Consider the following 72,089-nt stretch of genomic DNA (forward strand, 5'->3'; position numbering starts at 1 on the left):
GTGAATCGATGATTTATAGTTGAGAGTGTTATCGTAATATGTTTTATACCTCGCAACGTTGAATATCCGTGTGAACGATAACGTATAAACGTTGAATATCCACAAGAGCAGCGACTCCGTTCCCGGGATATCCGAGGAGGAGGAGACAGCAGCTTGACAACAACCTGCAGCCCCGTCGCCCTTTGACTCGGGCGGCAGTTGCCGGCCGCCGGCGCCTCTGCTCTCGCGATGTCCCCCGGTTACGTAGCGCGAGCCAGTGCGCGCGCGCGCGGTGTCTCTATGGAGTCGGCGGCCTTCGGCATGATGGCGGATTTCGATGCGATCTACGAGGAAGATGAGGAGGAAGAAGAGGACGAGGAGCAGGCGCTGGAGGAGCAGCTGCTGAAGTACGCTCCCGACCCGGTGGTGGTCCGGGGCTCGGGACACGTCACTGTGTAAGGCCGAGCGAGGAGCGGTGGTTGGGCGGTGGGCCGGTGGGTGGCATGCTATGGAGGGAGTGAGCTGAGTGAGGCTGAGGCTGAGCCGCGGCTGGTGACTTGGAGCTGGGCCGGGCCGGGCCGGGCCGCAGGTGCGTTCCGGTTAAAATCCACCTGGGCAGTGAGTCAAGTGCTTGGAGCCAAAGTGTAACAGATCTTGGGTGGTGGTGGCGGTGACAATCCTCTCCGTGGACCGTGCCACCAAATGATCAGAGTGTCCTCCCTTCCCTTAGGGATTTCTTTACAGGTGATTAGACAAAAAGTTGTGGATTGGAAATGCGCCGCTGCTTATGGTGATGTGATTCTGCTTGTCAATTCCCAGGCAGTGGGGCTTCTCGCAGCTCCACGCGATGGGTTGTTCAGTCAGCATCGTTACTTCTGGAGCAGTAGCCTGGAAACTGACAGTTCATTAGAGCAGTAGGATGTCACCCAGCTTGACGTAGATTAAAAATATTGACTATGGATCGCGGTGTTCCATTAACGCGTGTGAGTTTCGATTTTGTTCAGCGTTGTCTCATTGCTGTGGATCATTTGGAAGTAACAGCGCTCCAAACCACCGTGACATGAATTAGTAAATATTGCATCAACGTGCACGAACATACTTGGCGTGCTGCGGACTAACTATGTCGATTGGTTGGTATCTGTCCCCTTACATTATACGAGTCAAATGACAAAATGATTTAATATGAATGTGATGCAAACTATGGCCAAATATCTTGTCAGCTGTTTGTTGGGTGAGGTTAATCCACAGGTAATGAATGGCATATTGGATGAACAGTACTTTCTCTACGATCTCCTTTTCCAAATACCCCATGTTTCGCCCTAGCTTAACCCCTGCCAGATCTTCACTATCCCTTACCAACCTCTCTACTCTCAGTTCTGATGCAGGATTTCAATCTGAAATGTCAACATTTCCTTTCCCCCAACAGATGCTGCTTGACCCACTGAGTTCCTCTGTAGGTTGCTTGTTGCTCCAATTTCAAGCATCTACAGTCCCTTGTACCTAAATACTGGATGATGCGGAAGCTTTCCTTAGCTAGGAGTTAGTTGTTTTGTGGAAATTGCTGCTCATAAGTGATAGGAGCAGAATTAGACCATTCAGCCCATCAAGTCTACACTGCCATTCAATCATGGCTTACCTATCTTTCCCTCTCAACCCCATTCTCCTGCCTTCTCCCCATAACCCCTATCACCCATACTAATCAAGAATCTGTCAATCTTTGCTTTAAAAATATCCCTTGACCTGGCCTCCACAGCCTCTGTGGCAATGAATTCCACTGATTCTCCCCCCTCTGACTGAAGAAATTCCTCATCTCCTTCCTTATGGTACATCCTTTTATTCTGAGGCCATGGCCTCTGGTCCTAGACTCTCTCACGAGTGGAAACATCCACTCCACATCCACATTGGGGCAAACAAATAAGTGGACAACAGGAAGAATTAAAAAGTTAGGTTGCACTGTTTATAAAGTTGCACAGCACCAAAATGAACCCTTCAACACAACCTCAAATTTATATTTGGATTAAAAACTAATGAATACAATGTGTCTGGGAAGTGAAGTGAGGGCAGTACCTACACAGGGAATGGTAAGGCCCTGGGGAGAGTTGTAGAGTAGAGGGATCAAGGAGTGCTGGTACATATTTTCGTAAAAGTGGCATAACAGGTAGATAGGGCAGTCAAGAAGGTTTTTGGTACGTTGACAATCATCAGTTGGGGCATTGAGTGTGGAAGTTGGGATATTATGTTACAATTGTACAAGATCTTGGTGAGGCTGCATTTAGAGTATTGTATTCAGTTTCGGCCACCCTGCTAGAGGAAAGATGTTGTTAGGTTAGAAAGAGTTGCATCGAAGATTTACGAGGATGTTGCTTGGACTTGAGGGTCTGAGCTGTAGAGAGAGGTTGGGCAGATTAAGTCTTTATTCCTTGGTGCACAAGAGGCTGAGGGGTGATCTTCTCAAGGTGCATAAAATCTTGTGCATAAATGGGGCATAGAGTCATACAATGTGCATGCAAGCCCATCGGCACAACTTGCCCGCACTTACCACATGTCCCATCTACACTTGTCCCACCTGCCTGCATTTGGTCCTCATCCCTCTCAACCCAACCTATCCATGTGCCCATCTAAATATTTCTTAAACATTGTGATAGTACCTACCTCAACTACCTCCTCCAACAGCTCGTTCTGTATACTCACCACTCTTTGTGTAAAAAAAAGTTACCCCTCAGCTTCCTATTAAATCTTTCATTCCCTTCCCCCATCACCTTAAGCCTATGTCCTCTGTCCTCAATTTTCCTACTCTAGGAAAGAGACTGCATTTATTTGTTCTATTCATCTCACAATTTTGTACACTTCTATAAGATTACCCCTCATCTGCCTGCGCTCCAAGGAATAGAATCCCAGCCTGCTCAACCTCGGCCTCGAGTCCTGGCAACATTCTTGTAAATCTTGTCTGCACCCTTTCCAGCTTGACAAAATCTTTCCTATAACATGATGCCCAAAACTGAACACAATATTCTAATTGTGGTCTCACCATCTTGTATAATTGCAACATGACCCCTCTCTGCCAACTTCTATACTCAGTGCTCTGACTGATGGAGGCCAATGTGCCGAAAGCCCTTTTGACCACCCTATCTACGTGCGATGCCACTTTCAAGGAATAATATACCTGTACTCCTAGATCCCTCTGCTCAACAACACTCTCCAGAACCATTCACTGTTTAGGTCCTCCCCATATTAGCCATCCCAAAATGCAATACCTCATATTTTGCTGTATTAAATTCCATCGACCATTCCTCAGCCCTCCTGACCAACCGATCAAGATCTTGTTGCAATTTTTGACAACCAACTTCACCATCTACAGACTTTGATGTCATCTGCAAACTTGCTAATCATGCCATATATGTTTTCATCCAAATCATTGACATAGATCTTGGTCGACACGGGCAAATTGAGCCAAAGGGCCTGTTTTTATACTGTAACACTCTGATTACATTCAATACTGATACATTTTTGCCTTGTGGAGCATTGCAAATTTGCAATTGTGAATGCAGTTACTGATTTTCATAATGCATCATATTTGGTAATTATTATGAGCCTTGTAAATATCTAATTTTGTTACAATTTAGTCATTGATTTTTCCATTGACACTTGCCTTGTACACTTTATTCACAATTGGATTCTCATTATTGCCTACTTTGGTCTTTAAATGAGTGGTTTCAAAGGATGGTTTAGTCGAAAAATAATAAGTGCTGGAATTACTCAGAATCAGGCAGCGCCTCTGGAGAACATGGATAGGCAATCTTTTGAATCGGGACCCTTCTTACTCATAATGAGTTACACTGGCACTTTTTTGTAAACAAGCATCTCAAGTTCCTTTTGCCTATGATGATTTAGTGGAATTGGATTATAGATAGAGCTCTAGGGGCCAGTGGATTCAAGGGATATGGGGAGAAGATAGGCACAGGTTACTGATTGTAGATGATCAGCCATGATCACAATGAATGGCGATGCTGGCTCAAAGGGCCAAATGGCCTCCTGCACCTATTTTCTATGTTTCTATGGATTAATTTATATCGGGTGCAGTTAAAATGCAGCATTTATAAGATTTAAACCATTTCACATTGCTGATTTTAGCAACTTCTAAGAAAATGTTCCTATTCATTGCTTGGGTAATTGTATACACTAGTTGGCAGGTTGTCCTCCAATTATACATGGCTTTGGTGAGACCATATCTGGAGAATTATGAACGAAGGGATCTGTTTCCATGCTCTATGACTTTAACTTTGAATATTGTTCTTGTTTTAAGGAAGAATGTTTATGAATGGATTTTAGAGAAAGTTATTTAAGTAAATTTTAAGGGGAAAGGTTGGACAGGGTAGGTATGTACATGCTCAAGTTTAGAAGAATGAATAAGGAGTGCATAAGGATTTTCTGGAAACAGATGGTCCTGAGAGGTCTTCTGAAAGGTATAGCAAACGGTGTTGCTGCCTCATGGCACTAGAAATCCAGGTTCAATCCTGACCTTGAGTGCTGTCTGCGTGGATTTGCGTATTCTGCCTGTGACCAAGTGGGTTTCATCTGGGTGCTGCTGTTTCCACTGCCCCCTTCCCACCAAGAAAGTGATTGAGGCAAGAACAACCTGAAAATGATAGATTTTACTTGGCACAGATATGTTCAGTTAATTACAAATTTTACTTTGGGAATATTGAATGATTGCAATATGTGTTATCTTTTGAATGATATGCTTTAAAGTACTGTGTAGTCATTGGCATAGATGCATCTAAAATATTCCATACACTATTCCATGGACAGGAGAATTCTGATATCGCTTGGTGTATAAGTTGGTTTCTTGTTTCACTGAATACCAAGAGTATCCTACATTTCATGATCTGATCTCAAGTTTTACATTTGAAAGCTCATAATTGCAAACTTGTGCCAAAGTATTTTTTGCTCATTTTGTGGACCTGCTTCAATATATCTTTAATAATTCATGTGAATGGTCATTAGGCTTAAAGCTGCATGAATAGTTAAATTTTCAAGGATTGATAAAAATAGTTAATGAAAAGATAAATAATTGTCAATGTATTGATAAATAGAGGAAGAGCGCAGTTGCAAGCATCAGCCACAGGAGGTATAATTGAGTAACTGTTCATCACCTGAATTTTAAACTGAAATTATATTATTGAGTTCACTTATGTATCTTTGTAAAGAAAATGTAATGTTTAGCCTATTTGTCTACTTCAGATTGTTCAGCAGTGGAGCACTTCATCCAACGGTACATATCAAGTGCAATTTAAAAAAAAATAATTAATTACAATAGGTGCAGGAGTAGGCCATTCGGCCCTTCGAGCCAGCACCGCCATTCAATGTGATCATGGCTGATCATTCTCAATCAGAACCCCGTTCCTGCTTTCTCCCCATACCCCCTGACTCCGCTATCCTTAAGAGCTCTATCTAGCTCTCTTGAATGTATTCAGAGAATTGGCCTCCACTGCCCTCTGAGGCAGAGAATTCCACAGATTCACAACTTTTTGACTAAAAAAGTTTTTCCTCATCTCTGTTCTAAATGGCCTACCCCTTATTCTTAAACTGTGGCCCCTGGTTCTGGACTCCCCCAACATTGGGAGCATGTTTCCTGCCTCTAACATGTCCAACCCCTTAATAATCTTATACGTTTCGATAAGATCCCCTCTCATCCTTCTAAATTCCAGTGTATACAAACCTAGTCGCTCCAGTCTTTCAACATATGACAGTCCCGCCATTCCGGGAATTAACCTAGTAAACCTACGGTGCACGCCCTCAATAGCAAGAATAACAATGACATTTGTCAAATTACTGAAAGATTAATGGAGTATAAGCCATATGAATTAGGGGAAAATTGTTGCCTTTTAGAAAAGCATTTTGATAAAAAGTAAATATTTTTATTTCACTTCCAGCTGTAGAGCTAATTAGTTTCAACCATGTGCATTATGAATTGATCCAAATTATGGTTGATCCTGGTGTTTTATTTGAAAGCTTTAGAACCAGTCTTCAGCTGCATAACGTTTCTGGAACTGACTCACCTGATCATTATTGACTAGGAAACAGCACAACAGCTGTGAGTTTATGCTCACTGTGGACAAGTATGAGAATAATGAAGACTGTCAAATTGAAAAGGACTATTCTTGCAGTAGCCTTTCAAATCATAACTTCAGTGTAATAAAGTTTGACCATAATCATACTGATTTAGTCATCAAACATCAGTATATTTACCATAAGGGTGTAACTATTTTTCTATTGTTATTTTGAAAAGCATTTAGAAGTATTTGCAGTCGTAAATTTTGTGCATTCCTCTTCTGATTAGGAAGGTATGTAACATCTTAATTTAAATTTAGTGTTTTCATATCCTCCACTTTTTCTCAGCTCTATTTGAGAGAACTATGTACTTATACTCTTAGATTCCTCTGCTCCACAACATTCCCCAGAGGCCTATTACTCACTGCCAAGGTTCTGCCCTGGTTGACTTACCAAAATGCAACACCTCACACTTAATTAAACTCCATGAGCCATTCCTTGGCCCACTTGCCCAGCTGAGACAGATCCTGCTGTAATTCTATAACTATCTTCACCGTCTATTTTAGTGTCATCTGCAGACTAACTAATCATGTCTTGCACATCATTGATCTGGATGACAAACTGCATTGGGCCACCTGAGGTACACCAAGGGTCAAACGCCTCCAGTTAGAAAAATAAATTCCCACCACCCTCTGCATCCTACCATGAAGCCATTTCAGTATCCAGTTAGCTGGCTCACGCTGGATCTCTTTTGATTTAACCTCCCAGAGCAGCCTATTATGGTGAACCTTGTCAAAGGTCTTGCTGAAGTCCACACAGACTACGTCTCTGAGCCTGCTCTCGTCAATCTTTTTGGTTACTTAAAACAAAACTCAATCGAATCCATGAGGCATGATTTACCATGTGCAAAACCACTCTTCAGGAACATGCACGCCTTTTGAACTCACTATGTCACACTTTTATAAGTATCCAATTTTCTGGATTCCTCTTTGCTGGCAGACAACCTCCAGTCAAATTTTTGTGTCTAATACTATCAAAGTTGGCCTTGACCCAATTTAGAACTTTAACTTGTGGACCAGGCCTATTCTTATCCATAACTATTTTAAAGTTAATGGATCTGTGGTCGCTGCTCCTAGAAGACTCGCTCACTGATATTTCAGTCAATTGCTCTACCAAATTCCCTATAAATGGTTCAAGCTATGCTGTCTCCTTTGCAGGGCCCTCTATGTATTGTATGAGGAAACTTTCCTGACACAATTTAACACATTTTTAAGTGGGTATACTAGGTGGATGGAACCAGGGAGATGAATATGAGAATGGATATGGAAACAGGGACAAAAATGGGAAGGCCATGATCAGAAGGAGGGAGAGAGGAAGATGGTAAGGTTTGTCTGAAATTAGACAATTCAATGTTAATTCTACCGGATTGGAGACTGCCCAGGCATGTGAGGTGTTGTTACGGGCAAGTGCAGGTGCTCTGCAAACCAGTCACCTAATATGCTTGGGTTTGCCAATGTAAAGGAGGCTACACCACAAGCAGCAACTGCAAAGGATGAGGTTGTGCATGTGAATCTTTGCCTGGCTAGTTCCCTGGATGGTGGTAAGAGAGTGGATATAGGAATGTGTTGGTACTCCTATGATTGCCGGGGAAAGTGCCAGGTGCTAGACAGCTGGTGGAAATGACAAAGTATGCTGACTCTGCATCGTAGGACATTAACTTGTGAGTACACTTTTAAGTAAAAGAACTCTGACTTTTGACTTCAAAAAGAAAACATGCTAAGCATGGGTAACATCTTTGGCTTTAATTGATCAAAAAAGTGTATGGGAAACTACAAGTGAATTAGAAGAGTAGAAATTTCCTGGCCATCTGCTGTAGATACTAATAGATACATCAGAGATTTTTTTTCCTGGAACTCGGAGGTTGAGGAGAGACTTGATAAAGGTGTATAAAATTAGGAGGCATAGAAAGGGGAGACAGTCAGAACCTTTTTTCCAGGGTGGAAATATCCAGAGTTCGAGGGCACAGATATAAGGTGAGAAGGGGAAAGTCTAATGAAGATGTGCGGGGCAAGTTATTTTCCTCAGAGAATAATGGGTACTTGGGAACACCATACCAGGGGTGATAGTGGAGGCAGATACTATAATGTATTTTAAGAGGCTTTCAGTGAGGCATGTGGAAGTGCAAGGAATAGAGAGATATAGATCATTTGCAGGCTGGTGAGATCAGTTTAACTTGACATCATATTCGGCAAATAACGTGGTGAGTTGAAGTGCCCATTCCTGTGCTGTACTGTTGTATGTTCTAATGCTGGGAAAGCATTTAAATTTTACAAGAGAGGCATACATTTCCTGTGATAATTTTCTCAAAAATCAAATTTTACCACATGGCTATTGTTTCAAATCCAGTATATATAGGGAGTTTTTAAATGAACCAACCAGCTGGAGTTGTACTAAACGTAATACAGGTATTTCAAGTCTTGTTGCCCGAGAATTTCATCTGAATATGCAGTTTGATTCTGTCATGTATATGGCATATGGGATTTTGTTTCAAAACCATATGCCTTTTGTTAAATCGAGCAAACCTGGGCAAGGATTCAGGAATTTTAGTAGTATAAATTAGTAGGGACTAATGAAGTTAATAGATGTTTTATTGAGCCTTTGAGAAGTTTCAGGAGTAATATGGTGGGTTCCTGCAGTTTCAAAGGACTGCAGCAATTGTGTACCAAAATATATATGGAAAATAACTCGATAGATTGATGTTTTTGTGGTTTATTTCGAGGAACTATGTATTAGAAATACAAATGTAAAAGTGTAGTTATTTACTTTTAATTAGTTCACCCCAAGATTCACTGCAATTGTTTAAAAGACGATTTAAGTGTGATGCTCTGTGGGATATAAAATAATTTCACTAAATAATTATAATGATTAAGTTTATGAATGAGAGTTTCACAAGGTATCCTGACTTGTGAGGGCATCCTGGCAAATGAAGTTGCAGAATTATCTAATGTTTAAAATTGTCAACAAGCAAAATTGGATTGGCTGTTTCTGCCTTGTTTCAATTGTTTTCATTTAAAGTTATTTATTATTTGATAAGCAGCTATTTCTCCTTCCATGTCTAAAGGGCCACTTCACAAATGCATTTAGACAGAGTTGAAAAGTTGCCCAATCAAGGAAGAGAAGAAAATTGTAACCAAGCCTAATCTATTTTTGTTGTTGTCATAGAGTGTGGAAACAGGCCCTTTGGCCCAACTTGCCCTCACTGGCCAACATGTCCCAGCTACACTAGTCCCACCTGCCTGCCTTTGGTCCATATCCCTCCAAACCTGTCCTATCAAATGTACCTGTCCAACTGCATAAACGTTGGGATAGTCCCAGACTCCACTACCTCCTCTGGCAGCTTGTTCCATACACCCACCACCCTTTGTGTTAAAAGGTTACCCCTTAGATTCCTATGAAATCTTTTTCTCCATCACCTTAAACCTATCTCCTCTGGTCCTCGATTCACCTACTCCTGGCAAGTGAGACTCTATGCATCTACACAACTGTACATTTTCAAGGAGAAGCAGTTTTTTAAAAAGTTAACCTTCAATTTGGCAGTAAATAATATTGTAGGTGTGTCAGTTGGTCCCTAGTGTATGGGCATGCACAGATGGCTTGCTGCTGATGGAAAATATAAACCTTATTCCAAAGCCCAACCAGCAAGGTTCAGGATATTGCCAATGCTTTTGTACTCTATGCTTCCTTGTTTTACAAAAAAAATTACATCATAGATAGAAATATCTTGTCTTTCTATAGCACTGTATTGAATCTTGGAATATCTCAATGTCAAAAGAAATACCTTTAAAGTGTTGTCACTGCCTTAACAAAGGGAAATGATACCACCAACATGTCAATCACCACTTATGACATTGGGAAGAGAATGGTTGTATCAGCTTGGCCTCCCCTGTACGTACATAGCTGAGTTATACCTTGTGAAATATATTTTGTATTTTCATGAACACAATTTGTTATTTAAAACAATTAAAAAGAATTATGTTAGCTAGGAAGCCAAAATTTGTATTTAATCACTCATCATATTTTATCTTTTCTAATGGATGCACACTGGCACATAGCTTCATTCATCTTCAGAAATTAGTGTCCATTTTAAAAGCTTTGTAAAAGTTTTATGAATCATAAGATTGTTGACCTTTGGCTAGTAGAGAAATAGTTGGTGAGAAATTAGAAAATGGTGAGAAAGTTTGCAAACAATTTCTTCTTTTGAATTGCATAAAATTCCTGCTGATTGCCTTGCAAAAAGCAATATCTTTACTGGCTTTGTTGGATGAAGTGGTTGACATAACAAATGTTACTTAATGAAAGTACTGTTATTTGAATATTGCCTGGAACATAGAATGGCACAGCACAGGAAGAGATCCTTCAGTCCATAGTGTCCATGCCAAGCATGATGTCAAGTTAAACTAATCTCTTCTGCCTGCAAGTCAGCATAGATTTATAAAAGGGAAATCATGCTTGACTAATCTTCTGGAATTTTTTGAGGATGTGACAAGTAAAATGGATGAAGGGGAGCAAGTGGATGTAGTGTATCTAGACTTTCAGAAAGCCTTTGATAAGGTCCCACACGGGAGATTGATGAGCAAAATTAGAGCACATGGTATTGGGGGTAGGGTGTTGACATGGATAGAGAATTGGTTAGCAGGCAGGAAGCAAAGAGTAGGAGTAAACGGGTCCTTTTCAGAATGGCAGGCAGTGGCGAGTGGAGTGCTGCAAGGCTTGGTGTTGGGGCCGCAACTATTTACCATATATATTAATGATTTGGATGAAGGAATTAGAATTAACACTAGCAAGGTTGCAGATGACACAAAGCTGGGTGGCAGTGTGAACTGCGAAGAGGATGTTAGGAGTTTGCAGGGTGACCAGGACAGGTTGAGTGAGTGGGCAGATGCATGGCAGATGCATGGCAGATGCAGTATAATGTAGATAAATGTGAGGTTATCCACTTTGGCGGCAAAAACGAGGCAGATTATTATCTCAATGGTCTAGTCAAGTCGAGTCAATTTTATTTGTATAGCACATTTAAACACAACCCACATTGACCAAAGTGCTGTACATCTAGTGCAGGTACTAAAAAAGAACATAACAGTAGCACACAAACCTAACAACACAGACATAAACAGTTTACCGCGTCCCCTCAGAGGGCCTCAAACGCTAGGGAATAGTAGATTTTGAGCCTGGACTTAAAGGAGTCGATGGAGGGGGCAGTTCTGATGGGGAGAGGGATGCTGTTCCACAGTCTAGGAGCTGCAACCGCAAAAGCGCGGTCACCCCTGAGCTTAACCCTAGACCGCGGGACAGTCAGTAGCCCCAAGTCGACCGACGTGAGGGACCTGGAGTTTGAGTGGTGGGTTAAAAGATTTTTGATATAGAGGGGCAAGCCCATTTAGGACTTTGTATGCAAATTGGTGGAGCTTGAAATCGATTCTGTACCATACTGGGAGCCAGTGGAGAGAGGACAGAATCGGGGTGATGTGGTCCCTTTTACGGGTACCCGTCAGGAGTCTTGCTGTGGCGTTTTGGACCAATGGCAGGCGGGACAGGGATGATTGGCTGATCCCAGTGTATAGGGAGTTGCAATAGTCCAGGCGGGAGGAAATAAATGCGTGGATGATTTTTTTCTAGATTGTCAAATTGGAGGAATGGTTTGAATTTAGCTATGGTACGAAGCTGTCAGAAACTGGCTTTTACCACAGAGTTGATTTGCTTGTCAAACTTAAAAGCGGAGTCAAATATCACGCCAAGGTTTTTGACATGAGGTTTGACTAGGGTGGATAGGATTCCAAGGCTGCCTGTTGTCGTTTTGATGGTGTCAGGGCGGGGTGGGGGGGGGGGGGCTGAATAGGATGACCTCAGACTTGCTCTCGTTTAACTGAAGGAAGTTCTGTGCCATCCAACATTTTATGTCCTCAAGGCAATGCATGAGGCTGATTAAATTTGACCAGTTGTTGGGTTTCAGGGGGAGATAAAGCTGTGTCATCAGCATAGCAGTGGAAAGAAATGCTAGTGCCTTTGAATGATTTGGCCGAGGGGAAGCATGTACAGAGAGAAGAGAATGGGGCCTAGGATGGAGCCTTGTGGAACCCCGCAGGAGAGGCTAGCTGGGGCAGAGGAAAAGTTGCCTGTATTGACGGAGAAACTCCTATTTTTGAGGTAGGAAACGAACCAGCTCAGGACAGTGCCATCTACGCCAACCCCGTACTGGAGACGGTCAATTAGGATGGTGTGGTCCACTGTATCAAACGCTGCACTGAGGTTGAGAAGGAGCAAGATTGCACAGTCGCCGGTGTCGATGACGAGAAGCAGGTTGTTGTATACCTTCAACAAGACAGACTCTGTGCTGTGATGGGCCCTGAAACCTGACTCAAAACTTTCCAGGATGGTATTTTGGTGTAGGTAAGGCAGTAGTTGATTTAGAATTACCTTTTCAAGGACTTTTGACAGGGATGGCAGTTTGGAAATGTTGTGTATTTGTGCTGTAATTGGACTAGGAATAAATCTCGGACACACGCAAGTATTCAAACGTGCCTATATTCATGTTAGCGCCATCTTAAGTCTCCTCTGCACATGCGTACAATCGCGCGAGTCATTTCATATTAAAAGTCATTTCATATTAAATCAGGTTCCCATACCCAACATTCCTCCCCCTTTTACCTGGAGGTAGATAACACCATTTCATTTCTAACGTCACATAATATCAACCAACAGACCTGCACATCGTACGAACATGTGTCAAACAAAATACACAATACATTGTTAGTATATACGTAGGTTCACTTATACAGAACATAATCCTCAAATCTTTTAGGTGTTCTCTTGTAATTCTATTAGACATGCGTCTATCTGTCTGTTGGATTTTTCATTTGTTCTGAAATATCCAGCTCCGGCTATGATGTTGTGTTATTACTGTGGATTAAATGTTCGTCAATATCAGGCTCAGGTTGTGATGTTGGGTTATCACTGTGGATTAAATGTTCGTCAATATCCGGCTCTGGTTGTGATGTTTTGTTATCATTGTGGATTAAATGTTCGTCTCTCTCTGAAGTGCTTCCAGGATTTACACCTACGGTTGGAGTTGGCCTAACTATCAGTGGATAGTTTGGTTGAACCACTTCTCTTTGTTGGAAGTGGGTGTGTTCATCACCTTTTGGCAAGTATGCTCTCATTTGATCGACATGACGACGAATGACTCTTCCCTCACTCAACTTTACATTGTACAGGACTTCACTGATGACTTCTGCTATCATTCCGTAAAGCCAAGTGGGACCTGATGTAAAGTTCTTGACCATGACATGTTCATTCTCATCAAAGACTCGCTTCTTGCTTCCTCGATCTGCTGCCTGTTTCATTGAGGCTTGCGTCCTTCGAACAGTTTTGCTGAGATCGGGTCTCAGATTGTCAAGTTTAGTGCGGATCTTTCTTCTGAACATCAGTTCACTGGGTGACTTTCCAGTCGTTCCTTGAGGTGTGACTCGGTACGTCAGCAATAACTTCTGGATCTTTAGTTCCAGGTCTGTTCCTTTTCCTTTATTCACACCTGCTTTCACCATCTGTACACCTCTTTCTGCTAGTCCGTTGCTGGACGGGTGCTTGGGTGATGTTTGAATGTGGCAGATGTTGTTGTTGCTGAGGAACTTGGCAAATTCTTCAGACACTAACTGCGTACCGTTGTCTGTGACCACTGTGTCTGGTAACCCATGAGTTGCAAACAACCGCCTCAGGGCAATCACTGTTGTTGCTGCTGTTGCGTGTTTCACCCGCATGGCTTCAATCGACCACAATCAGCACATTCTCATTATCGATGCTGGCCTAGTCACAGTGAATTCTACTCCACGGTCTCTCAGGGAACTCCCATGGTTGTATTGGGGCTGCAACAGGACTATTCTGACTCTGCTGACAGCTTGGACAACTTCTCACTTGTTGTTCCAACTCGTTGTTGATTCCTGGCCACCAGACGTATGATCTTGCCAATGCCTTCATTTTCACAATGCCAGGGTGCGTGCTATGAAGTTCTTCAAGGATTCTAGTCCTTATCTCCAGATTATCTGGGATGACTGTTGTGATATTGCTGGGACTACTTTGTGTATCCAAGAACTACTTTGTATGGCTGTGTATATAAGTGATGGGTGTGATTAGGCGGTCACTCTGGATGCAGGTGGCCATGGAATAAACAGCCTGGAGTTGAGCTCCAGCAATGTAACCTTTAAAAAGAATTTAAAAAAAATAAAAAATGGGGAAAAAAAATGTTGTTCTTCGTGGTCCTGTACCTGTTGTACCTTTTTTGTGACTCTGGAAGGACCACGAGTACACATGTTTATGATGTTATCATGGTGCAGCTTGTACTCCAGGCTGTTTGTTCCAAGGCCGCCTGGATCCAGAGTGACCGCCTAATCACACCCATCACTTATATACACAGCCATACAAAGTAGTTCTTGGATACACAAAGTAGTCCCAGCAATATCACAACATCCCCCTTGTCTTATATATTACAACAATGACCACTCGTGGCCCCCACAGGATTATGTCATCTTTAACTGACAGCTCTTCTTTCTTGCTGGCAAAGGGCTTTACTTCTTCTGGAAGATTCCTTGCACTTGGCCACCCTTCCATAATGTGGTTCTTTACCTTGGAGAGAACTCTGTCCTTCTTGGTGGCTCTCTTCACTTCCTGTGCATTAACAGGGCGTGTGTCCAGATCGGTGAGCATGTTGATGCGTGTCTCTGGTGCTTCATCAAGCTCGGCGAGCTCCGGATGATTCCATGAAGAGTCCTCTTCGTGGATCGGCATGCGCGACAACGCATCTGCATTCTGGTGTTTCTTGCCTTCTCGATGGACTATCTTGTAACTGTAGGCAGACAGGATCATATGCCATCTTGCTACACGAGCAGAGGCCATCGGGCTGGCCGGCTTGTGGTCTCCAAAGAGTCCCATCAGAGGCTTGTGATCAGTCACAATGGTGAAAGACCTTCCATGTAACTGCTTGTGGAACTTCTTCAGTCCGAAGATTATCGATAAACCCTCCTTTTCATATTGTGCGTAGTTCATTTCGCTGGGCTTGAGAGTGCGTGAAGCGAAAGCTATCGGGCGTTCTTGTCCATCTGATTGAACATGGCTTATCACAGCACCTAAGCCATAGGGGCTTGCATCCGTTTGGAGCAGGATGGGTTTGGCTGGATCGTAATGCGTCAGCACACTGTCACTCTGAAGAAGACGCTTGGATCTCTGGAATGCCTGCTCTTGTTCCTTTCCCCATTTGAACTTGGGATCAGGCTTGCTGCTTCTCCTCCCACTCTTTGAATCTGCTGATCTGTACTCTGCCTTCAACATCTGAATCAATGGTGCAATCTCCTGTGACAGGTTGGGTATAAACTTCCTGTAATACCCCAGTAAGCCAAGGTATGCCTGGAGTTGGCTTTGGTTCACAGCTGTTTTGCTTCCCGCACCGCATCAACTTTGTCTTGAAGAGGACGAAGACCATTCTTGTTCAGTCGATGTCCGAGATAGTCGACTGACCATTGCATCAGTGCACACTTCTCCTTCTTCAGATGTAACCCATTGGTCTCTAGTCTTGACAGGACCGCTTCCAGGTTCCTGAGGTGCTCTTCGTCAGTCTTTCCGCTGATGATGATATCATCAAGGTATGGCTTGCACATGGGAATATCGGCTAGCAGACTCTCCATTGTTCTCTGGAACATGGCTGGTGCGCTGGATATCCCAAAGGACAGTCTGGTATATTGAAAGAGACCTTTATGTGTGTTAATCGTGGTGAGCTTTCGAGCTCCAGGGTCTAACTGATAGGCATGGGAGAGGTCTAGTTTAGAGACCTTTTCTCCTCCTAGTTCCTGCAGTAGATCCTCCAAAGTTGGAAGGGGATACTGTTCAACTTTCAGCACCTTATTTGCTGTGAGCTTGTAGTTGCCGCAGACTCTCATTCTCCCATCTGGTTTCGGAACAGCTATGATCGAGCATGCAAAATCTGCTGTCTCCACAGGCTTGATAATGCCATCCTGCAGCAAGTCATCCAATGCGGCATCAATCTGCTTTCTAGCAGCATATGAAACAGGAGCTGCCTTGTAAAACTTTGCTCCACTGTTTTCGTCTTGTGGATATACCTTGGCTTGGTATCCCTCCATGGCTGCTGTTATCAAACAGTTTGGCGTGTCTGTTGAGTACTGTGTCCATGGCATCTTGCAAACTGTGCATACTACTCGGTGGACTTAATCTTGACTCTGGCGTGTTCTGGCTGGCTAGATTTGACAACAATCCAGGGTACTTCCTTAACCAGTTTCTTCCCATTAGGCTTGCACCTTTCTTTACTACCACTATGGTCAGCGTTTCAGGCTCACAGTGAGGTTCGAGCTGTACCTGTACCGCTGCTTGTCCGTAGATGTCCACCTTCTCTCCAGTGTAGGATTTCAGCTTGATGCTACTGGGATCTAGCCTAAGGTCTTTACCGAGTTTGCTGAAGACTTCTTCTGGTACGATAGTCCATGGACATCCCGTGTCAACTTCTAGTTGTATCTCGCTGCCGTTCACTATCAAAGTGGCTTTATACGGTTCAGAGTACGACAACTTGTTGATTGATTCATCATCCAAGTGGCTCATGGTTTCCTCTGATGATGAATTCGAAGCTGCCTCCTCCAAGTGATTTGCTTTTTTCTGAGATTGTCCTCTCCTCTGCTGGTCGGCTCTAACAGCCTCACACTGACTCTTAGAGTGACCCATTCCAGAGCACCTGCAATCTTGCAATTTGCACCTCGCTGGCTCGTGGCTGCCACCACACCTCCAGCATTTCTTAGAGTAGTGACCCTTGTCTTTGGGTGTCCTTAGTTGACTCCTTGTCTTCTGTAGTTCAAACGCCTTCTTTTGAAGCTGATTGACGGAGGTAATATTCTCTGGAGGCCTTCCGATCTTCTGCATCTGCTCTACATCTTGTTTGGCAACCTCCATCGCTGTCGCCATATTGACTGCGTTCTCAAAGGTTAATTTTTGTGTACCCAACAGTTTCTGCTGGATGTTCACATCTGCACACCCTACTAACAATCTGTCTCTCAGCATATTCTCCAGTTCCTTGAAATTACACCCCTCACTTAACTGTCGAAGCTTTGCTATGAACTGAGGGATTGTTTCATTTGCTTGGGTGCAGGTATAGAATCGATACCTTTGCACTATTTCTGTTGGTTTTAGAGAGAAATGAGCAATTAAAGCATCCTTACATTCCTGATACGTTTTACTTGCAGGCTTAGCTGGCTGCAGCAGTGCTCGTAGGGTGTGGTAAGAATAAGGGGTAGGCCATTTAGAACGGAGATGAGGAAAAACTTTTTCAGTCAGAGTTGTAAATCTGTGGAATTCTCTGCCTCAGAAGGCAGTGGAGGCCAGTTCTCTGAATGCATTCAAGAGAAAGCTAGATAGAGCTCTTAAGGATAGCGGAGTCAGGGGGTATGGGGAGAAGGCAGGAACGGGGTACTGATTGAGAATGATCACCCATGATCACATTGAATGTTGGTGCTGGCTCGAAGGGCCGAATGGCCTACTCCTGCACCTATTGTCTATTGTAACGCTTGCTTCCTAAACCTGTAAGGAACAATGTGCTTTTCTTCTCTTCTGACGTGATATCGGTTGAAGTGAACCATGCCTCCAAGATTTCAGTCCATTCCTCGCAAACATAACCAGATTCTAACTGGGGCACATTCCCAACAATTGGATTAGCCATGGTTACACCATTAATACTTGGTTCACAACAACACTATTTAACCGTTATCACCGTCGCTGCTCTGCTCTCCGATACTCAGATACTTGCCGTCGGTGGCGGTTGCTGGGGACAAAATGGCGGTGGCTGAACTTGGGCCTTGGGCTGCACGGCACCTATGTAGGGTGGCTTAGCTATTACTGGCATGCGAACGCGATTGATGTTCTGCTGGCTATAGCTGCCTCTAAGTGCTGCGCTGCACGGCTACAGCCCTGCTTGTACGTTAGGTTGCATCGATGGGCTGACTTGCACTCGCGAACTTGTGTTCCATATTTTCCAATTACATACCGCGTCATTTACTTCATGTTTGGTCGTGTGAAAACTTCACAATGACCGCAATCTGTTCATGTTGGAGGAATCCTGTCCTCGTCGCCAAATTTTTGTGTATTTGTGCTGTAATTGGACTATGAATAAATCTCGGGGACACACAAATATTCAAACGTGCCTGTATTCATGTTAGCGCCATCTTAAGCCTCTGCGCATGTGTAGAATCGCGCGTCATTTCATATTAAATCAGGTTCTTGTACCCAACAGGAAATAGGCCTGTAGTTGCTAGGCAAGGTGGGGCCAAGGTTAGGTTTTTTCAGGAGGGGCTGGACCACCGCGTGCTTGAAGCAGGTTGGAACGGTGCCAGTGGCCAGATGATAGAGAGGATGCTGGGACCGGCTATTGCAAAGACATCCTTCAGCAGGACAGTGGGGACAGTGTCGGGTCAGGTTGCAGGTTTCATAGTGGAGACAAGCTTTGCAACGGAGGATAGAGTGATGGGTTGGAAACAGTCCAATTTAGATGAACAGACCAGTGAGACAGCTAGGTCACGGGTGGGAGGGGAAATATTCGCTCTAATGTTCTCAACTTTGCTAGTGAAAAATGTAGAGAATTCTTCGCACTTAGCAGGGGACCCAACTAAGCTGGTACTGGGGGCAGGACATATGACGGAGGTAATAATACTAAATAGGACCTTGGAATTATGAGAGTTTTTGGAAATAAGGTCGGAAAAATATTTAAAGTGTAAGAAAATAACTGCAGATGCTGGTACAAATCGAAGGTATTTATTCACAAAATGCTGGAGTAACTCAGCAGGTCAGGCAGCATCTCAGGAAAGAAGGAATGGATGACATTTCGGGTCGAGACCCTTCTTCAGACTGATATCAGGGGGGCGGGACAAAGGAAGGATATAGGTGGAGACAGGAAGTTAGAGGGAGAACTGGGGGGGGGGGGAAGGGGGGAAGAGAGGGACAGAGGAACTATCTAAAGTTGGAGAAGTCAATGTTCATACCGCTGGGCTGCAAGCTGCCCAAGTGAAATATGAGGTGCTGTTCCTCCAATTTCCGGTGGGCCTCACTATGGCACTGGAGGAGGCCCAAGACAGAAAGGTCAGACTGGGAGGGGGAGGGGGAGTTGAAGTGCTCAGCCACCGGAAGATCAGATTGGTTAAGGCGGACTGAGCGAAGGTGTTGAGCGAAACGATCGCCGAGCCTGCGTTTGGTTTCGCCGATATAAAGAAGTTGACATCTAGAGCAGCGGATACAATAGATGAGGTTGGAGGAGGTGCAGGTGAACCTCTGTCTCACCTGGAAAGACTGTTTGGGTCCTTGGATGGTGTTGAGGGGGGAGGTAAAGGGACAGGTGTTGCATCTCCTGCCGTTGCAGGGGAAAGTGCCCGGGGATGGGGTGGTTTGGGTAGGAAGGGACAAGTGGACCAGGGAAGTTACGGAGGGAACGGTTTCTGCAGAAAGAGTATTTTGCTCTTGCAGACTTTACTGCTTCCTGGTATTTGAGAAGATTGTTTCTCAACATTTCAAAGGAAATTTGCACTTTGAAGATGCAAACAAGTTTGACTGAAATTTTCATCTATTCAACTGTGGATTGGGATCAGTATCTAATCCTAATAATTGGAAGGCAAATAAATAAAAATGAAAATACTAATTTGTGCTACATCATGAAATCCGTTGTTGTGGTATTGGAAGAAATAAATAGCATTTTGTGGTGGTCCCTGGGTATTAGGCCACTCCTAGGGTCAGTCCCCTCGACACTTGACGGACAGGGACGAGGGACTGCCCACAGGCTACGGTGTTTTACTCGGGGGTTTTGGGGAAGTGTTTCATCCCTTCGGTGGAACTCGTTGTGAGTGGATGCTCACAACCTTCATTATAGAACTTTCAAAACCTGCCTGGTGTCTAGCCTATTTCTGGCCGCGTCCAGGCCACTACAATTTCAGCATTTGCTATTATGCATTTTTATAGTGAAAGTAGGTACTCTGCAGACATGACAAATGAACCAACATACTTCTTTAAATGGATTTTAAGTGAAGAATACATTGCTTTTTCAGCTTTTATGAAGAAATGCCCAAGATGTTATGTAAAATTGTGAAAAGGAGCAGGTAGAAAGATATTGATGAAAAAAAGCATGAAAAAAGTATAAAGCATAAAATAGCTTGCCCAATCACAAATTAATCATTAACCTATTTATATGTGTAATATAATTATGAAGGCGAGCTTTGTTCGAGGTTACTGTCCAGATCAAAATAACTGAATTCAGACTTTTTAGTGCAAAATAACTAGGTTAATTCCCAGATTTGTAATATTAGTTAATTAAGCAAAGACTGTAATGGAGTATCGTCATCATCTGCAAAGAAAACAAATTAGCTAGGGTTTCTGATACACAATGCTACCAGTAACCACATTATAATGACTAATGTTCAATGAATATGTGTTTAGAACAGGATAGGGCTTGAGTTTTAAGTAATTTGATTGTGAAGGCAAGATGGAGAGATATTTCATGCCTTGGTTCTCAAAGAAAGAATCACTGCTTGCTGAATGTACAATTTGATACATGGTTATAATGAAAACTTGTTACTGATATTGACCTCCAACTCGCACACTGATCTAACTTGGAAATATATTATCAAACTTTAATTTTCACTGTCTGAATCCTTTAATTCTTTGCCCACAGATGCCTGTGGGATTACCTAATATAGGATTGCACAAGTTTAAGGGCATGGGACCCCATCATCTTCACAATGGCATTTGAAGATGAGAAATTGTGCTTCTTTGCTAGTGACACCCAGAACTAAAAAATGAGCAAAATGATTTCTCTTTTTACAAAGTGACTGGGATGGCAACGTGAGCATTGGACAAGTGCTTGAATATAGGCCGTAGTGGGTTCATTTTGATGTGGTCCACTTGGAGTTGATAGCGTTTCCATCAGTGTTATAGATGGCCAGGTTTTTCTGCACTGTTCATCAATGTCTATTAATTGCTTTGAAAGTTTACTACAGGAACCAAATCTGTAGGGATTAAATTATTATTATTATAGTCTCTTCAGTGGTGGTTTGTGATGTGATGGATCTGCAAAAGTGTTATGCGATGGTACATAAACAAGAATTTTCCAATAATTTTTTATTCAATTATTATGAATGAGTTTTTGTTGTGGTCACCACAACATCCACATTTGATGCTCTGCTACTGTCATACTGCTGTGTTTGTACCTGACTTGTTATACTTTTATGCATCAATCAGTGGTAGTTTTGCTGCCTTACAATATCAGAGATCCTGACTACGGGTGCTGTCTGTACTGTGTTTGTACATTCTCCCTGTGACCTTATGGGTTTTCTCCGGGTGCTCCAGTTTCCTCCCACGCTCCAAAGATGGACATGTTTGTAGGTTAATCGGCGTCAATAACATTGTAAATTGTCCCTAGTATGTAGGATAGTGCTAGTTATGGGATGAGCGCTGGTCGGCGCAGACTCTGTGGGCAGTAGGGCCTGTTTCCACGTTGTATCTATAAAGTAAAGGAAATCATAGTCTGAGATTTACCTGCAGTGGATTTGCTTCCTCGTGACCCAATTTTTCTTCCTCTTTATTCATGTTCATTTCCTTGGCAAGATCATCTGAAAACAAGAAGTCTCCTTCCACATATATGTTTAATAGGTGTCATTTTGGTAATGTGGCAGTCAGAAACTAGCTTGGAGGGATTCAGACAAATAGTTCTGAAAAAGATGGGGATGAAATTGTGAGGCTGTAGCATGTTAAAAAGGGGTAAAAGACAAAGATTGGTATTGGCATTCAATGCCAACTTAAGAGGTTACGACGTGGAACATTGACTATTTCTCTCTCCACAGACATTGTCTGACCTGCTGAGCGTTTCCAGTGCTTTCTGCTTGATATGCATCGGGGAGAGGGAAACTGTGGATCGACCTGAGATAAACTTAAGACCACATCTCTGCCATCATTTAGCTCTTCCATAACCTTACTTGGCTCCACGTCTGCTGCATCAGTTGGTGACACCCTCATCCATGCCTTGCTGCCTGTGTATTTGTTTATCCCAGTTGGCACCCAAACTTCTTTGTTCTACCTCCTGTAGATCATTCTAAACTTCTACAAAGACCTTTGATCACATTAATCTATGCTTGTTGTAGACTTGCATCAGCCCTCAATTAAGCAACGATTTGATTTTAAGATTCTCATCCATGTTTTCAAATACTTGATGTGGTTTCGCCATTCACCATTTGATATCTATGCTTCAATTCTGATCTATTTCATTTCCAGACTTGAGGATTCCTGGTCTTTCTTAAACCCATTCCTTACAACTTAATGTTTTTCTTACTGTTCTTGTATATCTCCTTTTGTGACGGTGTCAAATGTTGTTTTAATATCTGATCCAATAAAGTACTGTGGGATGCTTTGTTCCATTAGACGTTTGGGATAGACTTAGAAGAAATGTTCACTTCAGATAGTATTTGGAATTATGTATTTGAATGTTGTTCTTTGTTGTCTGTGCCAGCTAACAATGAAATAAATTAATGTTAGGGATATGGAGATAGGAAAGTGGACTTAAGGAAAGTTGGATCAGTATGATCATATTCAATGGCAGGACAACCAAATGGTTTATTTTTTATCTTCACTAATGTCTTGCAATTGATTTCAGTTGGAAGCCTTAATCCACTTCCTAATGGAGCAACTAATAAAGTAGTCCTGCAGTAACTAAGTTGAGTGAAGCTGTGCTGTAATGTAAAAAAGTGCTTGATGCTGATCGAATGAAATGTTGACATCTGCACTCCAAGCAATTTAATCCAATTTATCATTATTGCTCTGCATGTTTTGAACCTATATACCTTTTTAATTTTAATACTACGAAGCCAAACTTGGCTTCTAATTGGAATGCCAGAATTATGTGACATTGTCCAATTTTTTTGTAATTTCAGGTTTGGTCTGAGCAACAAATTTGAATTTGAATTTCCTTCGCCATTAACGGGAAAGGTGAATCCTTTATTTCTCCCCTTGAATTAGTTTTCTTTTTGCTGTTGATGAGAGTCAAAACTGTAAATGAACAAGTGAAAAAACGTAAGAATTTATTACTTAACAAATGTACATAAAACGTGGCCAGTGCTAACATTTTTGGAAGCAGTACCTTCTAATGGTGGGGTTTAACTTGGTGATCTGTCAGCAATAGACCTACCATACACTAATTTAAGAGTTACATTCCTTGAGTCATGAGGACAAAAATACCTGCCAACATATTGTAGTATTAATAGTAGTTATTGAGAATCTTTTTTGCTTGTTTTTTTATATGCACCATTTGGGGTAAATTGCAGATCAGTGAAGTATACCAGCATTAGAGAACAATTAAATTATTCTTAATTATTACCGAGGTAGATTTGGATACCTTGTTTTCTATTTGGTCCTCAAAGGTTTACACATCTTAAAACTAATTTACTCTGCCACAAGTTGTGCAACTATTTTTTTTAAATGCAGCATCATCACTAAATTATTGATGCAAAAATCTATAAAGTATTTCTTTCTGCACTGTTTTATCGCAGTTTAAAAACATTGTTACATCATTTAAAGTATTTTCTGAGTGATATGTAGGATGACATGTGCTTTTTATCGTGTGCATTAACATCACTAAGTTTGAAGTGCCTACTATTTTTTGTCATAAATGTGGGTACTTCAACATTCACCTTATTAGATATGTTCATCACTATGGTACTGCTACATTTTTGTTCCTTTGACAATCCTTCCATCAACAACTCGCCAAATTCCGCTCAGTCATCACTCTGCACACTGTTTTTCACGAGTTTATGGTTTCACAGGTAGATTATTTTTGGTCCTTATGATCGTGATCATATTTGTAACCTTTCCAAGTTTTAAATTTCTCTGAGAATCTTGCATTCACTCAACTCTGACATATTCTGTATTCTCTTCAGTGTTGATTCAAGCGTCTATGATTCACGTTCTGAACTTTCCTCAGACTTGATCATTCTCCTCCATCTTCCTCTATTTTTAAAGTGCCCCTTAAAAGCTATCTCCTTGACTTAGTGGAAACAAGGAACTGCAGATGCTGATGCTGATGTACAAATAAAGACGGCGATGGAATAACTCCGCTGATAATCGAAACGTCACCTATCTATGTTCTTCAGAGATGCTGCCTGACCCGCTGAGTTACTCCAACACTTTGTGTCCTTGTCCTCATTTTGGCATTAAGAAATTCCCTGCAAAATAGCTTTTTTCCTGATTTCCTTTTTTTTATATAATAATGTTGCTATATAAATGTTGAAATTTAAATAACCCGATATGTTTTTAGAATAAACTGACTCTAATCTGGTAATACTAAATTTTACTGGATTAGTAAATAGTGTACTGTAGAGCTAACTTTGAAACAATACAAGACCAGGAAAAGCCCATTTAATCCTTTAACATGCTCTACTATTCAAACTGATTATGGGTAATCCTCTATTTTTATGCCACATTCTTGCTTTCTTCCCAGACCTCTTGAAGCCTTTTATCTAGAAATCTATCTACCTTCAACACATTCAGTGATATAGCATTCAGCACATTGTGTGGTAGAGAATTCCACGGGTTTATCACTGAGTCAAGACATTTCATCTCGTGTCAGCCTTAAATGTTTTATCCATGCCATGAGACAGCAACTCTTTCCATCCCATCCCCTCCTTGCATCCTGCCTGCATCCAGATTTTGTTCAGCCCTGTCAGAATTCTGTAAATTTCAATAAGGTTTTGTTTTCATTGTTCTAACTCTTAGTTGGAAATATTAGTTTGATCATGGTGCTGGCATCATGGGAATCAACTTGCTGAACCTTCAGTACACCTTTTTTTCTGATTAAATATATCCTTACTTTAAGGATAACTTTTGTACATGTGATGCTCCAAGTATGGTCTCACCAAAGCCCTGTATGACTGCTTCTTGCTCCTGTACTTGAAAATGTCTTTCATCAAAGGCCAACATAATATTTGCCAACATAACTGGTTTATGCACCTGCATGTGGCTTTTGAGATATTGAGATATATATATATCCTAAGTTTTTCATAGGACAACATTTCTCAGTCGAGCATCTTTTAAATAATATTCTACCCTTGCCTTTTCCTCATGAAGTAGATAATTTCAAACATCTATCACACCCATTTACTCAATTCATTTTAAAGAGCCTTGTTGCCTCCCCCCCATCACTTGCACATCCAGGCACCTTGACTGCTCTCTACCAATTTAACCATTTACAATTCCATGGACCCTGCTGCCTCATCTTTACCAAAGGCATCCAGCCCCTATACACATCCACTTCCCCATCACTTTCTTTTCTAATGAAGAATTCTATCATTTTATAGCTACTCTTTCTATTTTAATGAAGAATTCTATTATGTTATAGCTACTCTTGCCCTAAGGATTTCATACAACAACATTATTGCTCAACCCCCTCCATCAATGCACCATACCCAATCTAGGAGAGCTTGTTCTTAGTGGGCTATTCTATGTGTTTGTTTAAAGAACATCTGACTACTATTTAGGCATTCATCCACCAAAACGTTATTTCTAAAGATAGACACAAATGCTGGAGTAACTCAGTGGGACAGGCAGCATCTCTGGATAGAAGGATGGGTGATGTTTTGGGTCGACACCCTTGTTGATCCAAAACGTCACCCATTCCTTCTATCTCGATGCTGCCTGTCTTGCTGAGTTACTCTCCAGCATTTTGTGTCTACAGTTTAAACCAGCATCTGCAGTTCCTTCCTACAACAAAAATATCATTGCTATTTTGTCCATTAATACTGTGGTACCCTTGCTACAGACATCCCTGATTTTCAATACTGTACTACCACTACTGTGATAGACATAGACAACTCTTATCTGTTTAGTGCCCCTTCACAGTGCACTTAGTTTCTGCAGTGCTAAGTGAAGTTCACCATCTTGAACAGTCACCCCGCATCTCCATCCCCCACCAGGAAGGTCTTAAAGCCCTCCGTTTCTTCCTCAGCCAATTTCTATCTACTAACACTCTCCTCTGCCTAGCAGAGCTGGCCCTTACCTTTAGCAACATCTCCTTTGACTCCTCCCACTTCCTCCAAATCCAAGACGTAGCTATTGGCACTCGCATGGGCCCTATCTATTGCCTGCCTCTTTGTAGGGTACATCGAACAGTCACTGTTCCAGGCGTATACTGGCCCTATCCCCAAAATCGACCTCTGCTACATTGACGACTGCATCAGTGCTACCTCCTGCACCCATGCAGAACTCACTGACCATCAACTTCACGACTAATTTCCACCCTGCACTCAAATTCACTTGGACCATCTCCGACATCACCCAACATCTTGATATCGCTGTCTCCATCACAGGAGACAGACTATCGATTGACATCTATTATAAACCCACGACTCCCAGAACAATCTAGACTACTGCTTCCCACCCTGCTTCCTGTAAAGACTCTATCCCCTGCTCCCAATTTCTCCTTCTACGCCGCATTTGAGGTGTTCCATACCAGGTCATCGGAGATGTCCTTATTCTTTAGGTAACGGGGTTTTCCCTCCTCGATTATAGATGAGGCTCTCACTAGGGTGTCCTCGATATCCCGCAGCTCTGCTCTTGCTCCCCCTCCCCCCATTCGTAACAAGGACAGAGTCCCCCTTGTCCTCGCCTTCCACCCCTTCAGCCGCCGCATACAGCACATAATCCTCCAACATTTTTGCCACCTCCAATGGGATCTCACTACTAGCCACATCTTCCCATCTCCACCCCTTTCTGCTTTCCACAGTGTCGTCAGCAACTCCCTGGTCAACTTGTCCCTTCCCATCCAAACCACCCCCTCCCAGGTACTTTCCCCTGCAACACAGGAGATGCAGCACCTGCCCCTATCCCTCCCCCCTCGACTCCGTCCAAGGACCCTGACAGTCTTTTCAGACGAGGCAGAGGTTTACTTGCACCTCCCCCAACTTCATCTACTGTATCCACTGTTCCTGGTGTGGACTCCTGTATATCGTCGAGACCAAGCGCAGGCTCGGCGATCGTTTCGCTGAACACCTCCGCTCAGTCTGCCTAAACCTACCTGATCTCATAGAAACATGGAAAATAGGTGCAGGAGGAGGCCATTCGGCCCTTCGAGCCAGCACCGCCATTCATTGTGATCATGGCTGATTGTCCACAATCAATAACCCATGCCTGCCTTCTCCGCATATCCCTTGATTCCACTACCCCCTAGAGCTCTATCTAACTCTCTCTTAAATCCATCCGATGATTTGGTTTCCACTGCCCTCTGTGGCAGAGAATTCCACAAATTCACAACTCTGAGTGAAAAAGTGCCTTCTCACCTCAGTTTTAAATGGCCTCCCCTTTATTCTAAGACTTTGGCCCCTGGTTCTGGACTCGCCCAACATTGGGAACATTTTTCCTGCATCTAGCTTGTCCAGTCCTTTTATAATTCTATATGTTTCTATAAGATCCCCTCTCATCCTTCTAAACTTCAGTGAATACAAGCCTAGTCCTTTCAATCTTTCCTCATATGACAGTCCCGCCATCTCCTGCTTGTTCAACACTTTAACCTCCCATTCCCACATGGGCCTTTCTGTCCTGGGCCTCCTCCATTGTCAGAGTGAGGCCCAGTGCAAATTGCTTGGGTAGCTTACACCCCAGTGGTATGAACATTGACTTCTCTACAAGTAGCCCTTGCTTTCCTTCTCTCTCCATCAACTCCCCCTTCCCAGTACACCTACCAGTCTTACTACAGACTTACTAAATGTAGTCTCAGACTACATTTTATCTCTGTACCGCCCAGTCCCCTGACATCAGTCTGAAGAAGGGACACGACCCGAAACATCACCCATTCTTTCTCTCCAGAGAAGCTGCCTGTTCCACTAAATTACTCCAGCATTTTGTGTCTACCTATTCACCCACTTGAATGTGAGGGTTTTATCGCTTCTCACATGCTGCTTGATTGTAAATTCCATAATCCATAATATTTTGCTTTTGTGTAAGGTAATTCATGCTATTTTGGGGACATTTTTACATTGATCAATAATTTTAAACTATTTCACTTCAACAGGTTGCACCAGAGGAATTCAAAGCCAGCATTAATCGCATTAATGGCTGTTTAAAGAAGAATCTTCCCGTCAATGTGCGATGGCTACTCTGTGGCTGCTTGTGCTGTTGTTGTACTTTGGGCTGTAGCATGTGGCCAGTAATCTGCCTCAGTAAAAGAGTAAGTTTCTTCGTATTTTAATGATCCTTTGGATCACTTGGTCAGAACAAAATTCAGTTTGAGTGAAGGTAAAGAATCTTACTGTCATACTGTGTGGTAATAGGCTCATTTGCCAAACTTGCCCACACAGACTAATATGTCCCATCTACACTTGTCCCACCTGCCTGCGTTTGGCCTATATCTCTCTGAACCTATCCTATCCACGTAACTGTCTAAATGTTTCTTAAATGTTGCGATATTACTTACCTTAACAACCTCCTCTATCAAGCAACTCATTCCATATACCCACTGCCCTTTGTGTAAAAAAAAGTTACCATTCAGGTTCCTATTAAATAGACAATAGGTGCAGGAGTAGGCCATTCGGCCCCTCGAGCCAGTACCACCATTCAATGTGATCATGGCTGATCATTCCCAATCAGTACCCCGTTCCTGCCTTCTCCCCTTGCCCCCGACTCTGCTATCCTTAAGAGCTCTATCTAGCTCTCTCTTGAATGCATTCAGAGAATTGGCCTCCACTGCCTTCTGAGGCAGAGAATTCCACAGATTTACAACTCTCTGACTGAAAATGTTTTTCCTCATCTCCATTCTAAATGGCTTACCCCTTTTTCTTAAACTGTGGCCCCTGGTTCTGGACTCCACCAACATTGGGAGCATGTTTACATCGGCGAAACCAAGCGCAGGCTCGGCGATCGCTTCGCTGAACACCTGCGCTCGGTCCGCATTAACCAAACTGATCTCCCGGTGGCCGAGCACTTCAACTCCCCCTCCCATTCCCAGTCTGACCTGTCTGTCATGGGCCTCCTCCAGTGCCATAGGGAGGCCCACCGGAAATTGGAGGAACAGCACCTCATATTTCGCCTGGGCAGTTTGCAGCCCAGTGGTATGAACATCGACTTCTCCAACTTTAGATAGTTCCTCTGTCCCTCCCTTCCCCTCCTCCTTCCCAGATCTCACTCTATCTTCCTGTCTCCACCTATATCCTTCCTTTGTCCCGCCCCCTTGACATCAGTCTGAAGAAGGGTCTCGATCTGAAACGTCACCCATTCCTTCTCTCCCGAGATGCTGCCTGACCTGCTGTGTTACTCCAGCATTTTGTGAATAAATTGGGAACATGTTTCCTGCCTCTAACGTGTCCAACCCCTTAATAATCTTATATGTTTCGATAAGATCCCCTCTCATCCTTCTAAATTCCAGTGTATACAAGCCTAGTCGCTCCAGTCGTTCAACATATGACAGTCCCGCCATTCCGGGAATTAACCTAGTAAACCTATGCTGAAACCACGCCCTCAATAGCAAGAATATCCTTCCTCAAATTTGGAGACCAAAACTGCACACAGTCTCACTAGGGCCCTGTACAACTGCAGAAGGACCTCTTTGCTCCTATACTCAACGCCTCTTGTTATGAAGGCTAACATTCCATTGGCTTTCTTCACTGCCTGCTGTACCTGCATGCTTCCTTTCAGTGACTGATGCACTTGGACTCCCAGATCTCGTTGTATGTCCCCTTTTCCTAACTTGACACCATTCAGATAATAATCTGCCTTCCTATTCTTACCACAAGTGGATAACCTCACACTTATCCACATTAAACTGCATCTGCCATGCATCCGCCCACTCACACAACCTGTCCAAGTCACCCTGCAACCTCATAGCATCTTCCTCACTATTCACACCGCCACCCAGCTTTGTATCATCTGCAAATTTGCTAATGGTACTTTTAATTCCTTCATCCAAGTCATTAATGCATATTGTAAATAGCTGAGGTCCCAGCACTGAGCCTGCCTGCCTGCCTGTCATTGCCTGCCATTCTGAAAGGGACCCATTTATCCCCATTCTTTGCTTTCTGTCTGCCAACCAATTTTCTATTCATGTCAGTACCCTATGCCCAGTACCATGTGCTCTAATTTTGCCCACTAATCTCCTATGTGGGACCTTGTCGAAGGCTTTCTGAAAGTCAAGGTACACTACATTCACCGGCTCTCCACTGTCAATTTTCCTAGTTACATCCTCAAAAAATTCCAGAAGATTAGTCAAGCATGATTTCCCCTTCGTAAATCCATGCTGACTCGGAACGAACCTGTTACTGTTATCCAAATGCTCCGCAATTTCATCTTTTATAATTGACTCCAGCATCTTCCCCACCACTGATGTCAGACTAACTGGTCTATAATTTCCTGTTTTCTCTCTCCCTCCTTTCTTAAAAAGTGGGATAACATTAGCTACCCTCCAATCCACAGGAACTGATCCTGAATCTATAGAACATTGGAAAATGATCACCAATGCGTCCACAATTTCTAGAGCCACCTCCTTAAGTACCCTGGGATGCAGATCATCAGGCCCTGGGGATTTATCAGCCTTCAGTCCCATCAGTCTACCCAACAGCATTTCCTGTCTAATGTGAATTTCCTTCAGTTCCTCCGTCACTCTAGGATCTCTGGCCACTAGAAAATCTTTCCTCCCTCACCTTAAACCTATGCCCTCTGGTTCTCAATTGCCCTACTCAGGGCAAGGGACTTTGTGTATTTACCCGATCTGTTCCTCTCACGATTTTGTACCCTTCATCCTCCTGTGCTCAAAGGAATAGAGCCCTAGCCTGCTCAACAGCTCCCTATAGCTCAGACCCTTGTCCAGCCAACATTCTCGTAAAGCTTCTCTGCACCCTTTCCAGCTTGATCCAAGATATCTCTCCAAAATCTTGGTGCCCAAAACTGAACATAATACTCTAAATGTGGTCTCACCAACATTTTATCTCAATGCACCATGACCTAGAAATCGTGAATGCATTGGTGATCATTTTCCAATGGCCTATAGCCTCTGGATCAGTTCCTGTGAACTGGAGGTTAGCTAATGTAACCCCACTTTTTAAGAAAGGAGGGAGAGTGAAAACGGAATGATGGACCAGTTAGCCTGACATCAGTAGTGGGGAAGATGCTTGAGTCGATTATTAAAAATGTAAAAGGAGCGCATTTGAAAAACTGACAGGATCGGTCAAAGTCAGCATGGAATTATGAAGGGGAAATCAGGCTTGACTAATCTTCTGGAATTGTTTGAGGATGTAACAACTAGAATGGATAAGGGAGGGCCAGTGGATGTGGTGTATCTGGACTTTCAAAAAGTCGTTGACAAGGTCCCACACAAGAGATTAGTGTGCAAAATTAGAGCACATGGTATTGGGGGTAGGGTAATGACATGGATAGAGAACTGCTTGACAGACAGGAAGCAAAGAGGAATTAACGGGTCCTTTTCAGAATGGCAGGCAGTGACTAGTGGGGAGCCGCAAGGGCTAGTGGGTTCCAGTGCTGGGATCCCAGTTATTTACAATATATATTAATGATTTAGACGAGGGAATTAAATTTAACATCTCCAAGTTTGTGAATGACTCAAAGCTGGGTAGGTGCGAGCTGCTAGGAGGTTTCTATGTGGCTACAGGGTGACTTTGATAGGTTGGGTGAGTGGGCAGATGCATGCCAGATGCAGTATAGTGTGGATAAATGTGAGATTATCCACTTTGGCGGCAAGAACAAGAAGCCAGATCTGAATGGTGTCAGATTAGGAAACGGGGAGGTGCAACGGGACCTGGGTGTCCTTGTACTTCACTGAAAGTAAGCATGCAGGTACAGCAAGCAGTGATGAAAGCTGAAGGCTAATTGGCCTTCATTGCGAGAGGATTTGAATTTAGGAGCAAGGAGGTCCTACTGCAATTGTACAGGGCCCTGGTGAGACCACACCTGGAATATTGTGTGCAGTTTTGGACTCCTAATTTGAGGAAGGACATTCTTGCTATTGAGGGAGTGCAACGTAGGTTTACAGGGTTAATTCCCGGGATGGCGGGACTGACGGATGATGAAAGAATGGGTCGACAGGGGTTGTATTCACTGGAATTTAGAAGGATGAGAGGGGATCTTATAAAACATATACACTTCTTAAAGGATTGGACAGGCTAGATGCAGGAAAAATGTTCCGCATGTTGGAGGAGTCCCGAACCAAGGGTCACAGTTTAAGAATAAGGGGTTGGCCATTTAGGATTGAGATGAGGAAAAACTTTTTCACCCAGAGAGTTGTGAATCTGTGGAATTCTCTGCCATAGAAGGCAGTGGAGGCCAATTCACTAGATGTTTTTAAGAGAGAGTTAAATTTAGCTCTTAGGGCTAGTGGAATCAAGGTATATGGGGAAAAAGCAGGAACGTGGCGCTGATTTTGGATGATCAGCCATGATCATATTGAATGACGTTGCTGGCTCGAAAGGCCGAATGTACCTAGGTACTCCTGTACCTAGTTTCTATGACCCCTTTCTATCCAGTATTCTGAGTGACGAGGACCAAAGTGGTGAAACCCTTTTGGACCACCCTATCTACTTGCGATGCCACTTTCAAGGAACTATGTACCTCCTGGATCCCCCTGTTCTCCAACACTCCCCAGAGCCCTACCATACATTGTGTATGTCCTGCCCATGTTGGACTTAATAAAATGCAACACCTCTCATTTCTCTGTATTAAATTCCATCAATTAATCCTCAACCCACTTGCCCAGCTGATCAAGATACTGCTGCAATTTTTGACAACCATCTTCACTATCATCACTATTTTGTGTCATCTGCAAACTTGCCTTGTATGTTCTCATCTAAATCATTGATTGTTGTATGTTGTATGTTCTCATCCAAATCATTGATTGTTTAAGTGATATTTTTTGTCAATCAGCATCAAGTACTACCTTGTTACAGCATGATAAAATGCAGAGCAATAATTCCACTCCATTTTAACAAAATGTCTTAATCCCAACAATAAAGAAAAAGTCTACTTCCACCAATGTGAGATTTTCCCCAGTTGACTATCCTGTGCGAAATTCTCAATTTGTCCAATTTGTTGCCAAAGTAAATGGAGTTTTACAAAGTAAAAGCTTCTTGCAAACATTTGCTTTTGCAATAAGTTTAAAAGGTATTTAGAATATTTGTTTTAATGCTGGAATCTACACTAAGACTAAGACTAACTTAAATCATTTCACACAAGACTCTTGCGCTCAGAAGCTTTGGCTGCATACTTCTGGGTTAAGTTTCATATTTGGAATAGTATTTTGGGAGGACATTATAGTTCATAACTAATTATTAATAATTTTTTTCTCATCTTGTTCACAATCAGAATGACTTTTACACATTTCTTGAAAAGATCATTATCAATATTGGTTACTTTGTTGAAAATAGAATATAATAAAAGATTTTTGGAAATTCTTCTCTCACCTGAAATAAATTCTAATCTGCGTGAGAAGTCGTGGAATTCTAGAGTATGGAGCCTTAAATGATTTTTTGAGTTAAGAACGGATTGAGATGGATTTGAAAAGACATTCTTTTAATTTATGTGGATTGCTTTCTACCAGAAATCTTTACAGTTAAAGATATACTGATCAGCCAAAAGAGTATGACCACTGATAGGCAAAGTGAAGAACATTGATTATCTTGATACAATGGCACCTGTCAAGGGGTGGGATATATTAGGCAGCAAGTGAACAGTCATTTCTTGAAGTTGATGTGTTGGATGCAGGAGAAATAGGCAGGAGTAAAGACCTGAGCGACTTTGACAAGGGCCAAATTGTTATGGCCAGAGGACTTGGTCAGAGCATCTCTGAATCGGCAAGGCTTGTGGGGTGCTCCCGGTCAGCAGTGGTGAGTACCTACCGACAGTGGTCCAAGGAGGGACAAACCACAAACCGGCAACAGGGTGTTGGGCGCCCAAGGCTCATCGATGCGCAAGGGCAATGAAGGCTATCCCGTCTGGTCTGAACCGACAGAAGGTCCACTTTGGCAGAAGTCACAGAAAATTTTAATGGAGGTCACAGGAGGAATGTGTCACAATACACAGCGCATCGCACCCTGCTGCAAATGGGGCTGCACACGGAGAACCAACAGCATATTAGGCAGGTGGTCATAATGTTTTGGCTCATCAGGTCATAATGTTTTGGCTGATCAGTGTAGATTCCAGCATTAAAACAAATATTCTAAATACCTTTTAAACTTATTGCAAAAGCAAATGTTTGCATGAAGCTTTTATGCTGAAGGTTACGAGTTGTAGATTGAATTATGTAGCTAAACTAATACATAATCCTTGATGTATAGGTGTCAAAATACAGTTTTAATAATGAAGTGGTAGATATCATTACAAAATGTAAAATACTTTTAAGATCGGTACATGGAAAGGAAAGGTGTGGAGCAATTTGAGCTAGTGTGAATAGCTCAGGAAAGATTTAATAGGAACCTCAAGGGTAACTTTTTTTTACACAAAGGGGGGTGGGTATATGGAATGAGTTGCTTGATGGAGGAGGTTATTAAGGTAGGTAATATCGCAATTTTTAAACATTTAGACAGTTATGTGGATAGGATAGGTTCAGAGAGATATAGGCCAAACGCAGGCATTGGCATGGGTGAGTTGGGCAAAGAGCCGATCTACATGCTGTGTAGCTCTATGGCTGTAATAGATTATGCATTCTGATTATAAAGTCTTCACAATGATAAATATCAGATTTTCTTCCATAATGGTGCACATGAATCTTATAAAATCAGGTGCTATATTTAAGAAATATCTCAATGTAAAAACAATTGGTTTCTTTTAATAAAATAGCTTGGATATCTGGGGAAAATACTTCAAAAGCTTTGTGCCTTGATCTTCTAGGCTTGACATTCTAGCCTTGGAGGGAGTACAGAGAAGGTTCACCAGATTGATCCCTGGGATGGCAGGACTTTCATATGAAGAAACACTGGATAGACTAGGCTTATACTCGCTGGAATTTAGAAGACTGAGGGGGGATCTTATAGAAACATATAAAAAATTTAAGGGGTTGGAGAGGCTAGATGCGGGAAGATTGTTCCCGATGTTGGGGAAGTCCAGAACCAGGGGTCACAGCTTAAGGATGAGGGGGAAGTCTTTTAGGACCGAGATGAGAAAACATTTCTTCACACAGAGTGGTGAGACTGTGGAATTCTCTGCCACAGAAGGTAGTTGAGGCCAGTTCATTGGCTATATTCAAGAGGGAGTTAGATGTGGCCCTTGTGGCTAAAGGGATCAGGGGGTATGGAGAGAAGGCAGGTACAGGTTATTGAGCTGGATAATCAGCCATGATCATATTGAATGGCAGTGCAGGCTCGAATGGCCTACTCCTGCACCTGTTTTCTATGTTTCTATGTTTCTATCTTGGTTGGGCCGGGTGACACAATTGTTTCAGATGGGCCCTTTTGGTCTATGTGAAGGGGGAAATCTAAATTGCAGAGGTATGTTTATGTTGATGAATGTGAAGAGCTTAGTAGCAGCAAGGATGAAGTACACGTGCTGCTCAAACCCACGTGATTTTATAAAAGGCACTTATTTTCATTCTTTTGCATTTCATCTGCTGCATTTAGGAATATAGCAAGACGGGCTTAACCTTGAAATGTATCTTAAAAATGAGGTCTACAGCCTCCAGTATTGAAGCGTTAAACCACTTGAATGGGCAGATGTGCTGAAAGTAGATAGTTAAATCCAATCCAATAGTTTGGTTTGCAATTGAATGTTAATTTTTCAATGTTTTAAATTCATCCCTGACTGCAACCTCCTCACTTTTCAGGAGTAAAAAATCAAATTGGACATTAAATAAAATGTATGCTCTTGTCATGCAAACTGATCTTTATCACTAACATTAGATTTGATTGAAATTATGTTTCATTCCATTTTATAGAAATTCTTTGCAAGAATAGCCAGAGCATTATGTGTTTGCAGTATATCAGTCTCAGCTTGAATTCCATTGGAAAAACAGTGCCAATGGAATCAGCGCTGAAAAGGTGATTTAGAGCATTTATACCTAAAGATGCGTTACTGACTAGTGGGAGCTTGAGTGAACCAATTCTAGCTCTGCAGTTGTAATAAGGTCATAAGGTCATAAGTGATAGGAGTAGAATTATGCCATTCGGCCCATCGTCTACGCCATTCAATCATGGCTGATCTATCGCTTCCTCCTAACCCTATTCTCATGCCTTCTCCCCATAACCTCTGACACCTGTACTAATCAAAAATCTATCTATCTCTGCTGTAAAAATATCCACTGACGGCCTTCACAGCCTTCTGTGGCAAAGAATGCCACAGATTCACTCTCTGACTAAAGAAATTTCTCTTCATCTCCTTCCTAAAAGAACGTCCTTTAATTCTGAGGCCATGACCTCTAGTCCTAGACTCCCACTAGTGGAAACATCCTCTCCCCATCCACTCTATCCAAGGTAATGAGGACCTGAAAGAAGACCCGGCCGTCTGCAGACACTGCTCCAGCAATTAAGTGGTTAAAGTAATTTCTTCACCGTATGGCTTGATGTGAGCAACAACGTCAATGTTCAATATCTGCCTTATGGATAGTAGGCAGGCTGGCCGGGAGCAATCATTGAGCCTGTAACTTGAATCTTCAAGCTGGGATGACGTGTGCAGCTAAACCAAGAGATGACGGCAGCTTGCATCACTTCCAAAAGGTGAAGAGGAATTCAGTACAATGTCAATGTACGCAGCAGTCACTGATCATCTTGGCAATGGCCTAGACTCAGTGTTGGCCCGAATGCTGTACTGAGCCCCACATCTTAACACTGAGTAGCAGCCCCAGCCTGCCCAGCACCAGTGAAATAAAAATGAATGCTGGAGTCAGAGATCTCAACCAAAGGTTAAGAATATATTTCGTTTTTTCTGCAGGGGCTATTCTTGGACAACCCAAACTGGTCTTTTTTTTGTTTATAATTTTTTTTATGTGAATGTGACTTAAATGGAACAGGAAACTTACAGAGAAAGTGGCACCCTATAAAAACATTCTTTCCATTTAAAATAATGCGATGATTATTTGAACATACGCACTTGTGAATATAAACTGGTAAAACTGATTATTTAAGGCACATTTCTTGTTTTAAATTGTAATTGTTCACCATGTATAATTAGTCTTTCAAACAGATAACCAAGTCCTTAAAAGAAATTCAATTCAGTTGTTTCTACTTATTTCTAAAGTTCTGAATGCTCCTTTTATGTAAAATTTAACCTTCTTGTCAGAATGTATTGACCATAATTAATGACCAGTTTTATTTGGCTGTCAATTAACTTTTGAACAAGAAGAGCCAGCATGAGAATAGCATAGAATTATTCACACATTGGATTACATTCGAATCCAGCCATTGAAAAGGCTGGGAACAACAAAAATAATGCAGTAAACAGTGTCTGGAAATGCTTTAATAGCATTAGCATGAAAATTGATGCTTTATTTAGTTGGTTTACAATCCTCATGGCATTGAATGTAACATTGTAAATTAAATTGCATCATTATTGTTCAATGCAACTGTTGCAACAAGATTCTCTTTTTTTAATGTATATAATGCAGCCATACATTAGAGAATTGTTGATCCCAAAATAATTGTACAAATGTTTTTATATCTGATGCTGTGAGGAATATGTTAGAATATACCAAAATCCCATTGACAGTGCTTGTAAATTTCATTTGGGGTTCTTATAACATATAACATATAACAACTACAGCATGGAAACAGGCCTGTCCGGCCCTACCAGTCCACGCCGACCATTCTCCCTGACCTAGTCTCATCTACCTGCACTCAGACCATAACCCTCTAATCCCCTCCTATCCATATACCTATCCAATTTACTCTTAAATAATAAAATCGAGCCAGCCTCCACCACTTCCACCGGAAGCCCATTCCATACAGCCACCACCCTCTGAGTAAAGAAGTTCCCCCTCATGTTACCCCTAAACCTTTGTCCCTCAATTCTGAAGCTATGTCCCCTTGTTGGAATCTTCCCCACTCTCAAATGGAAAAGCCTACCCACGTCAACTCTGTCCGTCCCTCTCAAAATTTTAAAAACCTCTATCAAGTCCCCCCTCAACCTTCTACGCTCCAAAGAATAAAGACCCAACCTGTTCAACCTCTCTCTGTAGCTTAAGTGCTGAAACCCAGGCAACATTCTAGTAAATCTCCTCTGTACCCTCTCCATTTTGTCGACATCCTTCCTATAATTTGGCGACCAGAACTGCACACCATACTCCAGATTCGGCCTCACCAATGCCCTGTACAATTTTAACATTACATCCCAACTTCTATACTCGATGCTCTGATTTATAAAGGCAAGCATACCAAACGCTTTCTTCACCACCCTATCCACATGAGATTCCACCTTCAGGGAACAATGCACAGCTATTCCCAGATCCCTCTGTTCCACTGCATTCCTCAATTCCCTACCATTTACCATGTACGTCCTATTTTGATTTGTCCTACCAAAATGCAGCACCTCACACTTATCAGCATTAAACTCCATCTGCCATCTTTCAGCCCACCCTTCCAAAAGGCCCAAGTCTCTCTGTAGACTTTGAAAATCTACCTCACTATCAACTACTCCACCTATCTTAGTATCATCTGCATATTTACTAATCCAATTTGCCACACCATCATCCAGATCATTAATGTAAATGACAAACAACAGTGGACCCAACACAGATCCTTGGGGTACTCCACTAGACACTGGCCTCCAACCTGACATACAATTGTCAACCGTTACCCTCTGGTATCTCCCATTCAGCCATTGTTGAATCCATCTTGCAACCTCACTATTAATACCCAACGATTTAACCTTCTTAATCAACCTTCCATGTGGAACCTTGTCAAATGCCTTACTGAAGTCCATATAGACAACATCCACAGCCTTGCCCTTATCAATTTCCCTGGTAACCTCTTCAAAAAATTCAAGAAGATTAGTCAAACATGACCTTCCAGGCACAAATCCATGTTGACTGTTTCTAATCAGGCCTTGATTATCCAAATAATTATATATATTGTCCCTAAGTATCTTTTCCATTAATTTTCCCACCACAGACGTCAAACTAATAGGTCTATAATTGCTAGGGTCTATAATTGCTAGGGTTCTTGTAACAATATTTCAAATATTTTCTCTTTTCTTGCATCTTTACTTTGGTGCCATTAGTGTACACTGGTACATGTGTGCTACTTTGCTTCCTGAAGTCAATCACAATCTCCTTCATCTTGCTGGCATTAAGGGAGATGTAATTGTCTTGGCGCCAAGTTACAAGGTTCTCAAACGCCTTTCTGCATTCCGTCTCATTATTTGATATCTAGCCCACTATGGTGATGTCATCTGTGAACTTGTAAATTGAGTTGGATTGGTATTTGGCTACATAGTCATGAGTGTATAAGGAGTATAATAGGTGGCTATGAATGCATCCTTGCGGGGCACCTGTGTTGAGGATTATCATAGAGGATGATTTGTCACCTATCTTCACTGCTTGTGGTATGTTGGTCAGGAAGTCTAGGATCCAGATACAGAAGGGTGTGCTGGCTCCAAGTTCCACAAGTTTGGAGATGAGCTTGGTTGGGATAATGGTATTGAAAGCAGAACTATAGTCGATGAATAGGAGTTTTGTTTCAGGTCAAGACTTCAGACTGATGATAGATGACATTTGGGTTCAAAACATTCTTCAGTTTGAAGAAGTTCCTTGACCCGAAATGCTGTCTGACCATTTCCTTGTACATATGCTGCCTGACCGGCTGAGTTCTCCAGCAATTTGTTATTTTTAGAAGTGGAATGAGTGGGCATTGGTGGTGGGGGAGGGGAGGAGGGGGGAAGCAGGTGGAACAGTGAGTTGAGAAAATCGTAGTGGCAAGAAATTGGGCAATTGTGTCTTTTGCACATGGTAAGAATAAAGCTTTTTTAGTGATGGCCCCCCAAGTTTGCAATGTAAATCTGATCCACCCTGAAAAAAAAAGTCTGTACCATTACTCTTAGTATACCATTGTTGCTCAGACCACATCCCTCTTCCTAATCCACATTTTCAAGAGATTTGTAGAGGGAAGGAGCTTAAATTGCTTTCAATGTAATAAAAAAAAAACTTCTTGCGATTTAAAAGCCCTTTAAGGACATGAAGGCAATCTCTAGTAACAACCAGAATGAGGCATATTCTACTGAATAATGAAGCTTGGCAGGGTTCCCATTAGGATTTCTCTGGCAGGAAATGGGAAAGCTTTCATAAAATATATTGCTATTAGTTTTTGTTTTGAAATGAACTTTTTTTAACATAGAACATAGAACAGTATGGCACAGGCCCCAATGTCTGTGCCAAACATGATTCCAAATTAAACTAACCCATTTTGCCTGTACGTGATCCATACCATTCCCCGTATAGTCATACTTGTGCAAAAGCTTACAGGCCATTATCATATCTGCTTCCACCAAAACGTCTGGCAAAGTATCCAAGCATCTACCACTGTCTGTTTATATTTAAAATATGTCCAGCACAATCCTATTAAACTTTCCCACTCTGACCTTTAAGCTCTGCCCTCTAGTATTTGATATTCCATCCTGTGAAAAAGATTCTGCCTGTCTATCCTATCTCTGCCTCTAATAGTTTAATAAATATTTATTGCGTCTTTCCACAGCCTCCGACACTCCAAAGAAGACATTTCATAGTTGTCCAACCTCTCTTTATAGGTAATGCCCTCTAATCCATGCAGCGTTCTAGTAAAACTCTTCTGCACCATTTCGAAAACTTCCACATCCATCCAGCAATTGGGTAACCAGAATTGCACACAATACTCCAAATGTAGCATATCCAGAGCCCTTTAGAGCTGAAACATGACTTCCTGACTTTTTTTGCTTAATGTCCCGACTGAAGCATATCATAAGCCTTCTTTACTACCTGCATTTGGCCCATATCCTGACCTTTCTTGTACATGTACCTGCCAAAATTACTTTTAAATGTACTGTGCGGACATCAACAACTACTTCTGGCAGCTTGTTTCATATACACGACACCCTCTGTGTAGATAAAATGTCCCTTGGATTTATTTTATATATTTTCCCTTTAACTTTAAACTTATGCCTTCTAGTTCTTGATTCTCCTGTCCTGAGAAAAAGACTGTACATTCACCCTATCTATTCCCCTCATGATTTTATACACGCCTCCAGAAGATCACTCCTCAGCTTCCTGTGCTCCAAGAAATAAAGTCCTAGCCTCTCTACTTTCTCCCTATTGATTTGGCCCTCAAGTCCTGCAACATCCTCGTAAATCTTCTCTGTACTCTTTCCAGCTCAATGGCATCTTTCCTATCGCAGGGTGATCAATGCTTAACACAATATTCCAAGTGCGGCCTCACCAACTTCTTATGCCGGGTGGGGGGGGGGGGGGGGGGTGGAGGTGGAGAAGTTTATGATGTTAGAGATAGACGAATACATTGGGAAAATTATGGAAGATATGGCCCCCTCAAAATACTGGGAGAGTACGAAAAGATGAGTTGGGGGTGAAAAGATCAGGTGTAAGGTGATGAAATTGCAAAATGTGAAAATATGTGGGATGGAAATGGAAACTAGAGGAAATAATATCCCTGCTTTCGGTGGGAGGAGAGGGGATGAGAACTGAAGTGAGAAAAGGAATTGACACAACTGAGAACCTTATTAGCTATGGAGTGAAAACCACAGTTAACAAAAAGGAAAAACATTTTGGAAGCACATGTGGATTATGTTGTCATCAGTACAGACATGATGGAGCGAGAGAAACTTGGAGAATGGAATGGAGTCTGCAGAAGGTCAGGAGAGAAAGGATATTTAATGTAACTAAGGGAGTCTGGCCTTGTAATGAATATTGGTCACTAACCTATCTGCTGAAATGGAGATAAAGTTGATGAAGTGGAAGATCAGAACCATATGAAAGACTTGTAAAAAATTAGCAGCAAACTTGGTGGAACTTTTACACTCTGTAGAAGTGTAGGAATTGGCACTAATACAGCTGTCAGAAATGAAGGAGGCAGGCTGTGTGGGCCTTCTATATGGTTTGCTCCTGTGCAAATCTTTGATTTTGTGGAACACAAGCTCTGTCTACGAATAAGTTCAATGAATGAGGAGGATAGTGGTGGTGAACATGTTGGGGCTCTTCAAGGAAGAGGTAAAGCACAGTCAGATATCCTAGTATGGGCTTGGGAGTTGGACCTCTTAATAAAAGTGAACCAGTTGGAAAGACAAAATTGTCAACAGTCGTAGAAGGCTTCAGATGTAATTGGAATGAGATGGGACCGAGGGCAAAAAGAGCGAGTCACAATCTCAAGCAATACTACTTGTAGAGTCAAGCGGCATGGAATCATGCGTAAGACTCCATTATGTCCATACTGGAAATCTATACTAATTTGTAGCTTTTAATGCTATGGTGTTTCAACAGCTTAACTAAAGACACAAATCTTGTGAGAATAGCTGCCACTACCAACAGTTCCTGGCATGCGAGTTCCAGATTACAACTGACTGAAAAAGATTCCTTGAATCCCTTCTAATTTCCTTAACCTCTAGCAATGGATACCCCTGCACAAGGGTAAAATTGTTACACTATACATTATATATGCCCCTCATAATTTCAAATACAGGTCCACTACTTACTTTCCAGCACCCTTACCAGACCAACAGAGGCCATGTAACAATGATCCAACAATACACCTCTAAACTGCTATTTCTACCCCCTCTCGTGTCTAAAGCACCATGGACTGCTAGAAACTTAAATAAACCAAATATTAAATTTATTGAGAAAATGGCATATGTTGCACGGGCAACCTAGGGGAAGGTTAACCAGTTGACCTTGGAGGTCCCGAAGAGTGTTGGATCAGAAGCTGCCTTTGGGGCCGAGGCGCAGCTTTCCCCACAGGACAGTTGGGCTGACCCCTGCCGACCCGATGAGGTGAGGGACGGGATCGGCCGTCTCACTCTAACTCGCCGCCATATTTTATGGGGTACTTCCTGGGGGGATTTCAAGAGCGCGCTTGTAATTTTGACCAAATTAAAGGAGGGGTTGGACCATCAGTTGCTGAAAAATCGATGGTGGACCACTCAGTGCCTTATTTGCATCAAGCCTGAGCTTTGCTGCTGTACAGAAAACAGCATTACAGCTGTGAGGTCTCTCCTCAGAGCTGAAACGCTCCAACCCAGGTAACATCTGGTGAATCTCCTCTACACCATCAATTCAATCACATCCTCCTGTAGAGTGGTAATAGAGTGGTAACCAGATTTGCTTGCAGTATTGCAGCAGCTTAAATAATATACTGTATATAGTTGTACCATAACCTACCTGCTCTTGCATTCTATGTCCTCGTTAAAGGAGGCAAGTAGGGTCTCGACCCGAAACGCCACCCATTCCTTCTCCCGAGATGCTGCCTGACCTGCGTTACTCCAGCATTTTGTGAATAAATACCTTCGATTTGTACCAGTTATTTGCAGTTATCTGCAGTTATTTTCTTATCCTACAACCTTAAGTTCTTTGGGACAAATGCTGAGATAAAATTGTATTGTTTTAAACATACAATAAAGTGCAATGTCGATTGTTCAAATGAAAACAAATATATTTTAATATTTTAGATCCTGTTGGTAAATGGTCTGGTTTTTAATACGGTTGCAAAATAGCAACCGTATTAAAAACCCGACCATCTACCAACAGGATCTAAAATATTAAAATATATTTGTTTTCATTTGAACAATGTGGACACAATGATAAAAAAACATAGATATTCCATATAAAACAAACTTCAGAGACCCTGTAATGAAAAACTTTACAAGATACTCATCCTGACTATACATTAGTAATGGTAAGTTTTCCTTTCCATGCATCATCGTTTTAGAGCAATAGGGTGCAGTTTAAACGTCTATCCTATAGGTAAACTGTAATATCTTTGAGAATCTCTTTTATGTCTAGCAATTCTTTTTTTAATTCACCATGCCATTTAGATTGGCTGTGATTTAATGACATTCCCTCCTATTGACTGAAAACCAAATGTTTCCTATTTTGTTTTGTACTTTTCACCTGCTTCTCACTGTAAATCACCAAGACGTTGTGTTGTTAATTAGGCTGCACGTGCATGTGCTTTTTGTTGTCGCTTGTCATATTGTAAAGAAGATACATTATTGGAGGCTGAGATCCCTTTCATTTCATGGTTTCTCAGGACATATTGAGAGGTTTATACGCATTATCTTTGTTTTTAGTACTTTCAGGGGCAGACTAAAACATTTTGTAAGCTCAGAAAGAACAGTGATTGATTAAAACAATTAACAGTATGATTTCTTTACTTCATTTACGCTGAATTTTGTACATTGTATAACACTTTGAAGAAATATTGGCTCACGTTAACTTCCCAGATTAGTTTCCATTGAACTTTATGGTTTTCAATCAAACTATTCTCACTTGAGTTCAAGATAAAATAACATAAATCAAAACCACAATGTATCATTCTGGCCTTGACTTTCAACTGCAAGTATATCCTCTCAAAGACTTAATTCTTTTTTGACCAGTAACCAATGCGGATGAAGAGATACATTGTTAAGTTAAACGCAACATTAATTTGACATAGTCACTTCCCTCGCACCAGATGCAAGTTGCTCTATCCTGCATTTAACCTAACTTAACGTGCCAAAATGTTAGTGTCAGTATTATACCTTCCTCTTAAATTTTGTAATCATAGAGTATTAGAGTTGAACAGCAGAGAAACAGGCCCTCAGGCTCACTATGTTCATGTCAACCTTTTTGCTCATCTGCATTAATGCCACTTACCTGCATTAGGACCGGACATTTTGATGCCTTGACTGTTTTAGTGTCTACTAGACGACCCGTGGATCTGTTGGGTCCCGTTGTTACTAAAGGTTCTTTAGTAACTGAGCAGCAGGCGGAGCGGGGTGCGGCGGCTGGTTAAATTATTTCCAGACTCCCCCCTCCCACAGAATCAGTCAGACCCCCCCACATCCCACTCCCCTGCAACGCACAGCAAGATCCTAGTTTATACTTAAATAACCTTTGCATTTGAACCACAACCCCAGTCGACTCCAAACCCTTCCTGCATTGGTCTAGCACCCTCCCCGTCCCTCAGAATCAGTCAGACCAACCACACCCCCCTCCGCTGCAATGCACAGCAAAATCCCACTCAGATTATGCTCGGCCATGATCACATTGAATGGTGGTGCTGGCTCGAAGGGCTGAATGGCCTACTCCTGCACTTATTGTCTATTGTCAAATAACCCTTGCATTTGAACCACAATCCCAATCGGCTCCAAACCTCTCCTGCATTGGTCAAGCACCCTTCTCAACCCCCAGAATCAGTCAGACCCCCCCACATCCCTCTCCCCAGCAAGAGATTAATATATATTGATAGATATACAATATAACATTTTATATTCTTACATTATTATATTTTAAGTATTATTATATTATATCATTATTTTTATTATTACCCTGGAGGTGTGTGTGTGCCGCGCTGCCCGCTGGGGGTTGTAGTTTGGTGATGGTCTGGGTCCCTGGGGCCGGGTGGGAGTGGGGACTACACCTCCCGGCATGCAACATGGTGGCAGGAGGCGCGCATAAGATGGCGTAGCGGGAGGAGGAGGAGAAGAAGGATAGCGGCCCCTAACTGTCGGTTGAAGCGGGCACTGGAGGGGAACAATGAGACGACGGGGACGACAACCATCTTCCTCCTGCTTGGAGTCTCCCCCGGGGTCGGGGGCGGGCGAGTGGGGAGAGGAAATAGGAGTGGGAGCCACTCACCCCGGGCAGTCATCGCAGTGGCCAGCAGCAGGAGAGCAGCCGCAACGCACTGCTGCATGTTCATCCTGCCGGCGGCCATCTTCTTTCACTTTCTCTCTGAATATGACCCGTTGGGTTTCCATTGTGACGCCGAACACACAAGTATTACTGTGCTGGCGCAGCTGCCAGGCACGGCAAGTTGGAGCGATTTATTAAAGTTTAAAAAGTGAATAACTTGTAAAATTGTACAACAATTTAAACGAAACTGCACACCGCAGGCCAATGGTAAGTAAGTTGGGCCTAAAGTTGTTGCGCTATCATGTACCGTTTTGGCTCTTTTTCGGTAACATGCATACATACAAATATATATACATACAAGACGAGAGTTTGAGTAATATATCGATTAAAATGCCTCTTAAATGTAACATTTAAGGTCATAGGATTATACAGTGTGGAAACAGGCTCTTCAGCCCATCAGGTTGATGTCGACCATCAATCACTTGCTCCATACTGATCCACTTTCTCATCTACTCCCATACACAGGGGCAATTGACAGTAGCCAATTAACTTGCTAACACCCATATCTTGGGATGTGGGAGGAAACATTAGTGGCCAGGAAATGAGCCCAGCCTATCCCATCCCTTTGCATAATTAAAGTTCATTTTCTCTTTCCCCAGCACAGTCACATCCTTCCTATTGTGTGGTCTAGAACTGCATAACAAAAATTATCCAGTGACTTAATAAATTAAAACGTAAGTTCTTAAAACTTAATAAAGGAATTTAAAATATTCTTTAAGTTGTCTGCACAGCACTTGTATCTAACCGATTTCTTTTTTTATAATTAAATTGCAAGATAGGGTTAGGGGCGAGGGCAGGAGAGAAATGGTGCTTAAGGTGACAATAACAGCGTGAGAAAGCAATGTGATGTCGTTTGCAAGAAAGCATTTGCAATTGTGCACAAAGGCTCAAGTTTTTTTCCAATCACATGTTGGCAAATTTGCAGTTTCCATATGTGATTATGCAAGTGTACAGGTCCTGATGTGATGTGTTTAGATACTCAAAGTGTCTGCTCCAGGTTAGACCTCATAAAGAGATGTTCTATATTAATATCAGTGTTTAGGAAAAAATGTGTGGAATGAGGCAAAATATTAATTATTTTTAGAATTTAAAATAATCATTTTTAGTTTTTGATAAATTTGTAATAGTTTTATAATATTTCAATGTTAAACATTTTTTTTGGCAGCTTTAACACTGGCTAAATCAGAGGGTGACAGTTGCCTGCCATTACATTTTCTCAGTTGTTTTCTAGGTAGAATTTGTTCTGGATATGCCCCTACAAAGGGGTGCATATGCAAGAATCTCTGCAGCTACGCCGACCTGGCCATTGAATTTTGAAGCTAAATAGGAGCATATGTGAAAAAGTTGTGCAATCTTATCCCTTGGATTACTGCAATTTGCAAATTCTGGACTAATATCTTTCGGTCAATTGGCTGGTAATTTTCCAACTAGATTTTGATGGTGAATCATGTCTGATTATTAGAAATTTTGTATTCATATTTCATGGTGTTCAGCATTAATTGGAAATTTTTATATACCACATGCGGGATAAATCCCATCGGTCTAAGCAATTACTATGGTGTAAAGCCATTAAAATATCTGTTGAATTTTTACCTAACCTTACCCAAGTCTCGAAAATCAAAAAAAAAGTTGCAAATGCTGGAAATCTGAAACAAAAGCAGAAAATGCTGGAAATTCTCAGCAGGTTAAGCAGCATCCGTGGAAGGAACAACGGTTAACATTTTTGTTCAGTGACCTCTAGAGAATTAGGAAAGAGAGAGGGGGGAAATGGATGTACAGAACAAAGGAAATAAGTTACCCAGGTCTCAATTTGCCAAATGAAGTACCTCTTTACTTGCCTAAGCAATGCACACTAGTTATACATTTGGAGACAATATTTTTGATTGTCCAGGAGGTGCAAATCTGAGAGGACCTGAAACATCATTCCCCATTGCTTCCCCTATTTCCCTTCCCATTTCCTGAGATGTTCCAGCATATATAGTACTCCAAGCATCCAGGACTTTTATTGTGTCTCTGTTTGGAGCATATTTGAAAGCTAGTTGAAATTTATGCACTAATATTTGAACAATGTATAATTGGGAGCACCCTGACAGCCAATTGAAAATATTTGTGCAATCCAAATTGTGTTTCCCTCAACAGCATTATCTGCACGCAGCTCTTCGGAAAACCATTTTAAGCCTATTTCAGAGATTGTTTTAGCTTCCTTGATTCACCACTAAATTTATCAAATGAATAGCTGAAACCTGGAGAGTAGCAAGCTTTTAATTCTGAATTATCGGATCACAGCCATAGATGCAAGATAATCAATATTTTTTCCCCTGTTCGTAATCATTTCAGAAGCAAGATTCCGATGTGATGGTCTTGAGATTATAACTCTGTCAATGTGTCAGGGTCCTCCTGAAGATTGAACTGTTTCCCACAATAAAACTTGGACATTTCTGGGGAGAAATTGTTAATGGTAAAGCTAAATAGTACAGAAATACATTTATTTTCAAGAAATTTTAGCTTGTTTGTACTTTGAGAAAAAGACCATTGCATTTAAATATGCTGTCAGTAAAAAAAAAAATTATTTTTGATAATTGAATAGTAAACTCGTAATATTTTGCCTTAGTTTAGACCTTAGTATAAGAGGCGTTACAGCTTTGCTGGAAACAAAACCTTAATTTGTGAAACTTCCTTTTGAGGGCTTGACATTGAAATTTATGATTTGTACAGCTTCTGTTAACAAGGCTGAACAGTCTTTCAGCTTGTGTTCAAAGTTTTTGTTCTAGTCTATAATGTGATCACACCCAATAGTTCCATTGGTATTTGCTTTTGTTAAGTAGTACAACCATTGCAGAATGCAGCCAGTCAACATTGGGGGAAAAAAAACAAAAATGAAGTATATCCCACACTTAATGTTTGCACCAAAGGAAAGTTGGAGAGTAAAATCTAGTTTTGCATTAGTGTCACCTTCAAATCAGCAGCGGGTGGGCAGGCAGATGCCAGTTTGAAGTAGAAGAACGTAATACCGTCCTTTTCCATTGATAAAGTAGCCTTTCAGAGTCAATGAGCTCTGTCAATGCAAGCTTGTCAAGGCTACAACTTCATAGACCTGAGAGGCGGTTTGAGAGGTCAGGCCTTTTCAAATTCCCTGTGATGCAAATGAACTTTGCTGCTTAAACAACTATTGGAATTTTTATGTCCGCTCCTTGTCTGTTTCACAAAGTCATTGACGAGACATTCAGTGCTTTTTAAATTGGGGTAGCATTGTGATAAAGACCAAGTACAGATTTACGGAGGGCTGAAAGCAGTTAGATCATGTTCTTTTCATGGTACCATTAGAATCAAATCGATTTCCCTTCAGCCTTCAGAATGGTAAATTTTAACAAAGCTTTGGGGCTAGACAAGGGCCAAAACGACTGAAGTGAATGTTAATTACACTCCACAAACTTATTTTTTTGCACATTGACTAGCAGCCAAAATTAAAAGTGTGACTATAAACTGCTATGTTATGTACATATAAGAATGGTCAGCCCTAGGAAAACAGCAACTTCAAAATAGCTGTGGTTGATCTGAAAATACATACACTGTTACATTTACAAATAGTGCTGGGAACATTTAAAAAGTTTAGGTTTGAAATACATCATACTCAATTTTTGCAGTAAAGTATGACATGCCTTCTTTAGTTCTCTTTGTTTAGAGTTTGTTTATCTATCTTGCAGGTGCTGGAAAAAAGTATTGGTCATTCAACAGTTTAGTAACTAAATTGTACATCTGGGCATCCAATGTAATGGTTAAATAGGCAATTAAATATCCCTGAGGATATTTTTGTTTTCCAAAAAATTATCTACTTCTGAAACATGATTAACTTACGTGATGAAAGTAAAACTCATAGGAATCTGTAAATGTATCTTTTTTAAAGACATGAAAATGAACTTCTTGTATTTAAAATTCTAATTATTTTGCCATATCCTTGCGTCTAATGTTGATTTCCCCATCCCCATAGTTTCTAAGATTATGATAATGAGTAATGGATGCAGATTTTAAAAGTTCAGAAAAAGAATGATATTTGAACACCTGGTGGCATTCATTTTGCTTGCCTAAAAGTAATTTTGTAATGTGTACGAGACATAACTTAGATTGTTTGTGATGTGTTCCGCTGTTACAAATTTTGAATATTTTACCACATGTTACATTGCATTTACTGGTGTTACTAATAATTGGTAACGAGTCTTGTATCTTTTGATGGTCAAATCATGGAATCAGATTAGTAACAATATATTTTAAAATAAAGGCCTTGTTGCATCTGTACTATGTATTATGTTGTTAATGTTGCATATGGTCAAATGTGACTTTACAAATCAGGAATTTAAAAATAATACAAATGGCTGTCAAACTAGTTTGGTTTCTGCCATTAATGCCTCAAGTTTGAATCTTGCCCTAATGAACAGGGATGACGTGCACATCAAATCCTATGATGGATAGTTTTATGGATTGATTGAAATTTAGCCTTAAGAGAAAGTTACTCCTTACAGATTTCTATGAGAATAAATGTGATCAAGTTTATAGGATGATAATTTTTTTGTAATTATTACTCTGCAGCTTCAGTTATAAGTCAGAACAGGAAAGGCCAAATGTATAACTCTTACCTGTTTTGTTTCCTGATGTCCTTTTAAACACTGACGCATTTTGCTTTCTGAGCAGCAGCTGCATCACTGATGCAGTTGAACTGCAGGGCAATGTTTAATGGCTTTTCTGCACCTGCAGCTATAGAAGCTTATTTTGACACCTGGCATCATCACTTATTTACCCTTCCCCCTTCCTTTTTAAAAAGAACAATTTTTCTCTCCTTTCTGAGTCCAATTCCTGTTGATATATAGATATGTTCGTGATATGAAAAGGGATAGTCAGTAGGGATTCTTTTGTCACTCCTGCTTTATTGGAAGCAATATCGCCGGTGTTATGCACTAACTTTGGTTCAAACAAAGTGTGAGCACTGGTTTTTCGTCTTGGCTCTGATGGACTTGGGCACCACTGAAGAAGATGCATTCTTTTCACTTTGCACAATTAAACTGGATGAATGAACACAAAATAAATGGGTTTGTTTTGAGAAATGATATTAAATACAAATTTCATAGTCCATTAGTTTTACTTCTCTGTGTTGAAGCATACAGAACTTTAGAACCCATAAAATTAAATAAGTATTTTGACAAGTTTCAGGAAGTAACCTCGTTTTTAACTCTTGTTTTTGTATAAAATCAAATTAGTGATGCTCTGTGATTTGAGTGTGGCTGGAACAAGGAATTAACATCAAGAGATGGAAATTATAATCATAGTATCTTATTTCACCTTGCATTCATTCCGTTGTTCCATTTTAGTATATATCCTTAATTGTGCAATATTTTTAAAGATATAAAATTAACTCAATTTTGATTTAATCCACAATTTGAGAATTGCTACAACACTAGCAAAACATGCGCACTGGAAGTCTAATATTCTGACTGTAGATTTTGGCACTAAGGTTTATTGCATGCGTTAATCTTAAAATTTGTGATTGTAATCTGCCTTTAACATTGCTTGTTGTATGCATGGTTTTGTGTCTTTTTGTAATGTGACATTAGGTACTAAATAATAATTTTCTCTTTTATCATAACTAAAACCCCCTTAAAATGTTGTTCATGGAAAGTGGAATGGGGAGGAAGAAAGAACTATTTTTAGTTACTGTTTAACACTAAAAGGTGCTTTGACAGCACACACAGCCTATGTTATAGGACCACCCTGTATTCAGTCACTGTCCCCACACCTCTGTATTTTCCATTCACACAAGCAGCTGCACTACAAAGTTTTTCAGAAGTCAGTCAAGAGTAAAATTCTACCTCATTTGTCTTCCAGACACGAAGATCGATCGAGAAGTTATTAGAATGGGAAAACAATAGGTTATACCACAAGGTGAGTGCCGCAGGGAGCAACGTTAGCATGGGGTTCAGACCATTGGGGTCTGAATTGCACAGTATGGAAACAGATGCTTTTGTTGGTAGAAAAATATGAAAGATGGATAAATGGGTTTGTCTGGATGCAGGAATAAAATGGAAGTCATTTTTCTTTCTTTTCTCTGTTTCTTTTCCAGCTGTGCTTGCACTGGAGACTGAGCAAAAGGAAATGTGAAACCAATAACATGATGGAATATGTAAGTTAAAGGGCTGTTTTGTTACTTTCTCTATTAAATGACCATTTATTTTGCTTCTGATCTTATTCTTTTAGCAGTTATTAATCAGAAAGGTGTCAGGCTACTTAGTCGCTTGAGTGGAAAAATTTATTACGGTCCACAGATGCACGTATTCACGTGCAAGGCAGATTTATAAAGTTATGAATGGCCTGAAAACAAGGCTGGCACTGTGTTCAGAAAATAATAAATTAATTGCCAGAATGAATTAACTGAAATGTATTGAAGGGTTACTGTGTGTGTCTAAAGAGAAGAATCTTTTGAGTTCACCACAAATCTTTCAACCTGTTTAATTCTACAAAATAAGATTATATTTGTTTCACCTACACATGTAAAAAAAACACAGAAAAGTAAATTAGCAGTAGCCTGGACAATATATTATGGATAAATTACACACTCCAGGAGAACCGTGTAACATGATTGTTGTGCTTAGTGATTAAATGAAACCAAAATATGCATCATCTTATAATGTAAATGTCTAATTCTTAGCTGAACAAACTTCATTTTTTGTTTGCTTGCTATGAATACTCATAGAAAACTGCCTCATCACTTAATCTGGTAAAATGTCTATACAATACTGGGCTGGAGTCTGAAGTGTTTCTGAAACTTGTGTTTGTAATTTTAGAGCACTATGTGGAATTAAAATTGCACAGTCAATAAAACTTGTGGCACATCACATTATTATGGAGTGGTTAAGAAGAAATTTGACTCCCACAATTGTTGCACTAAATCGTATTATTTAATTCACATAAGGCTTGTAACTTTTCACCATCACTTAGATTACCAATTTCCACCTAAGTAACATTATGCGCCCACCTCTCCCTCACTTCATTTGCTTCATAACCCTCATCATTGCCATTGTTACACTGGACCTTACTATTCCAAAGTACTTCTGGCTACACTGTATAGAAATTTGAAATCGTTCAAAATTCCAGAACCACAGCATTCACCCACCATTACTGTGCTTTTTAAACTTGGATTGGTATCCAGTTAAAGCAATGTTTCCAACATTTTGACCCATATTTTTAACATCTCAATGTCTGTAGCTCCCTTCTGTGCTACAACCCTACAAAACATGTGCAACTTTATGTCAGACATCATGAATGCCCCTTAATTTAATCAGTCTGTAACTCATGACCGTACCAGCAGTTCCTAAATCTCTGAGCTTTGGAACTTCCCAATATCTCTCCAGATCTCTATCATTCTCTTCTTTTACGATGCTCTTTGGAACCTCCCTCTTTGACCAAGTTTTTGGGACATAGTGTCAAATTTGTTTGAGAACATTCTCATGATCTACCTTAGGATATTTTGCTGTGAAAATGTACCATATAAATACTTTATTGTTATACCTCAGTCTCAGTCCTCATAAGAAAAGGCGTGTTCTGTGAAACAAATTCCATAGCTAGTTTATTATTTCAAAATCCCTTGGTGTGACATAGGAAAACATAGCAGGGCAGACAGAATTGAAGAACAGATTAAGGCCAATTGCTTATACTAACTCCTGAAGGCAAATGACATGGCCTTGTGCCATGCAGTTTAAATGAAGATTAAATGAAAATAAAAACAAAATGATTATGTTTTTTTATAACGTGCAGTGTCCCTATTGCATGCAGCTATATGGTTATAGACTCAGTTGCTGGTTTTTTTCAAGGAACAGGTGTGACACAATATTTCAGTCTATCCTAACTTTTACCAAATTACTTCTTTAGAATTAATATGCAGTTTTAAAAACAGAATAATTTTGGAGATTTTCTCATGTCTCTTGTAATACTGCCACTTTGGTACAAGGCATTTCTTAGAATTGTGAAAACTAAGAACTTAGCAGCAGTTTCACTTGTATAATAAAACTTTTCAAATTATTTTCTTATGGAACTTAAAACCCTTAGTCAATTACTATTTAATAGAGTATTTAATCAGAAATGTTTCCCATCATCTTTCTTGCTTTTAACATTGAGAACTCTATTTGAAACTAAAGTCTACGAAATAACAAAGGCCTTTCAAAGTACTTTTTTTTCCGTCTGGAACAGCATCCATTCACTCAATTGGTTGTGAGAGATTATTTGTAACTTCAGCAGCTATATCAAAAATGATGATTTATCAAAATGTGAAAAGCAGAAGCAGAGAATTTTGTGACGCAAAGGCAGAAGGGCCTAAGTACGTTGTTGAAGGTTTTTCTATTTTTTAGATAGATTCTTCTTGAAATGTAATCTTTGCAGGTACTTTTTAAATTCTAACAACAAGCTGCATTTTAAAACTTCTCTGCATCTCTATGCCCTCATATTTTGAATGAAAGTTATTTTCTATAGTTATTGAATACCAGGCCTGTGGAAATATTTTTTTGCAATTTATGCTTTGTGTTTGATTATTTGGCAGATTTCTTTGCAGCCTTCCCTGTGAATAAAATTAGATAGTGAAACTTGGGAATACTTTCATGTTCTTTTTTTTTTGTTATTTACCACAAATACTTATAATATTTTTTACTTGGGACACTTTGATTTACAAATTCTTTCTGGCTTGTTTCCCAAAATTAGCTTCTGTGCACTTTTGAATTTTAATTGAGTACCACATTATGGTCTCTAGACTCTTAAGATTACTAATGATGGATGACTGATTTGTAGTTTAAACCTTTTTGAATAGAGTTATCTTGTCTCTGGTATATGTGATATTGCTTATGTATTGAAATTTGATGGCAGTTATTAATCACATTCCCCACACTACCCACAATCACATTTACTACTTCCAGTTCTGCGGTTCCAACCAAACTCCATGGGCGGCAACTAATCCTGAAGCGCTGATCCTTAGTCTCTAATAGCCTTTTGGTAGTTTGGTGCTATCAAAGACTTTGGAACATTTTGTAAAAGAACATTCCTGTGTCTCCCTGCTCCAGCCCGGCAGAAAGTACAGAAGCTTGAAAGAGCACACCACTAGACTCAGAAATGGCTTCTTCCTCTGTTATCAGGTCTGACAGGAATGGTCCTTCCTAAGCTAAGGCACTGTCTGATTGACCTCTATCCCATTGCGGCCATTGGACTTAGTCGTTGGAACTGATGTGCTACAATGCTGGGAACCATATTCTTCACTCTGTATCTTTCCCTTTGCTCTATCTATTGTACTTTAGCTTGATTGTATTTATTAATAATGTTATCTGAACTGATTGAATAGCATGCAAAACAAAGCTTTTCATGAAATACGAATCACGTAAACACGGATCAAATAATTTAAAATATATATTTGCTCTGGGGCTTGTGGTGAGCCCAGTAGTGGAACAGGAGGTTTCACTCATTCTACATGCACATTGCATTGCACAGACACTGAAGTCAGAAATTAGCTATTTTATATGGTGATTAGTATAATTTGCTCAAATACGCTCAACGGGTCTAGCAACATCTGTGGAGGGAAATGAACTGTTGACATTTCTAATCAAAACCCTTCATTTGGTCTGAAAGTATAGAGGGGAGAATGCCAGTATGAAGAAACGAGGGGGGAAGGTGGAATAAGAGTTGGCAAGCGTCAGGTGGATCGAGGTGAGGAAGTGTTGATTGGTTAGGAGAGGGAGACAGACAATCTGACAGACAAACCCTCTTCACCTGGATTCTCCTGTCGCTTGCTAGCTCTTGCCTCTCCTCTTATCTCTCCCCTCCCCTCAAGTTAGGAGGAGGGGGAGTTCAACGAGATCTGGGTGTCCTAGTGCATCAGTCAATGAAAGGAAGCATGCAGGTTCAGCAGGCAGTGAAGAAAGCCAATGGAATGTTGGCCTTCGTAACAAGAGGAGTTGAGTATAGGAGCAAAGAGGTCCTTCTACAGTTGTACCGGGCCCTGGTGAGACCGCACCTGGAGTACTGTGTGCAGTTTTGGTCTCCAAATTTGAGGAAGGATATTCTTGCTATGGAGGGCGTGCAGCGTAGGTTCACTAGATTAATTCCCGGAATGGCGGGACTGTCGTATGTTGAAAGGCTGGAGCAATTGGGCTTGTATACACTGGAATTTAGAAGGATGAGGGGGGATCTTATTGAAACATATAAGATAATTAGGGGATTGGACACATTAGAGGCAGATAACATGTTCCCAATGTTGGGGGAGTCCAGAACAAGGGGCCACAGTTTGAGAATAAGGGGTAGGCCATTTAGAACGGAGATGAGGAAGAACTTTTTCAGTCAGAGGGTGGTGAAGGTGTGGAATTCTCTGCCTCAGAAGGCAGTGGAGGCCAGTTCGTTGGATGCTTTCAAGAGAGAGCTGGATAGAGCTCTTAAGGATAGCGGAGTGAGGGGGTATGGGGAGAAGGCAGGAACGGGGTACTGATTGATAGTGATCAGCCATGATCGCATTGAATGGCGGTGCTGGCTCGAAGGGCTGAATGGCCTACTCCTGCACCTATTGTCTATTGTCTATTGTCTATTATCTCTTTATACAATTTATCTCCCCTCTGCTCTCTCAGTCCAGATGAAGGGTTCCGACCCAAAACTTCACCTGCCCATTTCTCTTCACAGATGTGCTCAATTCCTTCAACAAATTGCTTGTTGCTTCAGATTCCAGCATCTACAGTCTCTTAACCCCATGGTCTTTAGGTTAGAGAACTGCTATCCCCATTTGTGTAAGAAGGAACTGCTGATGCTGGTTTACCGATTTATCCGAAGATAGACGTTGGAATGTTGGAGTAACAGTGGGTTAGGCAGTATCTCTGGAGAAAAGGAATAGGTGATGTTTCGGGTCGAAACCCTTCATCAATGAAGTCGGAGACGTCACCTATCCCTTCTCTCCAGAGATGCTGCCTGACTTGCTGAGTTATTCCAAGCATTTTGTGCATTCTCCATTTGTTGATCATATTATGGAGGAACAATAAGATTTTTCTTTGTTTTAAATGATGTTAAGATGAAACTAAAAAATGTTTAATTTTATAATAATTTTGTTTTTCATTGTTTCCTTGCCAGGTCATCTTAATAGAGTTTTTACCGAAAACACCAATATTTCGACCAGATTAGAATAAGATTTTGTCTTCAGAGACTTGTCTTAGTGTGTTGTCCTTCCAATGGTGCCTTGCTTGGTACTCTCCTAGTGAAGATTGTGTAAATCGAACGCCTTTAATGCTTATTATCCAGTTTTTCCATCCGTCTGTTTACTAGTCCGCCCCATTTTATGTTAACTTTTTTTCTAGTAACAATTGCATTCCAGAATTCTGATCTGTCTTGTGATTTGTTCTTGCCAACCTCTGCCAAAATACTTCACTTTGTCATTTTGCTCTTTAATGATTCTTGGCACACATTGCCCAATGTACACATAATAGCTTTAAAACATTCACTGAAATTATGTATGAAAAGATTACCAAACTGATTTTAATAATGTCTGTGAATTATCCAAGGAGTTTTCCATGAAGGATTGAAATTACTAGTTGGAATTATTAGAATCAACACCTTTATATTGAATTCTGAAGGCAATACATGTGGAACTAAGTTTTGTACAGTGTTGTCCCATTATATCATTCTATTATAATTTTTTCTGCCCATTAAATTTAAACTTGAGACCTACTGTGCACGTATTCAGGAACACAAATTCTACTACGATATTGAAGTCACTAAATATGAAGAAATCTGAGCGAAGAAACAACATCAACTGGCTCTTGCTACTCTCTAAATATTTAACATGCAAATGGAAAAGAATACCTTGAATTTACAACATAGAAAATCAAATGAAGGCTTTTGCGTGCATTGTAAGGTCACTAGGAGCCAGGACCATGGAAAATGCAACTGAATTAGCACCGTAAAATGAACATTTTGTTCATTAACTATCACGTGTGATGGTTATTTTGACTCTGTTACTATGTTTACTTTTCCTTGAACAATTTAGGTTTACATGTAGATGTTTTGATTATTCCTGTACATAGTGATAATGTAGATTGTACATTAACAGATTCTTGGGTCAGGCCAAATATTGTTTTATTCTGCACCTCAGATAGTGGAACCTGTCATTGTATTTGAAGAGGTGATTTCAGTTTCAGTACTTCACTGCATATTGGCAGAAATTACAGTGCAGATTATTTTAGCTTTTTTAATATTAGTTTTGTTCTGACTTTTAGAAAGTCAACTTATTTCTTTAAGGTAGGTCCTTGGGATTGAAGGATCAGTTTTTACTATTAAATAAAAGAACTGGAATATTAGGAATGATCTTTAATAATTTTTCACTTCCTACTTAGTATCTCTTGTTGCAGGTGAAAAAATGCACACAACTAACTTTTTCTTATATTTGCACCCAATATCCAACAGTGAAATTCAGTTTGTAATGTGTAAAGGTTATATAAAATTTATTTTTGTGTGTGAGATTATCCAAGTCATAATATAACTTTTGAATGACAAAGAAGTCACTTTCTGCCTTCTATTGTGTTATCCCATTCAGTGTGCATCCACACGATTCTGATATCCAGATCAAAGGTTTGAGGTGTGATCAGAAATTTGCTTCACATTCCTGTTAATTTTAATAACAGAGGCTTTATCCTGATTTGATAAAGAGGTAAAGCTGTTTTGGTTTAATCAGTCTAAAGGTTATAGTAACCTTATAAACCAAAATCAATGCTGTCATAATTTTTGATTGTTCCAATTAAACATTCTCTGTGGTAAAGGGCACCTATCTAATATCTCCCAACTCTGCTTTATAGTCAGTGGGTTGATGGCATAGCCATTCTATAATCAGTAGAATTTCTATTGGTTTAGTTTGTCTGCAGCTGTTTGCTGCCTCATTTTCAGTCAGATAATACATGTACTGCTTGTGTGTTTACTATGTTTTTGTTGCATCTGTTTCTATTTGTGCTAATTTACTTAACTCTTGAATGATGTTGCTGCATGCCTTCTAGGGATACATACACAAAGAAAACATTTCTGCAATGGTTAAATAAGAACTGGCTATTTCTGAAATAAAAGACTGATCAAAAATAATTAACTGCTGTATTAATGCTATGGAAATCTGGTAATGAACTTTTGCAGTTTGGAAATTGAGTGTTGATCTGCAATTTATCCTTTTTGCAGCCTAAAGGCAGCTACCTCACTGTATAAACATTCTACTTATGTTATGAAAGAAATCATTGGAGGTGCCTTGTATTTACTGATGGTTGTTGAATGGGAAAATACGGCCTGATCAGTGTTTCCCTTTTGTTGTTTCAAGTTAATTTCAAACAATTTAACTGAGTGAAACAATTGTTTTTTAAGTTTATTGAAGTCCACTTCTAAGTTAGAAATTATTTGTTTCATTTAAATCCAGGAAATCATGGCTCTTGTTACAGGTCAAAACTCTTTAATCATCATTTACTGTGAAGACTTTGTATAATTGGGAAACTTTGGAATATGTTAATTTACTGCACATTTGGAATCCTTCATATAACTATAGTTTGTTACGAAACCTGACTCAAAATTGGGATTTTATATATATTGAGATTAAAATGTTTGCTTTATATCATAACACATTGTCAGAGTCATATAGCACTGAAAAACCCAACAGCTCATTGAATGCACGCCAACAATCAACCATCCCCTATACTAATCCTATTTTATGCACCTTGTTCATAACCCCTTCTTCATCCACCCCCTCCAGAATTTCTACCCAACTGTGTACTAGGAACAATTTACAGGCTATGGGAGAAAACTAGAGCATCCAGAGGTGAGTGTGGGAAATGTGTAAACTCCAATCAAACCTTGAGATTAAATCCAGTATGTTGGAGCAAGGAGGTGGCAGCTCCTCTAGCTATGTCACAGTGCTGCCATTTTTTAGGTGGCTCCTAAAAGAACCATGGTGGTTTTGGTTCATTTGCCAGCAATTTGTGGAACTTAATTGAAGCTGGTGGCTGGGGTCACAGCTTTTGTCTCTTCTGACATGGTCACCTCCCAAGGTGCTTGTCTGTCTATATTTCCTGGCAGCTTGTGGTCAACTGCCACTTGTTCAGGAGCAGAGGGGAGCCTTGCCTGAGATGCACTCCAAAATACTGTTCACAAATGGTTCAATAATAATAATAATAATAATAATACATTTTATTTATATAGCGCTTTTCATATACTCAAAGACGCTTTACAGAGATTTTGAGAACATAGGGAAATTAATAAATAGATAAATAAGTAAATAAATAAATGAACAGAGAAAGGAGACAGTAGGTGAGGTGACCTTCAGTGGTTGAAGGCAGTACTGAACAGGTGAGACTTCAGCGATGTTTTGAATGTGGTGAGTGTGGGGGAGTCTCTAACGGTTTGGGGTAATGAGTTCCATAGGGTGGGAGCAGCGATGGAGAAAGCCCTGTCCCCCCAGGATCTGAGTTTACAATGATACTTGTATCTCATTATGTATTGAAACTGTTGTATGGAGCTGAAGTCATGACTTGCGCTTGACTTGGATTTAAGTGAGGGGGAGTTGCGCAGATCGTCGGCTTCACTCTCTCGTCCTGGCCTATCGGGTTCCAGCAGCAAGACATAGTCGAGACGGCTGGGGACAGGTCAGGATGCAGTGGATGGTCAGAAGTGTCCTACGTGTCTCACTCTGCCCTGTTTGCGCTCCACGACGCTTTGCTGGGATCGTCTTTCTGCCCGTTGAACCTTCTGGTGGTTTCCTCCGCGCAATCCGCCGAACCCAGGCTTCACATGCTAGGTAGACAAGCCCTAAAGCCGCTGGAACCAACGACTTACCGACTGTACATGTGGCATGCACACAAGACAGTGGAGACATCGTGGGGGCGGGGTCGTCCAACTCCTGTACAAGTCCCATTTAGGACTTGTCCACTGGCGTGAAACTACCTGCTTTGTCTACTTTTGCTTTAAAATTTATATAATCTGTAAATGTGAACTATTGTTTTGCAGTTTTAAGTTAATTTTCTCTCACCCCGCACTCTCTCTCATATGTGCCCGCGTGCTCTCTCTCTCTCTCTATCTCTCGCTCTCGCTCTCGCTCTCTCTATCTATCTCTCTATCTATCTCTCGCTCTTGCTCTATCTATCTCGTGCCTTCTCGCATGTCCACACCAAAAACCTTAATGTGTGAATTAATGCTTAATCTCTAGCTGAAAATCAGTCATGTCCGATATCCTTTTATTTTAATGTATTATTATAAGACTTTACCCGGGTGGCATGGTGGCACAACGGGTGGAACTGCAGCCTCACAAAGCCAGAGACCTGGGTTTGATCCTGACTATGGGTGCTGTCCGTACGGAGTTTGTATGTTCTCCCCGAGACCGCGTGGGTTTTCTTCGGGTGCTCCAATTTCCTCCCACACTCCAAAGACGTACAGGTTTGTAGGTTGATTGGCTTTTCTAAAATTCTAAATTGTCCCTAATATGTGCAGGATAGAGCTAGTGTATGGGGATCACTGGTCGGTGCGGACTCGGTGGGCCGAAGGGCCTGTTTCCACTAGGTATCTCCAAACTAAAAAAATTAAACATTGAATAGAAAGAACATAAGAGGGACGGAGAAGATGAACTCTACTTTTCAGCAACAACATTAGATCTTGGGAGAGCATAAAGTCTTGAGCCCAACCTTTGGTGGCACAAAAACAATGGCGTTGAACATGTACCACTCTATATTGCATTCTCACGGAAATCTCTGCTCTGCGTGAGACAGAAATTATTCCAGGGACCAGTTGTCATTGCAAAAAGGTCCATCTCCTGACATGTAAGTAATGTAATGCACATTTGTTAGAGAATAATCTAACCATTCGAACAGTTTAGTTGTTGGATAGCAATCTGGGAAACCTGTTTTGTTCAACAAATTCACTTACTGTTTGGTTTTGAAGTTTTGATTCGATGTCCAGCAGGCCCATTCATGCAAGCCTGCTATTATTAGTATCCAGTATTTTTAAGGGCTTTGTTTTTTTTGTGATCTGATGTTAATCCTGAACAATTGTGGATAAGAGGCCCTTGGAGGTTGCTATTTTTAATTGATTTTTAAGATCAACATCTACTCTCATGTGGGTGAATTGATTTAGCTTGAGATGAAAAGAGGGGTTCTAATATTTGGCAGCTTAAACGGACACCAAAAACCTGTTTTTATACATTGTTATTAATGTAAAAGACGCAACAAGGGAACATTGTTTTATATATATATTTAGTCTGGCAAACAAGGAAAGGCAGGTGACCAAAAGCTTTGGAAATGAGTTTTGAGGGGATCCTTAATGTGGCCAAAAAAGAGTTTTTGTGCTGAGCTGAGACCAATGATAATGGATGTTAATGGTTGAGTGATTATATTTGGTGATAAGCAAACTAATAACATTGGAGGGATGTGCCTATTTGAGGATTGTGGAAATTAATAAATTTACAAAGATAAGCTGGAAAAGATTTTAAAATTAGATATTTGAACTTAAGTCAGAAATGGGAAATCTTGCGTAAATGTGGGAGACAGGCCATGGATGCTGGTACAACTGAGCCGAGAAATTGCTGTTTAACCCTGTTTGGTAATTGTGAGCTGATAGGGTTTAGGTTTATTATTGTCAAAAGTTCCATGGTACAGTGAAAAGCTTTGTTTTACATGCTATCCAATCAAATCAGATAATACTATACATAGATATAATCAAGACAAACTCAAGTACAATTGATAGAGCAAAGTGCAAGATGCAGAGCATTGAATTTCATTGTCAACATTAGCACATTAATCCCATTGACGGTCTAATATCTGCAATGGGGTAGAGGTGAATCAAGCAGTATCTTAGTTTATGAATGGTCTGTTCAGAAGCCTGCTATTCGTGAGTTTAGTAGTATGTGCTTTCAAGCTTCAGTACTTTCTGCCAGACGGGTGCAGAGAGTAGAAGGAATGAATGCCATGGGGAAACGTGGTTGATTTTGTTGGCTGCTTTCCCAAGGCAGCATAAAGTAAAGAAGAAGTCAATGGCAGGGAGTTTGGTCTGTGTGATGGACTGGGCTACATCCACAACTCTGCAATTTATTGTGGTCTTGGGCAGAGGTGTCTCCAGACCAAGCTGTCATGCAAACTGCAGTATGCTTTCTATGGTGCATCTGTAGAAGTTTGTCGTTGGAGAAATGCTGAATTTCCTCTGTGGAAATAAGAGGCATTGCTATGCTTTTCCAGTTGTTGCTTCGATGGGGTTGCTCCACGACAGAATGTTGATAATATTTGAAACCAAAGAACTTGGAAGCTTTCAACCATTTCCACTTTGGCACCATTTGTACTGATTGGGGCATGTAAACCATCACTCTTCCCGAAGTTGATTTCTCCTGATGGAGGAAGAGAGAATGAGACAGAAACAAAAAAAAACGACCACAGAATGAACTGGACAGATTGAAATGATGGAATAGAGTTATAGACAAGCTGGTGGAATGAATGAAAAGGGGATCGATTTTTTTGTTTTGCTGAGAAATATGAAGTGTTGCATTTTGATAAGAATAGGAAGAAATTATATGGTTAAATATCTAAAGGGAAAAATATTATGGGGCAATGTGATTTGGTAGAGGGGGGGGGAAGAAGAGCATAAAAATGGAGGAGCAGGACCAGATAGTGCTGGTATGGACAATGGACTGGGTGGTTGCCTTGGATTGCTGTTCCTGTTTTGTGACCTGGAGGGTTCTAACTTTTGCCAACCACTAGTTTGAATGTGTATCAAAACCAGTGTTTAAACACTCATTCTGTTGGTGAAAGAAGAGCAGGGCAGCAATGGAAAAAAGAGACTTAAAGCAGAGCTTTAAGTTGAGAATGCTCGTTCCAAGCACCCACCATGGTTTAAAAACACAAAACTTGTGTGGAGCAAGTGGTGGGTGCTTGGAACGAGTTGTCGGGGTGGTGGTGGAAGCAGATATGATATAACACAGTAGTGCAGCAGGAAGAGCTGCTGCCTCACCGCACCAGAGACCAGGAAGTGATCCTAACCCTGTGTGCTATCTTTGTGCCTGCCAGGATTTCCACAAAGTGCTTAAGTTTCTTCCTTCATCCCAAAGACATGCAGGGTTGTAGTTTATTTGGTCTCTGTAAATTGTCCCCATTGCTCCATATGAGGGGCGATCGTCATCGAGCCTTATGTCAAATCTTTTTGGAAACCTGGATTCTTGAACTTATTATACATTTCCAGCAGTTATGGTGTTACTTAGGGTGTGTTTTTAAGGTGTGTTTTATGTCTAAAAATTGTGGTTACAATTGCTGAGAAGTTCCTTCATTGAAGTCTGGTAATGAAACAGATTCACTGAAAAATAAACAAAATCAAGCACGCATTTTTTTTAGGGGCTCAGTCCTGAATAGAAGATGGCTCACTAATACCAGTTAGCAGGCGCACTTTCTTCTCATAATAACTTTGCACCACATGTTTGAACGTGGAACATAAAATGTAGAACACCACCGCATAAGAATGGGCCCTTCGGTCCACTGTCTGCCGAACGTGATGCCGAGACCAACTCTAATGTGCCCTGTTGCTCCTGAAATGTTAAATATCTGTTGAACATACATTTTAGACAGTTGCAGGTGTCTATTATTCTGATTTTCAGATGCATTCTGATATTTAGGAGCCAAGCGGTCTAACTTTGTGTTTAATTTATTGGTGGTGTTCTATCATTTGTTAAACTTGAACTTTTTTTGGAGGAAAAGATGGAAGAATTCCAAGTTAGAGTCATAGACATACAGCCCAGAAACAGGCCCTTAGGCCTAACCGGCCAACGCCAATCATGATGCTCCATCTACATTTGTCCCACCTGCCTGAATTTTGCCCATATTCCTCTTAACTTTGCCTTTCCCTGTAGATGTCCAAATGTCTTTTAAATGTAGTTATAATACTTGCCTCAACTACCTCTTCTGGCATATAGGGGGATTGCATGTAAGGTCAAAGGGCGTGACGCACAGTCGCTCAAGCCATCTGGAGGACATGGCAGCTTCCGGCATACACTAGCAACACATGCAACACGTACATTCTCACCTTGAAAAAAAAGCCAAAATGGTCAATTTTTGTGCTGTAAAAAATAGGGATCCGGCGGAGGAAGAGGAACCGGGAGAAGGTCTGCAAAGTCTGCGGACGCAAGCAGCTGGGAAGACGTCTGGCCAGCCAGTAGGAGAAAGGGAAACGCGGCCGGGAAGGGAGCCAGGAGAGGAAGGTCGAGAAAGCAGGGGGCCGCCGACCGGCCGGCGGGGGGAGGAGGAGGAGGAATGGACGGAGTTGAGCGAGCTGGGAGAGGAGCAACGGGAAGAACCCGAGCCGATGGGCCTGGAGGGTCTACAGGGGCAGAAGCAGCGAGCGCTGGAGGTCGGCGAAGAACCGCAGGAAGTGAGGCGCAGAACAGGGGCATCGAGCCTGGAGGAGCGCAGGAACGGGGAGAGGTGTCGGGACACGGAGCGCCGGGAGGGAGCCAGAGAAGCGCTGATGGTGAGGACGGGAGAAGCTGAGCTGCAGCAGTGCAGCCGCAACATTCAACTGCAACACCATCTCAAATTAGGACTGACGATTTTTTCCACAACAGAAGTCGTTCCAAACATAAAATAGAAGAAAAAGACTAAGCAAAGAGGGAAAGCCATTGAAAGCCATAGTAAGTGCTTGCCTGCTTGTACTCACTGGAATTTAGAAGATTGAGGGAGGATCTTATAGAAACTTACAAAATTCTTAAGGGGTTGGACAGGCTAGATGCAGGAAGATTGTTCCCGATGTTGGGGGAGTCCAGAACAAGGGGTCACAGTTTAAGGATAAGGGGGAAGTCTTTTAGGACCGAGATGAGAACGTTTTTTTTCACACAGACAGTGGTGAACCTGTGGAATTCTCTGCCACAGAAGGTTGTTGAGGCCAGTTCATTGGCTATATTTAAGAGGGAGTTAGATGTGCCCCTTGTGGCTAAAGGGATCAGGGGGTATGGAGAGAAGGCAGGTACGGGATACTGAGTTGGATGATCAGCCATGATCATATTGAATGGCGGTGCAGGCTCGAAGGGCCGAATGGCCTACTCCTGCACCTATTTTCTATGTTTCTATGGCTTGCCCCCCCAGAAGGCATTGCGTGGCAACAGTACGGGTCAGGGGTCATGACCTCACCTGCCGTGCAATCCCCCTATATCCACATATGTGAGAAAGTTGTCCCTCAGATTCCTATTAAATCTTTCCCCTCAACTTAAACTATGTCCTCTGGTTCTCGATTCCCCTACTCTGGGAAAAATACTTTGTGTATTCGCTTTATCTATTCCTCTCATGATCTTGTATACCTCTACACAATCACCCCTCAACATCCTGCACACCAAGGAATAAAGACCAAGCCGACCAACCTCTCCCTCCAGCTGAGGCCCTCAAGTCCTTGCACCATCCTCGTAAATCTCTGCACTCTTTCTAGCTTAACAATATTCTTCCTGTAGCAGGATGACCATAACTGAACACCATATTCTAAATGTGGCCTTATCAACGTCTTGTACAACTGTAACAGAACATCCCAACTTCTATACTCAGAACCCTGACTGATGAAGGCCAATATACCGAAAGCTGCCTTCACTACCCTATCTACCTGTGTTACCACTTTCAAGGAACTATGTACCTGCACTCCTAGATCCCTCTGCTCCACAACACTGCCATCCACTATGAAGGTCCTGCCCTGGTTTGACTTCCCAAAATGCCACACGTGGTGCTTATCTACATTGAACTCCACTAACCATTCCTCAGCCCACTTGCAGAAGCTTACTGTAATTTCTGATAACCATCTTTGCTGTATTCCATACTACTCACTTTAGTGTCATCTTGGTGTCAAATTTACTAATCAAATTTATGAACCAGGGGGCACAGTCTAAGAATAAAGGGGAGGCCATTTAAAGCTGAAATGAGAAAAAACTTTTTCACCCAGAGAATTGTGGTATTCTCTGCCACCGAAGGCAGAAAAGGCCATTCACTGGATAAATTTAAAAGAGAGTTAGATAGAGCTCTCGGGGTCAGCGGAATCAAGGAGTATGGGGAGAAAGCAGGCACTAGGGTTACTAATTGTGGATGATCAGCCATGATCACAATGAATGGCGGTGCTGGCTCGAAGGGCCAAATGGCCTGCTCCTGCACCTATTTTCTGTTTCTAATCATCCCTTCCACATTCTCATCCAAATCCTTGATATTAACCACGAATAGCAATGGATCCCTGAGGCACACCACTAGACACACAGGCTTTCACAACCATGCTGAACCTTATCAATTGCCTTGCTGAAGTCCAGAGGGACAACTTCTCCAGGTTCATTTAAAAAGGTTTTCACGCTGCCGATGAAGGAAATTCTCTCTTTCTGTAAGTGATAGGCTTATAATTGGGTAGTTTTCTCCTGCCCTGTTTTTAAATCGCCGATATAGTCAATGGGAAGGAACTCGAGCTTGTTTGAAACGAAGTAATCGCGAGTAGAGCGAAATAACCTATTTTTCAAAAATAAATTGCGCGCTGAGACTTTGTTTCATCCCTTTTTCCAAAACTAAAAGACGGTCGATTTATTTCCACCCCTCAGCGATTATCTTCCCCAGTTATTAGCAATCTTAAAACTGTATAATCACTTAATTTGTACAGCTACACTATTGCACACATTTTCAGGCAAGCGTTTTTAATTGCAGCGTTTTGGGAAACGTGAATTGTTTATTTTTATTTCGTTAACCCATCTCCAGTGAAGCCCTTGGACGTACGATGAATTGCCTCCACTGTTGAAATATTGCAAGGGAAACAGGAACGATTGAGGGGCACAATGAGATTTCGCCAGCGCGTTCAGCTACGATAAGTGTACATTTGTTTAAAAACATTTGGGAGGTTTTGCACTTTCCGATAACGTCCTTCGGGATGACCCTGTTGGAAATCAAATACCGGTCAGGAGAAAAGCTGCTGAAACATATTCATTAGTAACCCAGCTCTCGGTTAGCCGGGGAGTGGCGTAACGTTGCTGAGAAGAAAAGTTGCACGATCGATTTAATGTAGCCGATTGTCTAACGTGTGAAAAAGAGTAACAATTCTGTGAGTTAATTTTGAATTTTTCATAGTCTGTCTGCCTGCTAGGTATTGTGTTGCATTCTCACAGATAAATGCCCATTCCATGTGGGCTGTTGGATCTTAAATGCTCTCGCCGTGACACTCGGCTCGCCTTTTGCAATCAAGATTATGTTGCTAAGGAGATTTGCTTTACTGTTACCACTGATTTGTGTTAATACGTATTGAATACCTTTCAGTATTCTTTCAGACAAGGGCGAAGGAAAACTTTCCTAAGTTTCTGAATTTACATTACAAATGAATCGGTCGTGTAATGAAGCCGATATAAAGTGCGGAGGAGAAAAGAGGCTAAAGAAGGGCACTCATGTGAGAAATGAAGTGAGCTGCAGGCTGCTGTTGAGTTGAGAGCGTTCACTATCAGCTGCAAGAGGGGGAGAAAAGCTGGTCGAGCGCCTCCATCACCGCCGACCACCCACTTACTTAAACTTTGCAGAAAATCATTAGTATCGCCTTGACAATGTATTAAAAAAAAAACTGCGAGCCAGTTTGGTTCGCCTTCACTCCTGTTTATATATTTTTAATTAACAGAGTGAAACTATGTATTAAGCTTAGAGTGAGAATCTTCTTTTGTCGGACTGCTGATAATCAGTCCATTCTGCAGCCTCCAAATATGGATATTCCCGATACCAACAATGGGCTCTGTTTTCTTTCAGAGAATTTTTAATTGTGGAAGCTGCATGTGAATTTAGTGGGAAACCTGTTCCCTCCTTAAGCCTTCCCCTGTGGTCAAGGGTGAATTGCTTCCATTTGGGTCTGTAGGTTCCAGGTGATGCAATGTGCACTCTACTGTAGGTGGTGCAGGAAGTAGGTGGCACAGCAGCCAGTGTGTAGCTTGGGAAGTGGCATGTACTCTAGGCTTCCGAGTCATTGTGTCACACAGTGTGGAAACAGGCCCTTCGGCCTAACTTGCCCACATCGACCAACATGTCCCATCTAAACATGTCCCATCTAAACTAGTCACACCTGCCTGTGTTGGCCCATAACCCTCCAAAACTGTCCTATCCATGTACCCGTCCAATTGTTTCTGAAACATTGCAATAGTTCCTGCCACAACTACCTCTGGCAGCTCATTCCATATACCCACCACTCTTTGTCTGAAAAAGTTACCCCTCAGATTCCTATTAAATCTTTTCCCGCATCTTCACCCAAAACCTATGTCCTCTGGTTCTTAATTCCCCTACTCTGGGTAAGTCCTCCCAAAAAATGGACTGGAGAATGTTCTAATTGTATTCTCAATGGTCAAGGCCAGGATTCCTATGAACTGCGGGTGTCACACTTTCTAAGAGAGACTGAGCACAATCTTGGACTGTTTCCTCTGCCAGCATTGGAATCTCTTCACTGAGACTAAGGGTCTAGTGTTTGGCATTCAAACTGTGATCTGATCATTAGTGCTAACTGAGGATTATTACTGCCTTTGTGCTGTGAATATTAGCCTTGGTGATCAGATATTGGTGTTTTTAATCTTGAGTGCTTTTAATGCTTATTCAGCTGCTTAAAAGCAGCAATTTACATTCATATTACTGCATATATCGAAGGCTGTCCCAAGGTGTAGCAGCGAGGCCTGAAAACTGAAGCGAAGCCAAACAAAGAGCTACGAGAAGAGGAACAAAATGTTGGTAAATGATGTGTGTAATTAAAACTGAGAAAGGGAGGTAAACAAACCAGAGAAGCAGTTTACTTAAAGTGTAAAAATTAGTTATTGGATCCTGGATAATCAGCGACACACCACCATGATGGACTAAAGGAAACAGACAGGCATTAAGCTTTTGAGCTTGATCCGCTGTTCAGGTTTTATCAGCTATATCAGTACTGTACTAACACGTCCCGCGGCTAATGATGATGGATATATCTCATCCAGGGCTCATGCAATTTCTACTCGAGCTTTCAGCATTGTTCTTGGACCTGATCAGGTCCAGGAGATTTATCTAACTTCATACATTTTAAGACGTCCAGTGCCGCTTCACTGTATTAGAAACATAGAAAATAGGTGCAGGAGTAGGCCATTCGGCCCTTCGAGCCTGCACTGCCATTCAATATGATCATGGCTGATCATCCAGCTCAGTAACCTGTACCTGCCTTCTCTCCATACCCCCTGATCCCTTTAACCACAAGGGCCACATCTAACTCCCTCTTAAATATAGCCAATGAACTGGCCTCAACTACCTTCTGTGGCAGAGAATTCCACAGACTCACCACTCTCTGTGTGAAGAAATGTTTTCTCATCTCGGTCCTAAAAGACTTCCCTCTTATCCTTAAGCTGTGACCCCTGGTTCTGGACTTCCCCAACATCGGGAACAATTTTCCCGCATCTAGCCTCTCCAACCCCTTAAGAATTTTATGTTTCTATAAGATCCCCCTCAGTCTTCTAAATTCCAGCGAGTATAAGCCTAGTCTATCCAGTCTTTCTTCATATGAAAGTCCTACCATCCCAGGGTAATGCAAACTATTCTCAAGACATCCACATTGTTGGGGAGATGTCAGTGTTGTAGCAAAACAGGCATGGGTTGTGATACATTGTTTTTTCTAGTCGATTGCCAGCTTTGACAGCATTCCTGTCAGTCCTGTTTGCCCACTTCCTTGAAGCCTCTACACTTACACATGCTGTTATGCCCATAACCCCTTGCCCCACCCTATAATCTATTGCCATGCACCTACACCAGTGATAATTTATAGCAGCCATTTAATCTACCATTATCTCTAGAAATAGGGGTGATAGTGGGCAACACATAATAATAATAATAATGCATTTTATTTATATAGCGCTTTTCATATACTCAAAGACGCTTTACAGAGATTTTGAGAACATAAGGAAATGAATAAATAGATAAATAAGTAAATAAATAAATGAACAGAGAAAGGAGACAGAAGGTGAGGTGACCTTCAGTGGTTGAAGGCAGTACTGAACAGGTGAGACTTCAGCGATGTTTTGAATGTGGTGAGTGTGGAGGAGTCTCTAACGGTTTGGGGTAGTGAGTTCCATAGGGTGGGAGCAGCGATGGAGAAAGCCCTGTCCCCCCAGGACCTGAGTTTGGTCCGGATGTGGGGGGGATAGGAGATTGGCAGCGGCAGAGCGAAGGGTGCAGGTGGGAGTGTGCCTGTGGAGGAGGTCGGTCAGGTAGGATGGGGCCAGGTTATGGAGGGCTTTGTAGGTTATGAGGAGGATTTTGTACTGGATTCTCTGGGGGATGGGGAGCCAGTGGAGTTTATAAAGTACGGGGGTGATATGGTCACGGATCGAGGTGTGTGTGAGTAGACGGGCAGCGGAGTTTTGAATGTATTGAAGTTTATTGATGATTTTTGAGGGTGCGCCATAGAGGAGGCTGTTGCAGTAGTCCAGACGGGAGGTGATGAAGGCGTGGATGAGGGTTTCTGCAGCTGTGGAGGAGAGGGATGGACGGAGACGGGCAATGTTTTTGAGGTGGAAGAAGGCTGTCTTTGTGATGTGTTTGATGTGTTTGTCGAAGGAGAGGGTTTGATCAAGGATGATTCCAAGATTCCGGATGTGAGGTGAGGTGGATACTGGGAGACCATCAATGTTGAGGATGAAGTTTTGGGTGGATTTGGTGAGCGTTTTTGGACCAATGATGATGATTTCAGATTTGTTGCAATTGAGTTTGAGGAAGTTTGATTGAAGCCAAGATTTTATTTCAGTGATGCAGTTTGTCAGTGTAGAGTGTGTGGTGGGGGAGATTGACTTGGTGGAGATGAGGAGCTGGATATCATCGGCGAAGCAGTGGAAGTTGAGACCATGACGGCGGATTAATTGACCAAGGGGGAACAGGTAGAGGATGAAGAGGAGGGGGCCAAGGACTGAGCCTTGGGGGACACCTTGGGGGAGGGGAGCGGTGGGGGATTTACAGTTGTTAATGGAGATGAACTGGTGTATGTCAGAGAGGTAAGATTTGAACCAGGATAGGGCTTTTCCGGTGATGTTAAGGGAGGTTTCAAGTCGGGTGAGGAGAATGGAGTGATTTATGGTGTCAAAGGCGGCGCTGAGGTCAAGTAGGATGAGGATGTTGAG

General features: G+C 41.4%; 1 protein-coding gene across 1 annotated transcript; it reads left to right on the top strand.

The window, feature by feature from the left end:
• Nucleotides 1–254: 254 nt before the first annotated feature.
• On the top strand, nt 255–59,540 carry LOC144599482 (cysteine-rich hydrophobic domain-containing protein 2). Its single transcript, XM_078410441.1, has 6 exons — nt 255–434; nt 23,037–23,091; nt 28,163–28,318; nt 51,815–51,871; nt 52,050–52,109; nt 57,074–59,540. Exons 1-6 carry the CDS (start codon nt 280–282, stop codon nt 57,122–57,124), a joined length of 534 nt encoding a protein of 177 aa, XP_078266567.1. The 5' UTR covers nt 255–279; the 3' UTR covers nt 57,125–59,540.
• Nucleotides 59,541–72,089: the final 12,549 nt, after the last annotated feature.

This window comes from Rhinoraja longicauda, chromosome 1, assembly GCF_053455715.1.
Source record: "Rhinoraja longicauda isolate Sanriku21f chromosome 1, sRhiLon1.1, whole genome shotgun sequence".
Lineage (NCBI taxonomy): Eukaryota > Metazoa > Chordata > Chondrichthyes > Rajiformes > Arhynchobatidae > Rhinoraja > Rhinoraja longicauda.

Excerpts from the sequence above, each read along its gene's own strand:
- LOC144599482 (XM_078410441.1), top strand. The coding sequence starts at position 280 with ATGGAGTCGGCGGCCTTCGGCATGATGGCGGATTTCGATGCGATCTAC. Across the intron at positions 28,319-51,814 it reads TAATCTGCCTCAGTAAAAGA|ACACGAAGATCGATCGAGAA; the intron begins GTAAGTTTCTTC and ends TTTGTCTTCCAG. Across the intron at positions 52,110-57,073 it reads CCAATAACATGATGGAATAT|GTCATCTTAATAGAGTTTTT; the intron begins GTAAGTTAAAGG and ends TTTCCTTGCCAG.